Source organism: Gossypium arboreum, chromosome 6 (assembly GCF_025698485.1).
Source record: "Gossypium arboreum isolate Shixiya-1 chromosome 6, ASM2569848v2, whole genome shotgun sequence".
NCBI classification, from domain to species: Eukaryota; Viridiplantae; Streptophyta; class Magnoliopsida; order Malvales; family Malvaceae; genus Gossypium; species Gossypium arboreum.
Window position 1 is genome coordinate 113,493,209 of NC_069075.1, and position 72,089 is coordinate 113,565,297.

General features: G+C 34.2%; 1 protein-coding gene and 1 pseudogene across 2 annotated transcripts; one reads left to right on the forward strand and one right to left on the reverse strand.

Moving 5' to 3' along the window:
• Nucleotides 1-31,099: 31,099 nt before the first annotated feature.
• On the reverse strand, nt 31,100-40,108 carry LOC108470378 (E3 ubiquitin ligase PQT3-like). Of its 2 annotated transcripts, none has more exons than XM_017771654.2 (15): nt 39,770-40,108; nt 39,003-39,069; nt 38,837-38,906; nt 38,344-38,471; nt 38,127-38,197; nt 37,954-38,014; nt 37,723-37,838; nt 37,334-37,504; nt 37,012-37,248; nt 36,777-36,824; nt 36,644-36,684; nt 36,351-36,441; nt 36,063-36,261; nt 35,856-35,984; nt 31,100-35,524 (listed from the first exon to the last, which is right to left on the reverse strand). In XM_017771654.2, exons 1-15 carry the CDS (start codon nt 39,936-39,938, stop codon nt 34,825-34,827), a joined length of 2,298 nt encoding a protein of 765 aa, XP_017627143.1. In that variant the 5' UTR covers nt 39,939-40,108; the 3' UTR covers nt 31,100-34,824. The 2 variants fall into 2 exon arrangements, with proteins under 2 accessions (XP_017627143.1, XP_017627142.1); XM_017771653.2 differs by having other exon boundaries at nt 33,614-35,524; nt 36,777-36,830.
• A 6,111-nt stretch (nt 40,109-46,219) lies between these two features.
• Nucleotides 46,220-49,513, forward strand: LOC128293821 (homeobox-leucine zipper protein ATHB-8-like; annotated as a pseudogene).
• Nucleotides 49,514-72,089: the final 22,576 nt, after the last annotated feature.

The window sequence follows — 72,089 nt, forward strand, 5'->3', positions numbered from 1 at the left end:
TCTGATTCCCAAGTAGCTTCTTCCCTTCCATGATTACGCCAAAGTACTTTCACTAACGGGACAAATTTCCTTCTGAGAACCTTAACATCTTGAGCCAATATTTGCACAGGCTCCTCCTTAAAGGTCAAATCAGTCTGAACTTCAATTTCTGCAACTGGCAGGACATGAGCAGGGTCAGAACGATAACGCCTTAACATGGAGACGTGAAAAACATCGTGAATCCTGTCTAACTCTGGAGGCAATTCCAATTGATAAGCCACTGGGCCTACTCGCTTCAAAACCCGATAAGGCCCAATGAACTACAGACTCAACTTGGCCTTCTTACCAAACCTTAATATCTTCTTCTAAGGAGAAACTTTTAAGAAGACCATATCACCTACTGAGTACTCAATCTCCTTACGCTTCAAATCTGCATACGACTTTTGCCTATCAGATGCTTCTTTTAACTGGTCCCTAATTATTCTAACCTTATCCTCAGTATCAGCTACCAACTCTGGTCCAAGAACTTGTCGCTCTCCTAGTTCAGTCCAACAACTAGGTGTACGACACCTTAAATCAATCTGATGCTTCATACGGTGCCATTCGAATACTACCGTAAGCTGTTATTGTACGCAAATTCTGCCAATGGCAAGTAATCCTCCCAACTAACTCAAAAGTCAATCACGCATCCCCTCAACATGTCCTCCAGAATCTAAATGACCCTTTCCGATTGATCATCAGTCTGGGGATGGAAAGCCGTACTAAAGTTCAATCGCATCCCCAACGCCTCATGCAACTTTTGCCAAAACCGAGATGTGAATCTTGGATCCCGGTTAGAGACAATCGAAACTGGGACCCCATGAAGTCGTACAATCTCCGCCACATACAGCTTGGCTAACTTTTGAAGTGAAAAGTCAGTACGTACAGGTATGAAATGGGCTGATTTGGTCAACCTATCCACAATCACCCACACCGAGTTTTTCTTTGATGGTGTCAAAGGCAACCCACTCACAAAGTCCATGGTTACCCTCTCCCACTTCCAAAGTGGTATCTTCATCGGTTGTAATAGTCCAGAAGGTAGTTGATGCTGAGTTTTCACTTGTTGGCATGTTAGACATTTTCCTACAAACTCTGTTACTTCTCGCTTAAGTCCAGGCCACCAGTACAGTTCTCGCAAGTCAGAATGGCCTAGTACACGGCCTAGTACATGGCCTGCGATATGGCCGTGTGACCCTTCTCAGTGAGTTACATGGGTATGGACACGGGCTAGGACACGACCGTGTGTCCTTTTGTTCGGTTGTTACACGGCCTGGTCACACGACTGTGTGACCACTGTTTTCATATTTTTGTAATTTTTTCTTAAGACTTCTGCTTTGTTTCAAATTAATCCCGAATTGTCTCTAAGTTATTTTTAGGGCCTTGTAGGCTCGATTTAGGGACCAAATGCACATGTTTGATATGTTTTAAATGAGATTGATTTATTTAATGGTAAGATGTTTAAATGTTTTTCAATTGCTCAGTAATGCTGCGTAACCTTAATCTAGTAACAGAGAGTGTTAGAGGTATTACATTTAGTGGTATCAGAGTTACAGTTTAATCGGTTCTTGGACTGAACGTAGCATGTATGGAGTCTAGAAATACATGCGTTATATAAACTGTGATAGTGTGATATCTTCTGGCTCAAAATTGATTGTGTTTTCATATAGATAAAAGATGTCATCCAATCAAGTCGATTTTGATGAGTTGATAGTAATATGCAAGCTTTCATTCACAAAGTAACTAGTAGTGGGCCCGTAGCTGAAGGTTGAGGAAGTGAGGTGAAAGAAGCATTCTTCCAAATGATGTCAGAATGGTTCTTTGAGTTCGTTAGAATGAACCCAATGGCCTAACAACCTTCACCCCTCCTGTACCCCAACCTGCCCCCATTATTCCTTAAGGTTTGGAATAAGTACGTGTAAGAAAACCTTCAGTTGATAAAATTCGTAAATATGGGGCTAAAGAGTTTCGTGGTACAGCTGAAGACAACCCTGAAAAAGTCGAGTTTTGGTTAAAAAACACTGTGAGTGTTTTTGATGAACTATCATGTAATCCTATTGAATGTTTAAAATGTACAGTATCTTTGTTGAAAGATTCAGCATATTAATGGTGGTATACTTTGATTGCTTTGATACCGAAGGATTGTGTGAACTGGGATTTCTTTCAAATAGAATTCAGAAGAAATATGTTAGTAAGTGGTATCTTGACAAGAAACGAAAAGAGTTCCTTGAATTGGAATAGGGTAGTATGACTGTAGCTGAGTATGAAACATAATTCGTGCGACTTAGCAAGTATACTCGAAAATGTATACCATTAGAGGCTATTATGTGTACCCGATTTGAAGACAGTTTAAACGAAGATATCAAACTATTAGTTGGAATTTTGAAATTGAAAGAATTCGTGGTTTTGGTGGATTGAGCACATAAAGCCAAAGAACTCACTAAAGCTAAAAGAAAGGCAGATTCTGAGGTTCATAAATCTGGTAATTGACCTATGGGAAAGTCATTTTCATCTGCATCAAAGAAATCATAGGAATTTCATAGTCGTACATAAGCTTCAGTAGGATTCTCAATAAGTGATAGAGGAAAACATCATTCAAATTTGTGACTTCAGGCACTTCTGTAGCGAGTGTAGGTAGTCTACAAAATAATAAACTTGAATGTCAACAGTGCAATAGACAACATTTCGGGGAGTGGAGATTGAGAGACAAGTCATGATTTAAATGTGGTTCTTACGATCATTTCCTTAAAGACTGCCTTGAAAGATCTGATAGAGAGAAAGCTTAGAATACTTGTTCGATTAACACGACTGCGAGAGAGAGACCATCCAGAAATAATGGTAATACGGGTAATAGTCGAAATGGAATGAAAGATTCTACTATTAGATCTAAAGGTCGGGCACCAGCTAGGGCTTATGCAATTTGAGCTCAAGAGAAAGCTTTAGACCTGATATAATTACCTGTACATTTTCTATCTTTGATACTAATGTTAATGTTTTGTTTGACCCGAGGTCAATACACTCATATGTATGCACAACTTTAGTGTCAGACAAGAAAATACCTTATGAGTCAACTGCATTTGTGATCAAAGTAATGAATCCTTTAGGTCAGTATATGTTAGTTGATAAAGTCTGTAAAAACTATCCTTTGAGGATTCGGGATAGTAACTTTTTGGCCGATTTGATGTTACTACCATTTAATGAATTTGATGTGATTTTGGGTATAGACTGGTTAACTCTACATGATGCTGTTGTGAATTGTAGATGAAAGAAAATTGTGTTGAAATGTCACAATAGTGAAATAATCTAAGTTGAATCAGATAGAATTGATGGTACATCTAATGTGATTTCAAATATGTCGGCACAAAAATATGTTAGAAATGGCTGTGAGGCGTATCTAGCTTATATATTTGATTTCAGGGTTTCAGAATTGAACTTAGACTCAGTTCTGACTGTTTGTGGATTCTTAGATTTGTTCCAAGAAGAGTTACCGGGTTACCTCTGGTCAAAGAGGTTGAATTTGCAATTGAATTAGTACCAGGAACTTCTCTGATATCGATAGCTCCGAATAGAATAGAACCTACAGAATTGAAAGAGTTGAAAGCATGGTTTCAAGAGTTGACAGATAGAGGCATTGTTTGGCCTAGTTTTTCTCCCTCGGGTACTCCTGTTTTGTTTGTTAAGAAAAATGACGGGTCAATGAGATTATGTATTGACTATAAGCAAGTTAACAAAGTCACAAAAAAAAAAAAACAAATATCTTTTGTCACGTATTGATGATTTATTTGATTAGTTGAAAGGTGTGACAGTATTTTCAAAAATTGATCTCCATTCTGGGTATTATTGGTTATGAGTTAAAGATTCGGATGTGCCGAAGATTGCTTTTAGAACCAAGTACGGATATTATGAATTTTAGTTATGCCGTTTGGTTTGACTAATGCCCTTGCTGTGTTTATGGATTTGATGAACATAATTTTTCGATAGTATCTTGATTCATTGGTGATATTTTGATCTATTCCTGAGATAAAATTGAACATGCCTAGCATTTGAGAATAATTTTGTAGATTTTGCGCAATAAACAGTTGTTTGCTAAATTTAACAAATGTGAGTACTTTATCTAAGAAATTGGATTTTTGGGACATGTGGTATCGGCAGACTATGTTAAAGTTGACTTGAGTAAAATATCGACTATAGTGGACTAGAAGCCTCCGAGAAATGTTTTAGAAATCAGAAGTTTTCTGGGATTAGCAGGATATTATTGGAGATTTGTTAAAATATTTTTGATGATTGCTACCCCGTTCACGAAACCGTTTCAGGAAGATGTCAAGTTCGAATGGTTTGAAAAGTGTTAGCAATGCTTTGATCAATTGAAAGCATTGTTGACCAAAGCCTCTGTGTTGGTTCAGCTAGAGTCTGGTAAAGAATTTGTGATTTATAGTGATGTTTCACTGAATGGTTTAGGCTGCATTTTGATGCTAAAAGGTAAAGTGGTAGCTTATACTTCTCGATAGTTGAAATCGCACGAGAAAAATTACCTGACTCATGATTTAGAGCTTGTAGTTATTGTATTTTCTTTAAAGATCAGGAGACACTATCTGTACAGAGAAAAATACACATCTTCACGGATTATAAAAGCCTAAAGTATTTGATGTCACAAAAAGAATTTGAGACAACGTAGATGGTTGGAGCTGCTAAAAGATTACAATTTGATCATTGATTATCATCCTGGAAAAGCTAATGTTGTTGCTGATGCTTTAAGTAGAATGTAACAACCCATTTTTAGTGAAATTAGAATAGTGGTTTCGGGACCACAAATCTGAGCTGAAAATAAAATTTATTTTAATTTTATTGGATGGTATGTATTATGATAGAGATGTCATGTAAGAATTCTGATAAGAAAATTTTACTGATTCTGTATTTAATTACGGGAAGGACCAAATCACATAAAATGCAAAAGTTAAATTCTAGTAGCTAGAAGGATTAAATAAATATTAAATTCAAAACTTGAGGTCCTTATATGGTAATTAGACCATCAGATATTTTTGATGATTCATCCATGGAAATTTACAAAAAGGCAAGGACTGAATTGGAAATAGAAATAATTAAAAGATAATAAATAATTAAAAAGAAATTAACATCTTATTTTTTATCACCTTCTTCCCCAAAATACATGGAAACCCTAGGAAAGAGAAAACAATCTTTCTTGGCTTAATTGGGTAAGTTTTCTTGTCCCGTTTTTAGTAATTTTGATATTTTTGAAACTAGAATAGTTTAATCTATCTATTAGAGGGATTAATTTGAAAAGTTATCAAAGTATAGAAGTTATGTCATGGGTGAATATGCTAAAAATTAGAAATTTATGGTAGAAAATGAAAGGTTTTTGATAGATAAACAACTTTTACAAAGTGATTTTTTAGGAAAACATGATTTATGGATTAATTTGTAAAGTTGTGAAAATTGAAGAAAAATTCTGAAATTTACGGAATACATATGTTGTAAATTGTTTACTGAAATTTTGGTTAGGCTTAGAAAAAGGAGTAAATTGCATGAATTTCATTTTCCGAGACTAGGGATGAAAATTAGAATTTATGGAAAGTTTAGGGGCAAAATGGTAATTTTACCTTGGATCTAAATTGAGTCCAAATAAATATGAAATGTGATAAATTGATGATCAAATTCATTTATATAGATCCAGATAACATAAATTCGAGGCTAGATCGAGGAAAAAAAAGTTTTGGATTAGTAGATTTATATATGTGAACAAATATCGAGGTAAGTTCATGTAGCTTAATCGAGCTTGCAAATATGGTAAATTGAATGTTGTGTTTGTATGGAATGTGTTTTATATTTATGTGAATTAATTTGAATGTTATAATAAAGAAATGAATACATGTTTGAAATGGTTTAAAAGGGTTAAGTTCCATTTGAATATTGAGTTTCGATGGATAAATGTGATTTCCCTTATTAAATGAGGTCCTGCATTTGTTGCTGATGTGATTTAGCTCAAACGAGTAATCCTATTGACCTCATTATAGATAGGATTTAGCCCTGACAGATAATCCTGTTATAATCCCTCTCGAGCATATGTTAGAATTAAGATTTAGCCTAGACCAGTAATCCTAATTAAGCTCTTCTTAGCACATGTTACAGAAAGGATTTAGCTTAGACTGGTAATCCTGATATATGATATGTTGCTCGAGAGTGTGCTCTCGGATTAAGTACCCTAATGGGTACTCCTGAATATAAATTCACGGGTTATTGAATTGTACACCTCGAGTGTACTACCTGAGTATCCATTGGAATTTCAATGATTCAACGGATAAAATACTTGACATGATATGAGAGTTATAAGATGAAATGAATAATAAGAATATAGTATGATGAGCTCATCTATGTTTACTTGATGTATTTGAGAATTATGTGACTAACATGTATGATTGAATGCATGCATTTAGGCAATTTTGCCAAGTTGATAGAAAACATGTTATTATATGCATAGATTTAATAAATGAGATTGGTAGGTTTAATCGGTAAGTTTAATTCCTGTTAAACGAACTTACTAAGCATATAATGCTTACTAGGTTTTATTTTCTCTGTTTTATAGTGCTTGGTAGCTCGCGAAGGTTGGTGATTGGTTGGAGCATCATCACACTATCCACAAGCTTATTTTGGTATAAATAGTAAACTTATTTTAGTATAATGGCATGTATAAGCTAACTTGGCCAGAGATGGCTTAAATATGTTATTTGTAATCTAGCCATTGGAATGGCTAGTAATGGTATGTTTTGGTATTTATAAAGTGTAATGTTATGATAAACATCTATGTGTCAAATAGGAATGATCAAATGATGTTTTATGTTTATGTTAAACCAAGGTAAGATTTTAAACATGTATGTATTCAATGTCATATATGTTAAAATTTGCTTGAATTCAATGCTTGGATTGGTTGGTATTTGGATGTAAGTTTGGTGCAGGTTATTGGTAAAATTTTGGGTGAGAAATGAAGCTAGAAATGACTTTATTTTGTCCGCATAGGTAGACACACGGCGTGTGTCTAGATCGTGTGTCAAACACGGTCTGATATATGGATGTATGGTTTGACCGTATGTCTTTCGCATCTTAAATTCGAGACACAGAGCTCAGAATTGAGCACACGGGTAGAGACACGGGTGTGTGTCTCAGCCATGTGTGCTACATGGCCTTGAACACGGGTGTGTGTCTTGGCCGTGTGAACCCTGCACCTAATGTTTGAAAAATTAAATTATCACACGACCTACTCATATGGGCATATGGCTGGCCATGTGGCACAAGTCAGAGAGTTACACTAGGTTAAAGATGGCTTGTAGCACGAGCGCGTCCCTAGACCACACGGGTGTGTGAGCCTTGCACCTAGGAAAAATTTTGAAATATCACGAAAAATTTATAAAGTTTCCGATTAAGTCTCAACTTGATCCTAATACTCATATTAGGCCTCGAAGGTACATTTAAGGGATGTTATGAATAATCTCAAAATATGAATAGTAATTGACATGAATTATCTGTAAATGTTCTATGAACTCTGGTAATGCTCTTTAACCCTGTTTCAGCGACGGATACGGGTTAGGGGTGTTACACAGAAAGTCCTAATTTGCTTTGTGAGCTTTGAACACTTAGTTGACATTGTTTGATGATGATTCTATTTTAGCAAAATTAAAAGCTAGATCAACAATTTTGCAACAAATTTGTGTAGCCCAGGAAAGTGATACAGAATTGATTGCTAAACTTGAGCAGATTGAATTGACACCTGATTCAGATTTTCATGTTAGTTTTGACGGTAGTTTGTATTTTGAAACAGGATATGTGTTCTGAGGAATTCTGGTGTTATTCAAAATATTTTTGTAACATCACTTACTCGTATTCGACAGTGGAATAGGGTGCGAGGCGTTACTGGACATAAACTCAAATAATCTTACAAAACTGAGACATGAATTTTAGCCCAAATTTAAAAATTTTCATTCACATGCATATAATGTAACACCCATATCTCATATCCGTCGCCGGAATAGGTAAGGGGCATTACCAGACAAACAGAACATTTCAAACCAATTCAGAATCACAGATATCATATAACGTCATTTCATAAGCAATCATCTCCTAAGATGGTCTACGAGACCTAAAATATACTTTTAAAAAACATTTGGGACTAAACCGAACACATTCAATAAGTTCAAAACTTTTAAGAATTTTCAATTCTATAGAGGTCACACGCCCGTGTGACCAGGCCGTGTACCCCACACAAGCATCAGACACGCCCATGTGAACCAGCCGTGCCAAAACAGAGCTTATATACTGACTTATTCCCATGACCAACAGACAAGCCCGTGTGCCACGACCAACAGACACGCCCGTGTGCCACGGCTGTGTGATTCTTAGCTAGCTACTGACTTAAGCCCACTGCCAACAAACATGCCTGTGTGCGATGGCCGTATGGCACAATGCAGGCTTGGTTTAAGCTAATTTTCCACCCCTTTATGGGTCATTCCTACAAGCCAAATTAAACAACATTCATACAAAATATTCAGCCAATTTCATGCTCAAAACATGTTTTATTACAACTATTTCATCATCATTCAACAACTCATTCAAACCATACCAAAACTTAACACAAACATACCAGTTGATAGCCAACTTTCATTGTATAACCTATACACATCAAAACTTATATACATAGACCTTCTAGCCTATACATGTCGTACTTTAAAATAATTAGACTTTCAAAAGTACCAAAATGAGATCGATAGTGTGGTGACGATCCTCGACTATCCCCGAGCCTTCAGTAGGTATGATAACTGAAAAAAAAATAGTAATCACACAGAGTAAGCTACAAAGAGCTTAGTAAGCCAAATACAATTGGTCTAACTACTAAAGCATATAAATACAATTCACCTATATAGATTCATAACCATTTCATAGAATAATTCATAAACTTAACCATGCTCCTTTGTTTGCATATATGTCATGCTTCATTTCCATACATATTTCACAGAGACAGAGTTTTTCATATTCAGAAATTTAGTATATTTTCATATACTCAATCTTAGATTTTGTACGCTATCATCAGACGGGTCAGAAATGATACAGATGCTCATAAACAAGTACAATGTCGACGTATCAGACGTGGTCTTACATGTAATTCAATATCGATGCCTCTGTCCTAGACAGGGTCTTACACGAAATCAAATACAATGCCGATGTCCCAGATATGGTCGTATACATAAATCTCAATCGAGGCCTATGTCCTAGACACGGTCTTACACGATGTCTCAGACAGATGTCAACTTTTCTTAGAAACATACAGAGCTTTTCAGATATTAACATATTATCATACTTTACTCCAAAGATATTCATTAGGCACTCAAGGCCATCCAATAGAGATTACAGTTTATATGTGCAGAGTTTATTTCAATTAACACGTAATTATAATTTGACTTACCTCGGACGGATTTCGGATAAAACGAGTCGTCTATTCAACTATTTTGGACTGCCCCGATCTAAGTCTGATTTTCTTTGTTCTTGATCTAATACAATACAAATTCAACCATTCAATCATTCATTTCCTATAATCCATATACACATATTTAGGGCACTTTACATTTTAGCCCTTACATTTTCACACTTTGACAATTTAGTCCATTTTTCACAAAATCACCAATATGCAAAACATGGGCTAGCCGAATTTTCATGGCTTCTATATAAGCCCATACAACATGTTCAATTTACAATTTAGTCCTTCTAAACCTCATTTTCAAAATTTAACCCAAATAGCTCAATTTCATTAGAAACTCAAAAACAAAACTTATGAACCATCTACCAAGCCTTCATAATTCATTCAAAAACATCACAAAACTCATGATATCAATAATGGAATTTCATGAAATCTTTAACAGAAATAGAAATTCAGACATGGGTTTTGAAGAACATGAAACAACGATCACAGAAACGTAGAAATTATCAAAAATTGAGTTAAAATCGTATCTTAATCAAGCAATCAAAGTGCCGAAACCTAAAATGGCTTTCTCCTTTTTCTTTTTCTTTTATTTTTGACTATATGCATGATAGTATGGCCAATTTCATGTTTTCATTTTATTATAATAAGCATTATAATCACCTTTTACCATTTTGCCCTTAATGATATAACTTAAATTCACCAACTACATGACCATTTTTGTCCACCATTAAAACAAATGGTAAATTTGACATGCAAGGACTTTTATTTTAAAAGCCAAGCCAAATAGGTGCTTTAACATCTAGCACTCAACTTTTACACTTTACGCGATTTAATCCTTCTTTTTTAATTAAGCACAGAAATAGACAAATTAAATCACAAAAATTTTCACAGATGTAAATTCACATATCACAGACACATAAAATAATATTAAAATATTTTTTAGACTCGAATTTGTGGTCCTGAAACCACTATTTCGACTAGGGTCAAAACCAGACTGTTACATATAATCCCTTATGTTGGCCCACGAGGCCCAAAACATACATCGAGGGTGGTTCGGGACTAAACTGAAAACTTTCAGAACTTTTACTACACTTAGAAAATTTTCTCATTTTGAAGGGTCACACGCCCGTGTGGGCAGGCCTGTGGTCACGCACGCTCGTGTGGCTTGGGACACGCCCGTGTCCTCAGCCCGTGTAACTCTCTACTTATGACGTCATGCATAAAATGTGGTTACACGACCAAGGCACATTCCCGTGTCCTTAGACCTTGTGGCAAATTAAATTCCAAAATCAGGTGCAGACTTCACACGGCCTGGGCACACACCCATGTCCTGAGGCTATGTCCCTCACACAGCTGAGACACACGGCCGTGTCTCTGCCCATGTGTTTACTACTGGGCATTCTGTTTTGTGTTAATTAGGGAGTAAGGGACACACGGCCGGACCACAGGCCCATGGGGCAGGCTGTGTGTGAGACACATGCCCATGTGTCTACCCGTGTGGACAATTATTAAGGCTATTTTCCAAGCCAATTGCCACCCTTAATTGCACATACACAAACAAGACTTCAATGGCACTTAGCAGGGCATAATTGAGCACTTAAACATACACAAACAAGACATGATCATGATTATTTCATCTCTACTCACACATGCATAAGACTTCATACTTTGTCAAACCAAATTTATAATTTTACGTGCATTAAGAGTGGTAGATTACTCTTATTTGACATAATCAAGTCTCAATTGTCATCATGCATTTTGTTTAAAATTCCATCACATACACACAACAATCAACCACATTACAATTGCATAGACAGATGCATGCATAAACAATTAGGTTTACAACCTAATAATCAATATGAGCCACATCTCATGGCCTTATACAAATTGGACCACAAGCCATTCTAGGCCAACTCATTTGGTCACATTTACAATGACCTAATCATTCAAAAGACAAAGTCCTTATACATGCCATAGACTCAAACTACTTGAATTCATCAATACCTATAGTGATAGCTTGATAGTGTGATGGTCTCTCTGGCGATCTCCAACTCGAACTAGCTAAATTAACCTATAAGAGATGGGAAAGTAAGGGGAGTAAGCTTTAGAGCTTAGTAAGTTCATATGCAAATAATAAACAATTATTAACATCCATTTAATTTACCCATCCATAAAAACATTATTAATACAAATTGTATCAATTCTCATGATTACCACTTACTCGTTCATAATGCTTACTCTTTTATCGTATAAATACCATTTAGATTCCTTGGCATTAGCCTAACCACCATCATCTTTCCAATATAACTTATCACATTATTTAACAAGTTATTTCCATCCTCCTAATCACATGCACATCATTTATGAGTAATCATAATTTCAACATATAGTTTAACCACCTTTCACTTGTCTAAGCTCGTATCTTACTATGTTCTCATAAAGACTTTATTTGGCAATTATGTCCGTTTTTCTTTTCCTCATATCCAATGAAACACAATTTAAATAAATGAACCGTAAAATATCACAAATCAGTTAGGCTCCTAAGCCTATAACATGATCATTATCAAATCTTAACATGCATCCATTTATCATAAATGTAGATCATTTGTCACAAAGTTATCATTATTTCACAAGTAATTTGTTCATGTACATTCTTACCAGGAATTTATGATATACTAAATCCACCTCACATGAGTTCTGTGTACATACCTGTACCACTCGTAATATAGTCACATACTTTCTCATTCTTAACATATCCGTTGAAATACAATTCAAGCATATAAACATATTAGATCACATCTCAATTCGGCCCAACAGCCTAACACATAATCATCATTTATATTTATCATATATCCAACATCACAAGTATGTGCACTATCAACCACAATGGGTAATAAACAATTATTTCCACAATAATCATGAATTTACAATTATAAGCTTACGTACATGCCTGTTTACTCAAAGTAATTTCATTCTCATACTCATCTTTGATTTACCCGTTGAACATATTGGAATACTAAGGATGCTCAGGGATCTCATACTCTTAGTACCGTGTTAATGCCATATCCCGGATATGGCCTTACATGAAATATCATATCGATGCCATGTCCCTAACATGGTCTTATATGAAATCATATACCGATGCCATATTCTAGATAGGGTCTTATACGAAATCTCGGTAGTTCTAATATCGAGACATTTGTATTCTACCCTTGAGATTAAATCGAGATTTCTCATTTCTTGAAACTTCGGCAAAATCATCATTAATCAATTTCATAAAAACAAATGCATACGATTCATGAAATATCAAAATAGTAAATACATAACATAAGGTTGTATTATTTACGCGTGAACTTACCTTGATACCAAATGGCAAAAAGGGACCTAACCGTCAATTTCACATTTTTCCCCCGTTCTAGGCTCGAATCTCGTTTTCTTTGATCTATAATATCATATTTAGCCTATTTATTAGTCATATTATTCAATATGGTCCAAAAATCATATTATGACAAATTTACGTTTTTGCCCTTAAAGTTTAACATATTTAAATTTTTGCCCTTAGGCTCGTAAAATGAAATGTGTTCAATTTATTTACTACCCATGCATAGATGAATCATTTTCATGCTTATAGCAGCTCACACATTTCAAAATTTCACACATTTAACTCATAAATTTCACATTTCACAAATTAGTCCCTATTTCACATTTTCATCAAAAGTCCCTTAACAAAAGTTGTTCAACACACAAAAAGGTTTCATTTTATTCCATTAAAATTCAAAAACAAAAAATATGCTCTTGTGAAAAAACTCTAGATTTCCAACCATATTGCAAATTAGTCCTCTATTTAGCTAGTTTAAGCTTCAAGGGTTTCAAAAACATAAAAATCAACAAAAACTAACACCAAAATGACTTGCATGTAGAGGGTTTCTCTTCGTTAAAATTTCAAGCTCCCAAATGGCTATTCTTGCTGAAATTTTGGGCGCATGAAGGAAATGAAAAAGATGACCATTTTTATTTTCTTTTATTTAATCTATCTAAAGTCATCAAAATACCAAACCCCACCTACCTTTCATTTATTACACTCCATGTACATCCAATCACACATATAGTGATCTAATTACTCAATAAGGACCTCAAATTTTAAGTTCTATAGCTATTTAACACATTTAGCTAATTGAGTACAACTTTAGCACTTTACGCGATTTAGTCCTTTTTCACAAATTGAGCATTCAAATGATAAAATTTCTTAACAATTTTTTTTACACAATCATATTATCATGCTGTAGACTTCAAAATAATACTAAAATAAATTTTATGGCCTTGAATTTTTTGTCCTGAAACCACTGTTCCGACTAGGCCTAAAATCAAACTGTTACAATTTTACAGGAAGCTCACAACAGTATTTTATTGATATACCCTGGTAGTAACAAAATGTATGGTGATTTGAAATTGATGTATCGGTGGCTAGGTATGAAACAAGAGATTTCAAAGTTTGTATCAAAATGTTTGATTTGTTAGCAAGTCAAATCTGAGCATTAGGTACCTTTTGGACTATTACAGCCTGTGATGATTCCAGAGTGGAAATGGGAACGAGTTACGATGGATTTTGTATTTGGATTGCCTTTGCCTCTGCGAAAGAAAGATGTTGTTTGGGTTGTTGTGGATTGTTTGACTAAATTTGCACATTTCATTCTAGTACGTGTGAATTATTCACTTGAGAAATTAACATAATTGTACGTTCCGGAGATTGTTAAACTGCATAGTGTGCCGGTGGCTATTATCTTCGATAGAGATCCATGGTTTACTTCTTAATTTTAGAGTAAATTACATGAAGCTTTGGGTACTTGATTGCATTTTAGTACAGTGTTTCATCCACAGATCGATGGTTAGTTTGAGCGAGTGATACATGTGCTTGAAGATATGCTTCACTATTGTATTTTAGAGTTCGAGGGTAGCTGGGAGAAAATTCTTCTGTTGGTTGAATTTACTTATGATAATAGTTATCAGGTGAGCATTAAAATGGTGTCGTACGAAGCTGTGTATGGTTAAAAATGTCGAAATCCATTATACTAGACTGAACTGAGTGAGACAAAGCTATTCGATGTTGATTTGATTTGAAAAACCGGAGAGAAGGTCAAAGTGATACATGATAGTTTGAAAGCTGCTTCTGATCATCAGAAATCTTATATGGATTTGAAAAGAAAAGATATTTAATTTCAAGTTGGCAATAGAGTATTCTTAAAAGTATTACATTGGAGAAAATTTCTCTGTTTTGGCCGAAAAAGGAAGCTTAGTCCGTGATTCATCAGGCCATATGAGATCATCGAAAGAATTGGGCCAGTGACGTATCATTTGGCTTTACCATAAGAGTTAGAGAAAATACATAATGTGTTTCATGTGTGGATGTTACGACGTTATTGATCAAACCCTTCACATGTGATTACACCTGTAGATGTTGAGATTCAGCCAGATATGACGTATAGTGAAAAACCGATCAAAATCATAGATCGGAAAGTTAAAGAGTTAAGAAATAAATGTATAGATTTAGTTAAAGTTCTCTAGCAATGTCATGGAGTTGAGGAAGCTACTTGGGAACCAGAAGAAGCTATGAAAATGCAATACCTGAACCTATTTTTTGGTAAGATTTTCGGGGATGATAATTCCTTTTGGGGGGAGAGTTGTAACAACTCATTTTTAATGGTGTCAAAAACTGTGATTTTTGGGACCACAATTTCGACAAGTGAGTTATTATTTTAATATTTATTTAATGTCTACGGGATTATATTAAGGTCGCATTAAAGTTTCGTTAAGAAATTTTAATGTTTAAATGGTTAATTAGGTAAAAAGGACTAAATTGTAAAATGAGTAAAAGTTAAATTCTATTAGTTAAAAAGGTTAAATGGATATGAAAAGGAAAACTAATAGACTTATATGATAATTATACCATGTTATATATTAGTAGATGTACATGGGTAGGTTTTAATGAGAAACTCATGGCAAAGTTGTCTAATTTTGCTTAAATTTAAAAGTAGTATAAATAATACTTTAAAAACATGTTTGAGGAGGCTTTTTGATTATCTTTTTGGCTGCTAAGTAGTTTAGTTTCAGATTAAATTTTTGTCAACAATCGTTAATTTCGTTTTTATTTTTAAAATTAATTTCTGCACTTTCAGTTTCTTTCACTCTTCTAGATAATTTTATTTTTACAAATATCGTTCGTTGCGGTTCGTTTTATCATCAAGAATAACCAATCGAATTATTCCATAGAGATTTTGACTTTCATTCCATCACAATCTACACAATCGGAATTTATTTGATCAATCATTGAGTATCTCTTAACCCTCAATTTTTAGTTGTTCAATTATTTAAATGACTTGTGAATTAGGTGGGTATCATAGAAGTATGATGAGTTGAAACCAAACTTGTTAGGAAATTGGTTAATTGATGTGGAAGTAATTAATCTAGATTTAAGGTTTAAGTTGAATAATAGGACTAAAATGAATAAAAATTAAAAACTAGAATTGACAACTTGTAACATCGCATACTGTTTCTGCAAAATACAAGACCCTTGACCTGCAATTTCAACCAACAAATATACTCATTCAATTAAGTATTCAACCATTCTATACCACATTTAACACACAAGACATGGATATTTACACCTTATTAAACATTATACAAAAGCCTCATATCTAATAAGCTAATTACTAAAGTTTTTCCAACCAAATGCAAGCATTCATACCTATAAATCATTAGATCCATTATCATTTTCAGCATTATACCATTTCAACCATATTCATCAACCATTTACAAGTTACTACAACATGATTAACCAAAGCATACTTCAATAGTCTCAAATCAAAAGTGAATTTCGACATAGTTTAGTAGCAAAATAACCACAACCTAGGTATATGCCAAAGAACAAGTGAAAGAGGTACACAAACATCGTTGAGTCTGGGATCTTTGACTGGATGCTGAAGCCCACACTCGGGATCACGAATTGAACCTAACTTGTACATGAAAAATAAACCTTATGTTGGGCATAGCGCTCAATGGTAAATCTATGATTCAAGTTAACATAAACATAATTATGCAAATGCATACATATAAATCAAATTCAATTCATAATAAATATCATGCCATTTATATCATGTACTTCAAATTCTAAATAATCATGCTTATACCAAACTTAATTACTTACTCAAGTGTGTCACTATGTTACCTTATCCATTTCCATTTACAAGTCTATTCTTCACCTACCAAATTAACTTACCAAACATATCATAAGCATGAATTCAATCCTTTAGTATTCTTTATATATTCACATATGCCCAATTACAAGTATCGTATCAATTATTTTTGAGTCTATAGTTTTATCTTATTCAAGTAACCGTCAAGTTCATTTTCAACTCAATTCATATGGCATCATAGTTCACATTTGAGTTCCATTTAATTTCATTTTATAACCATTTAACAGATTTGTAACACCCCGATTTTTGCGGGTTCAAGGTTTGGCGTATAGTTCTAGGGTAGTATGATTGTCGGAGTAGGCTTCACCTAGGTAAATCTTTCGACGTATAAAGCAGGCGTATATAGTTATGTGGTTAAGTTAATAAATGTTCCTTTTCATGTTGCTATATTAGTTGGAATACGACTATTGACCAAGTAAAACGTTATTAAGAGTACAAGTTCACATCAAGGATATAATGTACCCGTTAATTGTGGTACTGTACAAGTTAAGTTGCAAGGTATGCTAGTTAGGAACCAACTGAATGTGAACTAGGATAGTTAAAAGATAAGTGGATACTCAGTTAGGTTTCTTGGAAGTTGTAGAATATTTTATAAGACAATTCAATAATGATATGACATTTTTCAAGTTCCAATAATGACCTAGATTATAATAATAGATATTCAAGTTTGGGAAAAGGGAGTTCTCTTCTTCTTTATTTAAAAGATATGGTTATCTAAGGCTTGAGGAATCAAAGGCATTTTTTTAAGCTGAAGTTGAGATCCTAGATTTTATTAGTGATTACTCCATATTAAGGTAAGTTTTATGACTCTATATGTTATGTTTGAAAAAGTAGGTTTGTAAGAGTACATGAACAGTAAGATGAAGAAGTAAGGCTTTGTATGAGGTTCATTTGGTTTGAGATGATGGTAAGGCTATTCAAATGAGTTTTAATGGTGTTCCTCTATTTTATAAGCAGTGGTTGTTCCAGTATCTTGATGAAGGTTGGATCTGGAGTTCAAACAGCTATCTATGGTTGTCAGATGAGTCTTTATACTGACTCTTACATGTATATTATTCCTATAAGATACGTCTTTGGTAATCGATTGAACTATGAAATAGAACCATTAATGTATAGTATGAATGTTTGTTGGGGTATGCATGTATAGGTCGTATGAATCTAACAAGTTAAATATGTGAAGTTTGAGTATGATTGCATGGCACATCTGAAATGCTTGTGATGAAGTGTATGATTAGTGACTTAAAGTTTTGAGTCTTAAGTGAAGTTAGTGCATGAAGAGTCTATCAAGTAAGTTCGTGTCTATTGACCGTAGTGGAGTTTAAAGGGGTCCGTCAGGACTAAAAACATGATCTTTGATATGAATCTTGAAGGAAAAGCCCATGGCCACTACACCCTCCAAAAAGAACTAAAGGACAGTGATTACCCAATGGGGTTCTCTGTGTGTCCTAAGATGATGATGGGCAAACCTTACATAACGTGAGTTTAGGCAAATCTATATCATAAACACGTCAGGAAATGAAATCCTTTGTGGTGAATCATGAAATGAATGCCTTTGTAACGAAGTATGAAAAGAATAGCCTTTGTGGCGAAGTGTGAAAAGAACAACATCTATAGTGAAGTATGAAAATAACAACCTCTGTGGTGATCTCTGAAAAGAATTCCCTTGTGGTGCACACTAATTGAACTGTTTCCATGGCATGTAAGGATAAGATTCTCAATGGCGTATCCTAAAGGAATGTCTCTTGTAGAAGATTTTGTATTAAAACTATTTTTGCATGTTCAATATGGCTTGTAAGTGATTAGAAATATAAAAAGGCACAATGTCTTTAGGGGCTATGGTAAAATGTTATGCAAGACCATGATTCAACTATGAATAATGAAGTGGTGAGATGTAGAAGAGGTACCTGTTATCTGTATATGTGATCAAACAAGAATTATTGTGAAATGATGGCATAAAGTTACATATACAAGAGTAACAATGTTTCGGTCATATAGACCTTTGTAAAGAAAATGGGTAAGGACTTGTGAAGGATCAGATTGAAAGAGGTAAGTGGTGTATCGAAGATGTTGATGGGTAAGTAATAAGAGTAAGGTGTGACATCCATAGAGAATGAAGAATGAAATTATGAGAAAAGTATTTGCTAGAATCAAGTTGAATGACTAGAATAATAAGAAAGTCCTAACGATTCTTCAGTAACAATGTGCAAGCATTGTGCATGTAAAAGACATTTTTCTCACTAAGTTTTTATGAGCTTACATGAGTTTATATTTTTGTTTCAGGATCATTATGAGTACATGGTGCATTGGGATTATATGCATACAAAGTGAGCTTGGTGACACATCCAAAGGCTAATTTTTCTGAGAGTTCCACACTTTGAAGTGTCTATAACAGATTACGTTTTCTCATTTAATAATGTCGTAATTTTGATCACCTTGTATTGCAATTGTATTTACTCCCTAAACATGCTTTTGTATTCACGTTAGAAGTTTTGTAATTAAGTAAGTTGTAGTTGATTGAAATTTGTATAAGTAGCTTAGGATTTGTCTACTTAAGTGCGATAACACCCAAGATCTGAATCGGTTAACAATTCTACCAATTTCTATTAATTACAAAAGATTCTAAAAAAATATAAGACATTAAAACTTAAAAAATTTGTTAAATCAAACTTACTCATGGCATAGAGTATTGTTTTCCATATTCTTAAGAGTTCCCTCTTTATGCATAATATCGCTCTTTGGACTACTACCGTGACGTATTCCTAGTCTGGTCCCTCCTAGCATACTGGTTCAATTCCAAGAACCTAAAATACAAATAGATGCCTATAAGTTCAATAGAACTGAGTGAGTCTCAAATAATATTATCTTTAAACGTTGTTGTTTGATTCTTCGACTTGAAGATTTTAGACCTCCTTTCAAACTTTGGCAGATACTTTTCTATTTCTTGGCGAATATCTATACGCCAACCTTTGCACTTGACCTACTTAAGCATATTCCACTCATTTGGCAGATCACAAACTTCACACCTTATTGTAGATCCTAATTCACAATCTCATTGAAGATAAAAGTTTGATACGTTCCTCATAATGATACACATACAGATACTACTCTTGGTGGATTCTTATATTGGCTCTAGCGGTGTAATAATTATTTTCAGTGAAATTGAAACAGTGGTTTTGGGACCACAAATTCGAAGTCAAAAAAATTATGTTATTATTATTTTATTGCCTACAGCATGGTAGTAGTACTGCATAAAAAATTTGTCAAGAAAATTTACCGTTTACCTGCTCAATTTGATAAAAATGACTAAATCGCGTAAGGTGCAAAAGTTGAGTTCTAATGGCTAAAGTAGAAGTAGAAGTAGAAGTAAAAGGACTTCTACATTACAAATACATGGTTCAATTCCAAGAACCTACTTTAAATTGAAAAAGTTGAGTTCTAATGGCATAATGGTTAAATAGCTATTGAACTTTAAAGTAGAAGTCCTTATATGGTAATTAGACCATTAGAGTGGATAGTGGATTTTAATGTCTTGGTATTATTGAAATATTAAATGTTTTTAAAGGTTATTTTATTAAATAAGTAAATAATGGTTAAATTAAATAAAATAAAAACAATGTCTTCATCTTTAATCACCATCTTAAACCAAAATTAGAAGAGAAAGAAGCTATTGTTGAAGCTTAACATTTGGCCACCTTATTTGCTTAATTAGATCAAGACAGGCCTCGTATGGAGTTAGATCAGGGCAAAGGGAAAATCTCGGATTAATAGCCTCCGTATCTATGTATACTCGTCAAGGTAAGTTCATGTGATTAAATTGTGTTTATATGTTTTAAATTGAATTATTTATGAATTGTGAATTATTATAAATATACATGGTTGCATATCCAACGAAGTTTGACAAATATCGAGTCCTGTCTGAACCTTAAGAATCTATAAGATACAAATGACATGTCATTAGAGTTTACATGATTTGAGTACTGGTCTTGAACATCCTACCGATGGCTGAGGTCCTGCATGTGTTACAGATACTCCACAGCTTGTGTGAGCAGTATCGTGTAGCTACCTTCCGACCCGTAGCTCGTGAGAGTATACTAATATACAGCTTGAGTGAGCATACCGATTCACAGCTCGTATGAGCATACATGTACGTGAATTGATGGATTACAGTTATATGAGTTAGCACACTATGTGTGAGCTATCCCGAGTATCCAATGGCATTCTAAACGGTTCAACGAGCAATATTCTGATACGAAATGGTAAGAGTTCGATATGGACTATTACGAGATCACATATGATTTTACATGGAAAATATGGTTATACGATATATGGAAAAATGAAATGGATGATACATGTGGAACTTGATCAATGGTTATGTTCATCTATGTTTATTGGCTTATATATGTAATTACATGGCTAACATGGTTGGTGTATATGTGCTTAGGCATTTGGCCAAATTGTATTGGGATATGCTTGTTTACTTACCTATTATATGACTAAATGGTAAGTTAAATTCTATGTCATAAGAACTTACTAAGCTTAAATGCTTACTCTGTGTTGTTTTTCTGTGTTTTATAGTGAATCAGTAGCTCGTTGGGGTTGGAAGCTTGTTGGAGATATATCACACTATCCATCGGCTCTTTTGGTACATTCGGTTGTTTAATTTTGGTTATAATGGCATGTATAGGTATTTTGGCTAATGTTGGCCTATATGTTTTGTTGTGAATATGACCATTTGATTTGGCTTGTGTTTTGACATATTTTGGTAGGTATATAAGTAACATTAACATGGTTGATGTATGGCTTGTTTTGTGATTGAATAATGTAAGGTAAAATAATAGTTAAATGTGTCTTGTGATATGATGAATTTGTGGTGAATTGGTACTATAGTATACATGACTTATATGGTGATTTGGTGATAGCTTATAATGGCATATGTGGTACCATTTGGTATGTTTTGGTAAGGTAACTAAATGGCATGAATTGATGCAAATCTAATTGGAAGTTAGTTGATCATTTTGGCCAAAATGAGTACATGATTGTACATGTTTGCATATTGTCATTTAAGGTGCCTAAGGGCATATTGGTTGTATGATATTATATCATATGTATATGACTTATTTATGGATTTGGATGCCTTGTTGTGGCTTGTAAGTATGTGCAATGTTGTGTGTAGGTACATGCCAAATTAGATGAGCAAAATGGCTTGTAAAATAGCCTATTTTTGTCCACATGGGCATGTCTATCAGCCGTGTGTGACACACTGCTAGGTGACACGACCGTGTGTCCCCTGTAGCTTTCAAAAGAGTTGCAAGTTAGACTGTCACATGGCCTAGAAATGGCCAGGCACACGAGCGTGTGGGGTTACTTCGAAGGGTACACTGCCTAGCACACAGACGTATGACTTGGTCATGTGACCCAAGTCAGTGAGTTACACAGACATGGACATGACCATGTGTCCCTACTTCGAATGCCACACGGCCTGAGACAAGGGTGTGTGACCCTTACAATGTTGAAAACTTTCCTTGTTTCCTGAAAAATTCTCTAAGTTTTCGATTTAGTCCCAACTTGTTTCTAACGCATATTTAGGGCCTCGAGGGCTCGTATAAGAGAAAATATGTATGATTTGACTTGGTTTTAATATGTTCATTGATATGATATGAAATGTTTGAAATTTCTATCCATTTGAATTGTAAACTCAGTGAATGCTCTGTAACCCTATTTCGGTGATGGATACGGATTAGGGGTGTTACAAGCAAACTGTAAGAACGCTAGTCATATTGTATCTTCAAGTTGACCCATACAAATGAACTTGGTTTGATGAATGTAATATTTTAGGTCATCCAACATAAAAACCCGGATGACTTCAATACATAATGGGAAAATTCCCAAGTTACACTACCTATAATTATAGATGTGCCAAGTTCTTTGTCCTGGCATATTACTATGACGGATTCATTAGGGGGGTACACTTCCAGGAATTCTTTTAGAAAATGCCTCAAAGGCATACCCAGCTCTAGGCGTTATAGAATTCACCACTAAGGCTTTGTTTGGTTTGCCACCAAGACACCGTCTATACTGTCGTATTTGGCGATATGGATTTCCTTAAACTTAACATGGCCTAAGGTTTGCTCATCATTGCCCCCAAGATACGCAAAAATCCTAGTAGACAAATGCAGCTAATCCACCATTTCTAGAATGTGCCATGGCGATGGTCTTTCCACATATCTGCCACACTGGTCTTTTCTCGTGTTTACTGTCTCAACAGATCTCAATTTTATGATCCCAATGGACGACATCAAAACATCACTGCGGGGTCTATTATCATATCACACATTTTCCCGACACTCCACTCGAACCCACTTTTCTCCAACCATACTTTGTCAAGCATCACTTATTTAACATAATGGACACATTTACATAGATTTCACTCATATAGATTTCACTCATACCCATAACAAAATCATACTTCCCAACACATAAATTCTCATGTATGCTTACCACACATCGTCATTCATGCAGCACATCGTACACTTCATTTACATACATACAGATGCTTCACAGAAAACATACATACACATACACACAATATACATACAACAAATCCTCAAAAAGATATGCACAACTACATGGATGTCAAAAAAAAAAAGAATCATTATAAAATAACGTACAGGATTCGAGTCTAGAAACTCACAGGTGACCCACATTTAGCTCAGCTAGGAGCTTTTGTTTCGATCGTCCTTTTTGATCCAACAGCAGTAACTACTTACAATTTCATGGAATTTTCATTAAAATCCCAATTTATAGACAATTTACTAATGTTTAAACCACATGCAACCCCTATACAAGGCCTTCCACTCACACTCTACTATTCTTACATCTTTTAACATCTTTACTTTTCAATAATTGTAACATACAGAGATGTAAGACTTACTAGAAGGTTTAATCATCGACTAATTAAATGAAATCTTAGATCTAGTTTAACGAAGAAGAAGAAAACATTTAGGTTAGAAAGAAAGACCAAAACGTAGACTAGAAAGAAAATCCATTAAGAATGCCTTCCCCATTCACTATATATATACTCTCGGTCTCCCTTTTATGGATTTTGACAAGTGGCGGTGCTTATTGAATTTGTCCCATTATTTCCTTACAAAATTTGGGGAAAGGTAAAAGAAAATCTGGTGACTAGTCATGGGGGGGTCAAATCAATTAAGTTGACGCCCAACTAATCCCGTTACAAGAACCAACTTGAACAGTGCTCATGCAAACCGTGCGTATTATACCTTGGTGGTGACTCACATATGACATGGTCTTAAAGACAATTAAGTCTCATACAACTTTCTCATACACTTGGTAGGCTTTTTGTGCTCAGCTAAAACTTAAAGGCGTAGTTTTCCTTAGGCGTACTCTTTCTTAGGCGTATTCTTTCTTCGTTTGAAGATAATCTATAACTAAATCATTAGATACCATCAAAGGGAAGATACTTTAATACTAGTACGTGCCAATACTCTGATTCACCAACAAGCAAGCAGGGTGGCGGATTATGCTACCATAGTGCGTTAAAATAGGTAACATGCATACTTCACTCACCTTTTTTGGTTTGCCTTTTTGGGGTGTGATAACTCTCCCCTCCTTCACAGAAATTTCATCCTCAAAATTTAGTTTTTATTTTTTTACCAACTTGGTAACAACATTACTAATGATGCGTAGCTAACTTTTGCATCAAATGTAGTACACTTCTTGGTGAAACATACAAACATAGTCATAACAAACTTTTTGTCTGTCGCGGACACTTTAGAGATTCCAACTGGTGTAAATATAGACACATAGTCTTGATTGGTGAATTCCAGGCTGGCAGGCATAACCAATGGGTACTCATGTGTTTAGCCTTGACAATTGTTAAGCTGTGATTAAAGAATGCGAACGGTTGTTTTTGAAGTTGAAACTTCTCACAGGCATTTGTTTCCCCGATAAGTATTGGGTGTTTAAAACCTTGCCCAAAATATTTCACTGCATCATTAGAGCCCTAATTTCTTTCTCTGTCAAAGTTTCTTTGCTTCTTTTCGCCTTCATATCCCAACTTCTTTAAAGGTAACCCTTTTTTTCTTTCTTTTACTGTTACTTAAAATGGTCAAAACTACTTCTCATAGAAGAGGCCGTGGTGGCTATGTCCCAAGTAGCAAAAGCGACAGCCCTACAAAAGTTATCGAGATCGGACCCAAAGGTCCTGACGGTACTTGTTGCATACTCGCTCTCTTATATTAATGCAACACTATTGAGAAACAATTGACTCGATACTTGGGGCAAGAGGTATCCTTCATCCAAACTTTTCCTATAATTTTCGTTCAGTCTAAGGGAAGTGTCACTAGAGTGACAACATCGAGAGTTTTATTCTTCCCTTCTTCTAGCTTGAGGCTGCCTTTCAATTGCCTCTTCACACCTTCTTCAGCTCGATGCTCAACAAATATGGCATTGTACCAGGGCAACTCTCCGCCCTTTCCTGGTGGACATTGGTGGATTATTTCCTCGACTGCTGCTTGCACCATGAGCCACCTATACTTGGAATTATCAAAAATATTTATCAACTAAAAATTAAAGGACAGGGTCCTTCGGCTAAAATGGCCCATTTTAGTACACGTTAGGATTACAAGCCCATCATCCATAATTAGGCTTCAAACCTTCATCTCAGAAGAGATAATTTCGTAAGAGTCATATACAAGCTTGAAACCAGTTTTGACTTCCCCACCTTATGGTCCACGCCCCGAGAGGACATCTACCTACAAAGCAAACATGTTGATTCAAAAGTTGCTTAGAAGTAATTTAAGCAATTAAAGATAGGGCGTATCCTGGAATTGGGGTAGATCGTTACTGTTCGAAATGTTTTTCAATACTGTCGACAAGGGTTGGATCCAAATAGTCATTGGGTGAATGACCTTCTACTATGGGTAGATTCCCATAATGTTCCTTTTGCTGAGGTGGCCTGGCATTACAATGCCAATGATGATTTGGCACGAATTCTAGTGGGGAGGATAAATGAGCCTCCCTTCTTTTTCTATGAGACTTGTGGACTACGTCCACGCAATTGGAATATTATTTGTTATGGTACGTCATCCACTCTTTCTCTCGACTAGGCTAACTCTCATGTTACTGCTACAGGGTCTTCTTCTCCTTCTTGTACATTTAGCACATTCCCGCTTACTCCAACAGCCAACATGGGCATCTTAACATTATTAGATGTATTTCATGAAAATAAAAGAGTTGCTGCAATGCCATCAAGAACAATGGTTGATAGAACTCAGAAAAAGGCCAAGGGTGGGGGAAAGCACCTTAGATACTGAAGGCAGTGATCGCTCACAATTAGCTCATCGTAGGCTTAGGAGAGGGCCTACTCCCTTGAGAGCCATCACTCCTGCTTCTGCCATTTCTCTTGCTCCTGTCCTACTAGTAGATCTGCCAACTTTGTGGACTCTTCAATCCACACCGCGGATCCACTTACGACTATATTCATGCTAGAGATAATACACCAAAACCAGTCAGAGGTCCCTCTTAGTTCTTTACTCATTAATACTCATCTGGCGAAGTGGGTACACTTTCCCCATGGCGAGATCTCTTAAAGTCGGGGAAATATCCCTTCTCTCTTGACGCCATCTAGTAGTAGCAAAATAACAACTTGCCTCAGCTGATAAAAGAGACTTTCCTCTCTTCTTCATCCTCAAATCCTCATCTACCCCTACTTTTGGTGCTGGTGTGGTTCTTTCAAGTTTTAGCAAATAGAATGCAGGTTTATGAGCTGGGCCCTTCAAGAGACTTACGATCACAAAAACATCAAATTGGCAGGCTTAGAAAAAACTGTGCATTTTGGTGAATAGTCTTTAACTTAACTACGCTTGGCTCATAAGGAAGCTATCAGCCAAATTAAAGAGCTTAACTCATTCATCTCTTTTTGGAAGGTAAAATATGAAAGTTTAGAAATTTGGGCCAAGTAGATGGAGGAAGAAATCAATCAACTAAGGGCTAGAGAGTCCTCTTGGTAGGAGAAATTCAAATCTCAAGACCAACGATGTTTATCAGAGTTGGAGCATCTACGTCAATCCAATGGAAGCTCTGGAAAAATATCAGGACACTAAAAAGAATCTACCAGAGGCCTTGCCCATACTACGATCCAACCTGGTCCTTCACACCAAAGTTGCTATAGGTCCTCTCAATCTGAGTCGAGTGAACTTCAACTACTTGCAGAAGGTCATTGTTGAGTCCTTGAACTTTATTGTTTATAATCTTGAGGGCGAAGATTAAAAGAAGTTTCAGAGGGAATGGAAGCAATCAACCAAATTATTCATCTCCAGAGAGCCACAAATAGATGAGGCAATTCTGAAAGAGTCTGATGCTCCGAAAGGGGTCCCCAAAGAACGCCCCTAGCAAGAAAACCGACCAACCTTCAAAGGAGGAAGATTGAAGACTTTCTTTTTCTGTACTAAAATTTTATATTCAACTTGTATCATTTTATTTCTCTTATCAATAGAACTATCCTCTTTCTTTCCAACTGATCTCACATTTTTCAATACTAACACTGTACCAGAATATTCACCATTACTAAATTCTTTAACTTACCTGAGGTATTAAGCCAATTTTGGTGTATCACGCATGCAGGGCTGACTCAATCTCAACTTTTAGAAGATCGCCTAAATCGAAAGCTTTGATGCTAATTAAATTGTAACACCTTATACCTGATTCGATTTACCGGACTCGGATATAAGATGCCACAATACTTATATACTTAACAAAAATTTTACAACTAGCGAAAACCATATTGAACATACTTCTTATTTATTTATATTCTTTTCTAAATTAAAATATTTTGAAGGAAAGCCTTATTAATTACAATAGATTCTCAAAAACAGTATAGCACATTTTAACTTAAAACCTTTATTAAGACACACTTTATCATGGCGCAGAGTACTATTTGTCATATTCCCAAAAGTGTCCCTCTATATGCATAATATCACTATTTGAACTACCATCCTAGCGCATTCTTGATTTGGTCCCTCCTAGCGTACTAGTTCAACTCCAAGAACCTGCATTACAAGTAAATGATTGTAAGTTCAACGGAACTTTGAGTCTCAACCAATATTCCCTTTAAACATTGTTGTTGGATTCCTCGACTTTAAGGTTTTAGATTTTCTTTCAAACTTTGGCGGATAACTATATGCCAACCTCTACACTTGACCTTCTTATACACATTCCACTCGGTTGGAAAGTCATAGACTTCGCACCTTATTGCAGATCCTATTTTACAATCTCTTTAAAGATATAAGTTGGATACATTCCTCATAATGATATACATATAGATACTACTCTTGGCGGATTCTCACATTGGCTCTAACGGGCTGTAAGGACGCCAATCATACCATATCTTTAAGTCGATCCATACAAATGAACATGGTCTGATGAATGCAATATTTTAGATCATCCAACAGAAAAACCCAGATGGCTTTGATACATAATATGAAAATTCCCAGTTTTGGCGGACACTTACACTACCCATAATTACAGATACACCAAGCATTCTATCATTACGGATTACTATGGTGGATTCATCAGTTGGGTACACTACTGAGACTTCTTTCAGAAAATGCCTCAAAGGCATACCCAGGTTTCGCCACAAAGGTGGACTAACAACTTGCCATTTAGGCGTTAAAGAATTCGCTATACAGACTTTCTAGATAACTTCGCCACTAAATCTTTATTTGGTTTGCCATCAAAACACCATGTAAATTTTCGTGTTTGGCAATATGGATTTGTCTAAACTCAGCATCGCTTGAGATTTTCCCATTGTCGGCCCCAATGCACGCAAAAACCCTAGTAAACAAATGCAGCTCATCCGCCATTTCCATAACGTGCCATGGCTATAGTTTTTCCACATATCTGCTACATGGGTATTTTCTCGTGTTTACTGTCTAAGTAGACCTCGTGTTTATAGTCCCGATGGACAACATTTTCGCCATATTGACCTATATGTTTACTGTCCTAATGGACATCATCAAAACACCATTATGGGGTCTATTATCATATCACACATTTTCCTGACACTCTACACGAACCACTTTTTCTCCAACCATACTTTGCCATGCATCACTCATTTAACATAATGGACACATTTACATAGATTTCACTCGTACACATAACAAAATCATACTTCCCAACATACAATTTCTGATTTATGCTTACCACACATCGTCATTCATGAAACACATTGTACACTTCATTTACATACATACAAGTGCTTCACAGGAAACACAAAAATAAAAACTACACCTCAAGAAGTTATGCACAACTACGACCAAATAAAGAATTATCAAAAACTAATGTACAGGAGTTGGGTCTAGGGACTTACTAGAGACCCACCTTTACCTCAATCCAAAGCTTCTATTTCGATCATTCTTTTCGATCCAATGACAATAACTGTTTATAAAATCATGGAATTTCAATTAAAATCCCCATTTATAGATAGTTTACTAACGTTTCAACTACATGCGACCCCCATGCAGGGCCTTCCACTCACACCCTATTATTCTTATATCTTTTAACATCTTTACTCTTCAATAATCGTAATATAAAAAGCTATAAGACTTACCAGAAGGTTGAATCATCCACTGATTAAATGAAATATTGGCTCTAGCTTAACAATGAAGAAGAAAACATTTAGGTTAGAAAGAAGGACCAGAACGTAGAGCAGATAGAAAAACCATTTGGAATGCCTCCCCATTCACTATATATATACTCTCAGTCCTACTTTTGTGGATTTTGACAAGTAGCGATTCTTATTGAAATTGTCCTCTACTTTCCCTACAAAACTCAGAGGAAGGCAAAGGAAAATCCGGCAAATATCTACATTACTATTTGACCAGTCATGGAGAGGGTCAAATTAATTCAGTTAACTCTCAGCTAATCCTATTACTAGAACCAACTTGAACAATGTTCATACAAACCAAGCGTACTATACCTTCGTGGTGACTTCTGTATGGTGTGACCTTAAAGACAATTAAGTCTCCTATAGCTTTCTTATACACTTGGCAGACTCTTCGTGCTCAACCAAAACGCTGAGGCGTACTCTTTCTTGGGCGTATTATTTCTTCATTTGAAGATACCCTATAATTAAATCCTTAAATACCATCAACGGGCAAATACTTTAACTCTAGTATGTGCTAATACTCTAATTCGCCAGCAAGCCAGCAGTGTGACTGATTATGCTACCATAATGCCCAAAACAGTGAACATGCATACCTCACTCGCTTTTTTGGATTCACCATTTTTGGGGTGTGACACACAAACTCAGTAAAGATACACAGATCTGTCACCCCGGGTTGCTCGGCAACAATGACTTTATAATGATATATGCAACACCACCTCGGATTGCCCAACAACAATGGTTTTCTCAACTCCATTAATTTGTCACCCGAGTTTCCTGCAACAATGACTCAATGTATATTATCTACCACCCCATATTGCCCAACGACGATGGTTTTACTTAGTACTCTGACCCTGTGGAATACCAACTATATCTGACACAGTTCGAACAGCTATTAGGGTAATTAAATTCCAATTTCATTATATAATTCAATTTATGCGTTATCATGCTATATTACGCTAATTTCATCAACGATTTATAAATTCAACACATAATTGTGCATGTACCAACTCAATCTCATACCAATTGTATATATCAAGCAACTCATGAAATTTTCTATTCTATTCAATTTAGTCCCTACTTCTATATTTGATCTAAGTCACATCAGTTTAGCTCAAGCAATCATCGATACTCACCTCTAAATTCATATAATGTCTAATGATATAAATATGCAACAATTAAAAGGCTCTCGAATTATAAAATTATAAACCAGAAATTTCGAGCTATTCATCGACGACTTTAGCTTTTCCTTTCCCTCTCAAAGAATCCGGATCGACATTAGCTATGGATTAACATAAACATAAAACATCATTAATACACCAAACTCACAATCAATTGTCATTTTATACAAACTTTACAATTTTTCAATTTAATCCCTAAAATCGGGATTGACATAACTTCCACATTAAAACTCTAATTTGAAATTTGATTTCATTATTTTCCTTTAGGGACCTCACATTTCTTATTTTTACATTCAATACTACATTCAATTTTACATTTTATTCAATTTAATCCATAATGTATAAAACTATCAATTAAGCTTTACATTTTAGTCATTTTTCCCATATAAGCTTAAAATTTATCATTTTAATACCTAAACCTTTAAGTAATCAAAGTTCTATTTGGGCCATCACATGTCTCAATCAGGTTTTGTCACCCAAAGATACATTTTGAGAAATTTGATCTCAGGCCATAACACACATGCCATCACAGGTCTCAATCAGGTTTTGTCACCCAAAGATACATTTTGAGAAATTTGATCTCATGCCATAACACACATGAATGCACTCTTATTTGGTCAATGATTGTAGCCCTGAAGGCTAGCATGCAACTAAAGGAGATGAATAATAGAAATATATCCATGTTTGCAGAATCCACGCATTTTGCACAAAAACAAAATACATTAAAAGGAAAAAAAAAAAAAGCATCGCTGCATCCGTAGATGTGGAACAGGAGCAATGTGTCTATGTGGAACAGAAGCAGTGTGTCTCTTGAGTCTTGAGTATGAGGTCTGAACTCTTACAAGAGTGCAACAAGACAACCATACATACTGCAAAGTCATAAGAGAGCTTATAACACAAGGATTCATTCAGTATGACTAACGGCATAAAGGCCCATGTTGTTAACTTTCTCGAGATAAGAGTTCTACACTTTCTACGAGTGTTTAAACATTAAATGCAGACAAGGTGGGCAAAAGAGTCAACAAAGGACAACGTATCGGTCATCCTGAGGCTGAACCCCCCAAGATTCGCTGGACAAATAGAACAAAGCAGAAACAAATAGAAAATACACATTGTTTCTAGGGATCAAATCTGGGTCTCCCGAATAACAGGCAAGAATACTTGTCACTATACTACAACTTTATTGAAATCTTATCACATTAATTGGTTGATAACTATAGTTTTAAAAAGATATAATGACTTTTTTAATCCTTCAATTTAAGAAAAATCAATTTAACCCTTCGTTTAAATTAAAAAATCAACTTTAGAAACGTATATGCATATGATAATAAGTTCTTCAAATCACGGTGAAAGTAAAAGTTAAAATATTCATATTAGTATCAGATCGTTACTTACCCTCTAATCAAGTTAACACACTCGAAACAGGACCAAAACAGTCAACGTACGAAACCAGCAGCAGCGCAGAAAACCATCCGTTGTTGAAGCTAAGAAACGACCTCCTTGGCTCCTTCCCTTATCTCTGCTCTTAACGTTGAACCAGCGTGTTATAGAGAATTTTAGAATTTTTCCTCGATTCTATTAAGAACCATGTACATTTTAAGCTTTCTTTACTTGTTGAAATCTAGTACTCGTTCAAATAAAAAGAACAAAACATAAAGACAAATTTTAAACTAACGGTTTTCTGGTTGATAAACAGGGATTATAAATCCATCAGTTATTTAAATTAGGTTGATGATAGAACAAGCATCGAGAAAACCAAACTGAAAAAAATAACCAAGGAAAGCCAGAAATCTTCGCAACGTTGTCATTTGCTGATCAATGACCCTGCACTTTAGAGATAATATCTACAACAGTGGTCAATGCGATACACAAAACAATCATTCATTATAAGAGGAAAAAACAATATTTGTTCAACGATTGAATTAAAGATGTAATGATAAAAAAGGACTTACAAATAAAATTTCATTAACCTTTGATTATTCCAACCTTGCTATTCATAGCTATTTAATTTAAATATTTCATATAAAAATAATGATAAACATACCATCATAATAAAATTCCTTATTTTCAAAGAAAATATATTAATTACTCAAAAATAATTTTTAGAATCGGTCTCAAATTAAATAGTAGTTTTCCTAATAAATTGATGTTGAATTAATTCATGACACTAAACTCAAAAATTACTATAATACAAATATGCAATTTATATGAAAGAATATCTAATTATAGAAATAATTTTAAACTCTTAAAGTAGCCCATAGGCCCACAACTTTCGATAAGTTTAAACTGATGACATGCAGAAGTCATGGAAACAACAATAAAAAGTAACGGATAGAGCCAATTTTTGAACCCACTGCTTGAAACCCAACCCTAGAATCAGTTTCCCAGAGTGTAACATCCTATCGACATCACCATGAACCGGATCGCCCATGTAACGAAAGTAGCCCACAAAAATAAAATGGTAACAGATAAAATGTATACCAACAATGTGAATTAAAAAAATTTGTGAAAAAACGTTTACAATGAAAAATAAGAATAGCAATGTTTTACATATTAGTAAACTCGTCCATTTACTTTAACAATAATGTTTTACATATTGGTATTGTAATAATTTTCATAACATTAGAATAAAGTATAAAATTAAAAACAGAAAAATAAGTATAAAATTAAATTTTAAATTAGAAAAAGGAAAATTTTTAATAAAAAATAGAATTTGCTCAAAATTAATAAAAATTTCCTTTCCTTTTCTAAAAGTCGAGTGGTTAAAAGATAAAAATGATCAAATTAAATTAATCTATATTAGCTCATTTACTAAAGCAGTTTGCGAAAATAATACTCCGTCGTTTTACTGTTTTCTTTAATGGAATTATATCATCGTTATCCTTCAATTAGCCACTAACACGAGATTGCCGAAAAAACCCTGCCCGTGCAAAAATCAAGTAAAAAGATCTCTTATTATGGCTGAATTAGGGTTAGTTTAGTTAGTCAAAATATAAAAATATTTAAGAAAAAAACCTATGTAATTTTAAAATATAAAAATATTGATACAACTTTCAAAATTTTTGACATTATTTTCAATGATAAAACGGTTTTCCAAATGGGTCAAAACCCAAACCACAAACATCTAGATACGAGGGTAATAAAATCACTTCCCCCAAAGCCAACTTTTAAACAATTAAAGCTCATTATTCTGCTGCTCTTTTCTTTTCTCTATTAGGTTACCAAATCACGATTAATTACAAAAGCTGATATCTTTTACTCATTTAACAAATAAGATTGCGACGAAAAACCGCTTCAAGAAATTATGCCGATAACTATATAAGGCATTAGTAAATATTTAATAAAAGTGTATAACTCTTAGTTGGCCAGGTAGATTTGTTAAAAGACTAATCTACCACCAAGCCCAATATTTGAAAATCCTTTAACAAAAATGTTGTCCTGAAAGATGACTAACCTTGACTGCATTCAAGTCTCAACCCGACCCAATTTTCAATCATTTAATATATTATTTTTATTTAGCATATGTAATTTAGAGCATGAAAATATTCAATATTCAATATTATAATGCAAATCTTAAAAATGTAAACTTTATTGAAAATATAATTATCAAAGACTAAAATAAAAGTTTTTTAACTTTAAAAAAAATAAAATTACTATTTGCAGATACGAGTGAATTTAAATAGATTTGAAATTCACATTTTGGGTCGGGTTGTATTAGGAGAAATAAATAGACTCGAGTCAAGCCACGGACACCTCACCTTTTATATTCCTTCTTGGAAAAGGAAACATACCTTTACCAGCTTCATCACTTTCTGAATAGCAAACGAACCTAAAATTTAACTTACGCAATGGCTCCTCTGATCAAAACTTTACTATTTCTTGCCTCCACCGCAAAAGCTACAAATTGAAACAGGGTTAGAAGAAAGATGCTTTGAAAAAATTAATAATAATAATCCATGAAGCTACTGTCCAAAAGCCGACCACTCAACTATATCTGTGTCAACAAAAACAACAGAGAATCAAAATTAGATACTGAACATCCCCTATGTTCAGTCGGTGCAATCTTGAACCGTTACTCTATCCAGATAAAAGAAAAGCAATATAATGGAACAAGTAGTAAACCAAGTCAATACATTTACCTCACTGGAAAGGAAACTAGTACCATATTTACCCAACTACTCCCTGATATGTAACTTCATATACACATTTACCTCAAACATCAGACTTGTTGCTTGTTTTAGTACACCTTTTTCTTTTATGATAGTGACACTTCTCTTGATTCTCTTCATCTGACCTGCAGCTACTCATCTGCCACCTATCATGAATCAATTCATCACAAGCTGGTTTTGCTTTATGCTTAGAATGCCTGGAACTTCGGCTAGAATCTCTCTCTCTCTTCTTTTTCTGGTCAGTGGAATGATATGGTGGTTCCGAGCTGGATTCAGAATGATTGTAGTGTTTCTGAGCATCATGCTTAACTGTTTTTCTTTTAGAATCTCTCTCTCTATTCGTTGGGTAGTAGGTCCAAGTAGAATCACTGTAACAGTGCTCTCTTCGATCATTGCGCTTTCTGGAGCTCCTATGACCATGCTTATTATGCCTTTCCCAAGACTGACAGCTGGAGATACTGGGTATATCATCATCTTTTGATCTTGATCTCCCTGAGTGATGATAGGGCATTAGATTTTGACCAGCAACTTGAGAACTTCTATAGTCCCTTCCATCATTAGAATAAACATCTTCATCATCGACAATATGGGAATTCCAATTTTTCATCAGTGAATTTTTGTTAAAGCTGTCTTCAGAGTAGCTTGCAGTCCTTCCCCTCTCAGGATAAATTTTTTTCTCATATGCTCTTTCTGCTTCATCATAGCGGCATCTTTTACCATCATTCTCATCATAGAGTAGCTTCCTAAAGCATAGAAAATTAGCACATCAAAGATCAGCATATAAGAACAAACACATACCAAAAAGCAAAACAACAATTTGAGTGCTGTACTTTCCACGTCAAACTTTTACAGTCAAAAAGAAGGTATTGTTGCAAATTTCTTCAAATATTTTTCCAAACCAAGATTGGTCAAAAGTCCAACAAAGAATACACTTAAAAAACCTTACTTAAATCCAGAAAAATTTAAAACAGAAAAAAATCCATTCACCATAAATAGAAGAAAAGAATCATAACAAGGTGAAAACCCTAATCTTTCAGACACAAAAATCTCGCTTGATATGGAAAAGGTTTATACCTCATGACATTCTCACTTGTATTCTGGTGTTTCTTATCATAATATTGACCATCCAACCCTGAAGGACATAATTGGTGATCTATATTTTTCTTCATTGCAGTATCTAAGCCTCCAATCCTTGTAAATCCCCTAAAAATGCACCAGTATCAAAACCAGACACATAATTGTGATGATTCAAGGAGTCTACAAAAAATTAAATGGACTTACCCAGATGCAGGTGATGCACCAAACATAGATGGCATATACGTGGGAACATGAAACGGAGCAGCAGGAATCACTGTTGTGTTAAAGGACATCATTCCAGATGGGTCATATGGGTTTGCAAAAGGCCTTATAGGGGGATAGTACGGCCCATTCCAATATGGTGATACATAACCAGGCAGTGCTCCTGGAAAGACGGCATTTCCTACAAACCCAATAAACATAAACAAAAAATTAACCCTTGCACATTAAATAAGAAAAATTCGTAATGAATCCAAAACATTTGGAACTTACCTCTTTGAAGCATAGGATGAGGACTAGAAACAGCCGGGCAATCTCTCCTCAAATGACCAGGTGAACCACACATGTAGCAAACACGGTCCCCCTAAATTCAATCAGGCAAATCAGAATCCATATTTCTATCATTTGAATTACTGCAAATTATGAAATAAGCAAAAATGACAGCACAAAATTGTGACACATCAAATGGGTAACGTATGTGAAACAATTATTATTGAAGATATATATTATATAATGAATTTTATGCATGTATTTAGCATGTAGCGTATGATAAATAAACATATTACCTTTTTTAGTCTTGCCATCTCCACATAATTCATCTCTGCATCTGCCAGTAACACCAAGTCAGTCAGAACAAAGAAGAGTTATGATGTCCACATTAGACTTGGGAAAGTCTGTGAATTAGTTTAAATGTTCTACCTGCAGTGTCAACCCACAATGTCCTCTTCTTCTTGACATAGGATTCAGCTGTAACTAGACAAGGAAAAGAGTGAGAATCCAATAATGGAGACTATAGATAATAAAATACGAGATGTGAAGTAGTGATATTCAAGGCAGTATATTTGGCATGTTTGATCTTAAGCTTCTAGATGCTAAAAGACTGTAATCATAGAATAATCAGATAAATAGCTCAAGTGTTTCTACATTATTATACCTTCCTCATTAGTGGGCTGGTTTTCCCCCTGGAAATCATCAAAACCTTCCAGATCCTTAGGTAGTTTGTGCGCAGGCATTTTAGAGATTTTATCTTTCAGAAAACGATTACCATTGACATGGGAACTAGTGCCACCTATCGATTCAGCATGCACCTGATTGGAGCCCCGCTTTGCTCCTCTTTGAATGACAGAAACGGCACAAGAAACATCTTTCACTTGAATTCCAGATTCTCCATCTGTTTTTGGATAATTTTGCAATTATTCACCTTCCCAGGAATAGTGTAAAGAGAAACAAGAGTTATGAAAATATCATTTTCATACCTGGAGCATATCTATCTAAAGCATTTTCTGAATTGTTAACAACAATTTGGGACTTCAGGAATCGCTCAGTGGCTTGCCTCAGTGACAGATTTGGCAACAAATCTTCCACTTTGCATTTTGTAGAAAAGCATTTGGGACACCTTGCCTTCTCAACCAGCACATGAAGAATGCCTGCAACCGACCAAATACCATAATTAAAAAACTGACAGGTGGAAACGTAAGCAACCTTATAGCACTGGAATTTCACACAAGAAACAAGCACTCTGGAGCTAGAGAGCATTTTGCATCCAATTTTTCTTTCACTATCAACAAATCTTAAGAACCATACACTTAGAATGCATAAAAAAGGAATATAAAAAGGTGCCACAACTAGACCAGAAAATACTTACATTTCTCACAGAAACTGTGCTGGCAGCAGGGTATCAGTACAGCCTCCTTAAAAAATGTGCCGCAAAGAGAGCATTTCAGCTCTGACGGGAAATCAGAAGGTTGCATTGCAGGAAAACTGGCAATAACCACTCTCAGTAACCACAGAACATTTGAAAGTAAAAGAAAGGGAAATCTTCAGACTGAATAATAACAAAGAGATAACTGAGGGTGCAAGTGACAAAAGCTCTTACGTAGAAAGTTTAGCATTCAACTCAATATCTGCTTTTGATTTTGTTCCTGGCAAAATCTGACCTGATGTACAAAGGGAACATGGTAAATCATTTTTTTAAGAACCAAAACGAGAGAGAAAAAAAGTCCATCCATATTGAGAAGGGTAGCTAAAGGAAAATGAAACATTTCACACCTTGTGGAACAGCCTCACTTATGTCACTCCCTTCAATTTTTTGACATTCTACCACAGGTTGCTTGGTGCAACTGAATGCAATGGGGAAAAACAATTTACATGAGAGAATACTAATACTGCTTCTGTACTAACAAATCATCAATAGACTGAAAATTGGACAAAGTGGTTGATGCAACTAATTAATGCATTAAAGAAACTAGAAATGAAAGACTGATACCTTCTTAATTTGAAATGAGTGTCCTCATCATCAATACAAAATCTGTCCTCAATATTGCAAGATAAGTTCCCCTCAGTTACAGGGCATATTTCTGCTCCAAAGTCATCAAAGTTGACAGTTTCAGCATTCTGTAAAATAAATGTCATCATTTAGAAAAAAGTTCTAAACAAAATAAGTAGGACAGCTTATCTTAAGGTCCACAAGTATTATTTACAAGAAGAGTTTGTGGTTCTTCATCCATCTTGAATTTCATTAACTTAACAAAATTGTAGTAGAATAACTATATTAAAAGGCAGCAGTGAACATGGTGTACAAGTTCAAGCAAATAAAATATAGAAGACAGCATAAAACATTCTCATCTCATTACTCGTAAATAAAGAGAAAAGTGCAACAATAACAATTATAAATCTATTTATTCATATCAACATAAAATTATGTGATTAAACATCCAATATGCAATTACTATATCTTGGGTTGCAAAAATAAAACTCACCTGAAGATGAGAGGTTTTGCTCATTTTCTCATCCGGGGTAGCAAAAACTTTGCATGAGCCTAAGTGTGCCCTGAAGATAGTCATCATTCATAGGTAAGGAACCAAGATAGGATGACATATAAAAAATTTTGTATCTAAAATTAAAGTCAATTGAGAGAGCACTAACCCTGCAGGAACTCTCTTTATGATCACACTCGAGCCACAAGGAATTTGAAAATCTTCATGCACGTACTCTGTATTAAATCCATCAAGCAGACAAAGTAGTTGTTAGCAGATCTGTCTGAGTGACAGCCTATGCTGGAACCCATGTAGTTAAAGCAAGTGACCAGCTGTTGTGTCTTAGAACAAGACAACAAAAGCGCCTCAGACTATTTGGGTCGAGGCACAGGCATTTCTATAAGGCACTAGGAGCAAAAACAGCCTGTTTGATTGAAGTCTTTAATTTCTTTAATTTTTATTTCTTCATTGATTTTATATTTAAGAGTAAAAAATGGATAATATCAAACTCTTCAGGTCTCATTATTTGTGTATTCAATAACAAAGACAACCATAAAAAATTCATGCATATTGACCAGAAAAACAAAAAAGAAAATTCTGCATATGTAAAATAGAAACTGGACGACTCTTTAGGACTAATATCAAAGTAATATATTAAGCTTATTTATAATAAAGTGCAAACACATACATCTTCATCTTTCGCTTACTTATGCGCCATAGTCAATATAAGGATTCTAGGGCTTAGTGCGTCTTCTCTCCTAGATAACACTGGCTACAAAAGCTATTCAATCCTCCATACGTATGAATCCAATTCCATGTATATCATTAGCTCGCTATAACTATAAACTTGATTTAAACGATAGATTCGTACATAACTTGAAGCGAAAGCAACCAAACAGATAATAAATTTAAAGCAGACAAAAAGTGGGAGTTAACCTTGACCGGATATAGGATCGGAGAAGAGAAGATCGAAATCTTGGCAAAGATTAAGTTTCTTGTTTTGGACGATACTGGATTTGAGATCACGAACGGAAATCGAAGGCTGGCCTCCAATGTCGATCGAATCGTAATTGCGCGAGCTTCTGAATTTGAAGTGGACCGACATGGCTGAGTTGGAATCGGCGGGTTCAATTAGGAACTCAGTTATCTGGAATAATCTCCAGAAAAGAGGAAGGGAGGGAAAAGCGAGATGTTGTTGTGCGTCCGTATTGTGAATCTCTTTGCGAGAGAATTTGGGGATTCTGTTCGTTTTATCAAGTGTGAATCAAAACGGTTTTTATAGCGCGGCGGGTACGGCAAGATTACCACGTGCGAAGTGCGTGACATTGGCACGAATGTTTAACTATACACCTGTTCGGTTAGGCCCGATGCGAAAAATGATTTTTGTAATGTCTACGATTGCTTTCAAATTAATTTTGTTAAATATTTTTTTAGAATAAAATGAATTTTAAAAAATATTTTTACCGTGTGTCAAAATCTAAGTAATTTAATTAAAATATATATAACAGAAAAAGTAAAAGACATTTACCTCTCAGTCTTGGTATAAAATACATCTATCCATTGAAAACTATTCACGATTGCATGTTTGAAAAAAATCACATAAACTCTTCCATTCATATCTATTTACTAAATATTTAAATGAAAACATAACTAAACCTTTGTCATTATTTTATTTTCTATTTAATTTTATTCAGTTTTACATTTTAATTATAAAATAATGAAAATCCATTTACTTTAAAAATTATATTCAAATACTTTGAAATTAAATTCAAATTGAATTATATGAAATGCTTTTCAAAGATTTGGACACGCCCAAAACATAAAACAGGGGTCTAAGACTGAAAATGCTCAAAATTTAAGTTGTGCAGGTGCAAGGACTGCAAGTCTCGAAACTTGAACATCAAGTTCAAGATTTGGCTTGAATGTTTCGAGAGTTAGGTCCAGAACTGTAGAATTTTAATTTCAATGTTTGTAAGTCTCGAAACTTAGGTGTAAGTCTTGAGACCTTGGACCCTTAGAGTAGAATTTGGCTGAAAAATACTTCAAATCAACTCTAAACATCATCAAAACAAGCTAATAAGTTCCCAATTCATTTAAAACCCATTTGAAACTCAATTAAACAAAATTTATAATCGTACATGTGCTCGAATAGAGTAACGGAACAAAAGCTTCTAAAAAGAGATATTAAAAGAGTTGGAACTTTACAAATAGCTTTACAATTTCAATTATAATAAATGTGTTTGTGTACATGCCAAGGTACAACACCAATTACAACTAAATTAATCAATTACAATCTTAAACTTAAGTGGCAATCAAATCACTACAACAAAACAGGTTTTTAGCGGCGTTTGAATGAAAAACGCCACTAAAGAACGAGCATTAGCGGCGTTTTTGAAAAACGCCGCTAAAGATTGAGTATTAGCGGCGCTTTTTTAAAAACGCCGCAATATGTAAACCTTTAGCGGCGCTTTTTAGAAAGCACCGCAAAAAAATTAACACAAAGGCGTCGTTTTGTGTTGAGCCTTTGGTGGCTTTAGCGGCGCTTTCTAAAAACGCCGCTAAAGATCGAGTATTAGCGGCGCTTTTTTAAAAAGCCCCTATATGTACACCTTTAGCCGCGCTTTTTAGAAAACACCGCTAATGTTTGATCTTTAGTGGCATTTTAAAAAAAAACTCCACAAAATAATTTTGCAAAACGATATCGTTTTGTATTGAAATTTTAGTGGCTTTAGTGGCGCTTTTTTAAGAAACGCCGCTAAAGTACACCTTTAGCGGCGCTTTTTAAAAAACGCCGCTAATGCTCGATCTTTAGCGGCGTTTTTTAAAAGCATACAAAATGGAAAAATTTAAAATACTATTATTTAAAATAATTTTAAAGATTTTTGGTATATGACTAATTGTTTTTAATTTATATGTTAAATACATTCTTATATAATTGTAAATAAGATAGTATTAATTTTAAAATATTGAATTAATTATCATTATATTTTAGGAGATAGTATTAATTTTAAAATATAGAATTAATTATCATTATATTTTAGGGTTTACGATATATGCTTAAGGGTTTAATGTTTATGAGTTACTATTGTAAGGTTTATGTATTATGGATTTAGAGATTATGGTTTATGGTTTATGGGTTAAAAGTTAGGGTTTAAGTTTTAGGGGGTTAGGGTTTAAGGTTTAGGGGTTAAGGGTTAAGGGTTTATGTTTAGGGGTTAAGGGTTTTTGTTTTATTGTTTAAGGTTTAGGGGTTAGGGGCTAGGAATTTAGGGTTTAGATTAATTAGTGTTTTTAATTTATATATTAAATAATTTCTTATATAATTGTAAAAGCTAATATTAATTTTAATATATTAAAATTATGATTATAGTTTAAATTATTTAAGAGATAATAGATAAACTTTATATATATTAAATGGTTTAGGATTTAAAATTTATTTAAGATTTGTTAAATGATGAAATTTTTACAATCAATTAATACTTTTATATTTAAAAATATTTAATCTAAACCATTTGATATATTTAAATATTAGACTTAAAAAAATTGATAAATAAATAAATAAAAGTAATGAGATCATTGATATGGATAGGTAACTATCTATTTTGGATAGGACGATTATAACAAATAAAAATGAAATACAAAACAAAAATCATTCCACATCGAATTCTAGCAAAATAGTTATATTTTAGTTAGGAAGAAATATCTTTAATGAAATGGAGATTAGATCGGAAAAGAATAATATAAAATCATGATTAACGTCTCAATCTTTAATAAAATTTGATATGTGAGAAATTAATTGCTTACATTGTATAATTTTAACTTAATAATTAATTACAACCATTTATTATTTGTTTTCTTATTAAAATACACGATATTTATTTTAGAGTACTTAATTTTTATTTATAAAACTAATTTATAAAAATAGTAATAATAAATATTTTATAAAATTATTTAACTAATAATTTTAACATATAAAATAAAAACTTTTTTGAAGTAAAATAAAATTTTAAAAAAACTTTTAACAGAGAGCAAAACAGTGTCGTTTTATTTAAAATGAAATAATTTTTTACCGGCGTTTTTATGAAAAACGCTACAAAATGTTAACAGTAACGGTGTTTTTATAAAAAACGCCACAAATAAATCATCTCAAAAGGGCACAGTTATATTCCCAAATTTTCCCCCTCTGAAACCCCTAATTTTTCCCCCTAAAATCATATTCTCAAAACACCCCCATCTGTGACATCCCTAAATTGACCCTAGTCGAAAAGTGGTTTCGGGACCACTAAACCGAGTCATAATAATAATTAACCATCATAATTGATGCTCATTATATGCATATATGCATGTGTGAAAATTTCATGTTTGGATTTTGTTAATTGTAAGTGAATTTTTATCAAATAGGACTTATGTGAGAAAATTTAGAAATGTGCTAGGCAAATGTAAGGTGGCCTATTAATACATGTGGGAAAGTGTTGTCCTTGCATGTCAAATTAGCCAAAATGAAGCATGATGGCGGCCATGCTATGAGTGGAAACATGTTGCCAACATGTTTAGTTAGTGGATTATGTAGAAAGAATAAAGAAATGAAAAAAAAGAGAATATGAAGAAAAACAAAGAAAAGAAAAAAAAGTGTTCATTCTCTCATTTTCTCCTTGCTTGGCGAATGTACTAAGAAGAAAGGGGGAAAGCTTGAGAAAATCAGCCATGGGAGTTTGCTAGACTAAGGTATGTTGATGTTATCCATGAGACTCATGCATGTTTTAGTTGATAGTTTGAATCTCACCTAACCCATGGTCTAAACCTTTACCATGAAATGGGGATGATATTCGACCATGGGTGTTGTCTTCTTGGTATCATTGATGTTTGATGTTTGATGTTGTGGTGGTGAGGCATGAAGATGAGTTAAGTTTCGCTAAGGTGGGTTTGTGTGGATGTCATTTGCATGCTAAGTGTCAAGCTTAGTAATGATATATGTGTATGGTGTCTTTGATGTTGTGAATGGAAGTAGAAGAAAAGTAAAAGAAATTTATGTAGAAATGTGATGTATGTGGATTCATAGGATGTTACAAATAGGTGTGAAGCTATGCTAGAAGAGAAAAGAAATTGCCAAGTGTTCATGGGAGGAAAACTAAGTGTTTGAAAGAATAAAAAATGATGCCATAATTGATAGTATGGGTATTCGCCATTTAATCAAGTGTGTAGGTGATGTTAGATCAATTTTAGCACATTCGGCTATAGATAGGCATGTTAATAATCTCATTTAGACAATTAGACATAAAAGGGTGGTAATGAGGTTGAAAATTGTTGAATGGCTAGTTGGGTAATGAATGAAGCATACTGCCATATGGGGTAAAATGGGTCATATGCTCATGAGATAAAATTTTGTGAATTGATGTATTAATGATGATAGTTTAGTTGATGTCATGTGTATATGTATAAATATTTGGCAAGACGGTTAAACTAGTTAATTTATTGACTAAGCTCAAGAAGCTCGAGGTGGAGAAACAAGCAAAGGCAAAGGAAAGAACATCGAGTAGCCGAGTTGGAACCATTTTGCCCAACACAAGGTAAGTCATTAAGCACATATGTTTGATATTGCTTAAATGATTGGAAAATCTATGCAATTGTGTTTAATGGAATGCTATATATGTATAAATGAAATTGTATGTGTATGGAGTGATGACAATTGTTGAATGTAAAAGAAATAGTGAAATGTGTAGAAAGTTTGCTTCGGGCACTAAGTGTGCGGGCAATACGTGTGTATGGTGATGAGATTGGCACTAAGTGTGCGTGCTGGAAATATATGGCACTAGGTGTGCATGCTGGAAAAATACGGCACTGGGTGTGCGAGCTCGAAGGTATGGCACTATGTGTGCGGGCTTAAATCGCGTGGCACTAAGTGTGCGAAATCGAGTATTAAGCCTTGTGTGTGCGTACTCTATATATATGGAGGGTGTGTCTCCATCGAGTTGAGTATGGACAGCGGATCGGGTAAGTACCTCGAGCTCATGACGAATAGAAAATACGTTCATGCTCGGGGTTGAATTTGGTAAGCCTTAAATCTATGTGATGATTGGAATTGTATGATTGTGGTGGAAATGAGTTAGTGTGTGAAAATGCTTCAAATATCTTGTTGTGTAGAATATGAAATGTGGATGTATGACTTGGTATGAGATTGGACCGAAAGGTCCGAGGAATTATGGTATAGATTCGATATGGATGAGTACCTAGCCTCGTTTATTGTTCATGTTGTAGTAACTTTATCGGTGGATTGATGAATGCTTATGACTTCTGAGTTATAAACTCACTCGGTGTTTTCTTGTCACCCATTTTAGGTCTCTCGGACTCGTATTGTTTGCGTGATCGGAACCGTCGTTGAAGTCATCACACCGCTGAAATCTTTTGGTATTGTCTTCGTTGTTGAAGAACATTTGGCATGTATAGGCTATTATATTTTGTTGAACGTGGGTTGTAAACTTTAAGCCATGTGAAAATGGCCTATGTGGTCGTCGAGTGGGATGCTAGAACCTATAGCCACGAGTCTTAGAAACTTTAATTTTGATAAGGTGGCCATAATTTGTGTCATGTATGATGGATGATTAAGGCCAAGGAAAGATTCATGAAATTGGCATAGTCTACTGCAGTAACTGTTGCGGACAGCAGCAGTGAGATGAGATTGAAAAATCACTAAAAATAGTAGAAGTAGAATTAAATAGTGAGTAAATTATGAAATTGAACCTTGATGATTCTATTTTTATATGGACGAAATGAAACGACCATATGAGCAGTATACTGAGAAATATTAAAGTTCTCGTGAGACAGGGCCAGAACGGTTTCTGGGTCCCCTGTCGCGACTTTGAAAATTTACCATAAATTATCCAGAAACAATTAGAAGTCATGCCTTATATGAATAGATTCCCCTTTGAGTCTAGTTTCATTAGGAACAAACGGCATGAGCATTAGAGCTCTGTACGAGATGATATTCAAGTTGTAACGCGCAAAGGTCAGTGTAGTCGACCCCTGTAACATGGGTGACTTTAACTAATAAACTGTACCAATTGGCCCAACCAAAAATTTTAGAAATAAATCCATGGATGGATATATGAGTCTAAATTCAGGGAAAATTTATGGAATCAGTTTCTGAGTTTTGGAACTCGAGATATGATTTTTAAGGCGACAGTGACGCAGTTTTCCAGCCTGTCTGGAAATGCCAAATTGGTTGGTACCTTGAGAGGATTTGGCTCGTTAACCCCTCGTGTCCGACACCGGCGACGGTCACGAGTTCGGGGTGTTACACCATCTCACCCCTCCATTGCTGTTTTCAATCAAGAAACTCTCCAGCAGCAGTCTTGATTTGGTTTCCAATTAGACTCTGAGATAGAAGAGATGGCAGTGAACCAGACGGTGGCGTTGAAGGTGGGGTTGTGCCGTATAAAGTCTTATCTGCATATAAAGCAGTTCAATGGTTCCACCATTTTTTGATGATTTTATGTGGTTGTTGAATTTTTGTTTATTTTTAATCACAGATGTAGAGAAAAACAACGAAAAGAAGCATCACGCCTCCAAGCTGTGAATAGGAAGTTGACGGCTATGAATAAACTGTTGATGGAGGAGAATGATAGGTTACAAAAGCAAGTTTCACAGCTTGTTTATGAAAACAACTATTTCCGCCAACAGACTCAAAATGTAAGAACTTCATCTTCCCTTTCTCGTTTCATATTTTTAAAGGAAAAAAAAAAGAAGAAGAGGACTTTACAGTACAATCATATTATAATTTTTTTGTACCCTTTACTTGAAAATGTTTGATTTGCTTTCAAATATGGGAATTTTTGTTAATTGCAGTGGTTTTTTTTTTTTGGTTGTTGTTGTGGTTGCAGACGACTTTAGCTACCACGGATACAAGTTGTGAATCAAGAGTGACGAGTCAACACCATTTAACTCCTCAACATCCGCCAAGGGATGCCAACCCTCTGAGGTTAGTAGTAGTAGGAAATTTTGTCAACATTATACACTCCCATTGTTATGTCCCTTTCATTCCTCATTTATCTATGAAATTGAATCTTTGTTTTGTTGTTGTATAATTGCTAGTCGCCTTATGTGCTTTTGTTTTTGCATTCCGGACTTTTGTACATTGCGGAGGAAACTTTAATGAGTTTCTTTCAAAGGCCACTGGGCTAGCTGTCGAGTGGGTCCAAATGCAGGATGAAGGTAACTCTCTCTCGCTATCATCATTCTTTTATTCTTTGTAAAATACTATTAAACTATATTAATGTAGTCCATTATTCATTGTCATTATCGATAAATTCTTATTTGTATAACAAAGCATAAAATCTTGCTAATCTTCTAAGCAACATCCTAACCCATATTTGTTATGTCAATATCAAGGAACAACCCCACTTTTCCATTTTTCTATTAGTTACTAATATTTCCCTGTTTCCCATATGAGTTGGATTTTCTTTTTCTTTTTACCTTTAAAATTTTTTAATCTACGGATTTTTTTAATAATGAATTAATCTTGATAAAGATAAAGCGGAGAACCAATTGTTAGGTAATAGCATGTTGTTATCTTTCTTTTAAATCATTACATACTGATTCCGTAGATTGTACCTTGGGACTCAAACATGCATATGATATTCTCAAATGGATCTCTTGTTTTTGCTCCTTTGTAGAACATAACTTGAATTAAATAGTAATCCAATATCATTATGCTAGTTAAGAAAAAGAGCTACCCTTGTTAAAACTTCTTGTTTAATGAATAGTAATCTTAGCTCCAAATGCTCGTGCCAATTTTACTGCGGCTATTGCTAATATCTTTCTTACATGCAGTACTGGTCCGGATTCTATTGGAATCGTTGCTATTTCTCATGGTTGCGGTGGTGTGGCAGCACGTGCATGCAGACTTGTGGGACTAGATCCTACAAGAGTAAGTTCATTTTTGCTTTCTACTGATATGTTTCTTGGCTCAAATTTGGAGAAGAATTGACTGATCAATATATGTTTTCTTTTTCATGTAGGTCGCTGAAATCCTTAAAGATCGGCTTTCATGGTATCGTGATTGCCGAGCTGTGGATGTTACAAACGTGTTGTCCACTGGAAATTGTGGAACCATTGAACTGCATTATATGCAGGTAAGTTAATTAATATCAAATTTATCCTACTTTTCCAACTAAGTCTATGTGAATATTTGGACAAAACCAGAGATCTTAGTATGTGTATTTAAATTGTTCACCATACCCAATTATTGAGGGTATACTGAGCATGTGAGTACATATGCTATCCCCACAAATTTTAACTCCCAAGACCTGTTTCTGATATAAATCCAAGAAAAGAATAGCATAATAAATAGTATAGTGGTAAATTATTAGGAAAATAAAGAAAAGCATTTCTATTTTCGGGATCCAAGTACATATTTATAACTCATTTCTGTCCTCTTCAATCTTGATTTGTCAACATCATATATTGGAAGAGTGAATGCCATGACCTTCTACCTAAATGATAAACAAAAATTCAATTAGGAATTGTGCATAAATCAAGGCATGCAATTGACAAATCGGCTTGTCCAACTCTCTCATTCTTGGTTTTAATAGTGTTTTATTCATCAAAAGGTTTGTCCGATATTGTAACCCACTATTTTGAAATCTCAACCACCTTGTTGGATAACCTGGAAGCTTAATCTTGAATAAAATCGCTTAAAAGGCATCGCCATTTTCTTAATTTGACTTAACTTTGCATCCTTTTGCAAGTCTTGAAATTTCTCATTAATTGATTCTTTTTGGTGCTAAAAGTTTCATGATTGATGAAATGGATACATAAAATCTAATTTGGAAATTCTTGATTGATAGAATACCCTTAATGGGCTTTTCTTTTCACAGACAATTTACTCTCATGTGGTATTTATTTAGTTATTTATTGTTTTATTTTATTGCGCTTTCTTCTAGTCAAGTTTGCAAAAATGATTAGTGTAATCAGATCCAAGTTTTAGAGGCCGGATGTCACTCATGTGACTGCCTCTACAGATGAGAATGGTGCATGCACTAGGACACTTAAAATTCTCATGGCAATTTTAAACGGGAAGTGGGTTCTTAAATTAAATTGTGAGTTCGTTGTTCTTTTCCTGTTTTAGAAGGTAGAACTTGCTTTTCTCTATATATCTATATTGTAATAGTCATCCAAGGCTAATGCTTTAGCGATATAGTTTGCAACTAAGCATTAATATTTTGCATCTGATTTTAATCAAGTGATTGGAAATGGAAATATAGTTGCCTTGGTTATCTTTTATGGTATTTTATAAGACACTGAGAATGGGCTACATTCGGTACCTTTTATAGGCCAATTATCATTGCAATTATGAGTAGGAAGATAACTATAGATGAATTTAGTAGAGAGGAGAAAAACATAGCTGTCTTTAAGATCATATGGAAATGATTTTTCTCTTTCTTTCTATCGATCGACGTCGGGAGATTTTCAAGGAAACAACAGACCACATGTATAATAATGCAATGACTCAGAGCGGAAACTACTTTGAATCAGCTACTAATAGAGCTTGATGGGTTTGATCTTGGCAAAGGTGTTATATTTTCTATTGCTACAAATCGTAGAGATTTGTTAGATCCTGCACTTCTCGTGCAAGGTCGTTTTGATCGCGAGGTTAATTTCCATCACTTGAATAATGAGATCTAATTAGTTAATTTCCATCACTTGAATAGCAAATTTTATTATATTACATTTTTAGTATTAAATTTTTCATGAAATTATAAAATTTAATAAAATCATTTTACCCATTGATTATCATAATGTATTTAGTTAAACAATCAAGTAAATATTAAAATGATAACAAGTGGGGAGTCGACATATTATCTTTTATTGTAAAATATGCATATGTATAATTAATAAACACTTCTCTATTTAATTAAAAAATAAAAATAGTGGCCAAATAAAATACTATAAGGTAATACTCATGACTCTTAAAATATGTGAAAATAGAAGAAATTATCTTAAAAAGGCTACAGTCATCGCACAAATAATTTATTGATTCAATATATTGAATATGATTGATAATTTTGAATTAAGAAATCGATAGATTATACAAATTTTAAACACTCAAAATTATAATTACTAATTTGAAACTTTTTTTTGTAGAGAAAGTGAACATATTAAACCGGCAATCTATTTAATCACAACTTTAAACTTTTAATTCATTAATATAAAAGCTGTACTAATTATAGTTAAAATACTAGTAAGGCATTTGTCGTAATTTCATTATTTGGTTTCGAGGATAAAAGATATTCGGATTCCTATTTAACCTTTTCGCCTTTGTGCTAAATTTGTACCACCAGCCTTGATGGTCTTTCCTTTCTTTATCATTTCTATTCTTGCTACTTAATTATCAAAATGGGTGCACCAACAGACTCAACCCTCGATCTCAATGAATGATCTTGCAAATTGATGCAATGTAAGCCATTTTGAGCAAAGCAGGTACTTTTTTTTTTCACGATCTGTTTCTTTCTCAAGAAAGTATGGAAATTTTGAGCACTTAATTTTTTTGTATAATTATTTTAATAGATTAGGCTATATTTGGCTACGAAATGAATACCAAAACATTTTTGAATTGAATTTGTTTTAAGATATTATTCCAATAGCATTAGTTTCTATCGCCGTGTGAACTTTTAGTTATAATTAATGAAAAAAAAATCAGCTTTTTTCTCTCTTCCATTTAAAACATTTATATATTCTTTTGATTTATTTGATGTAGTTGATTTCGAAAGAACATGGTGTATTTGCAAGACTTTTCTACGTTTTACTTGTATTGTTTTGTTCTCAGGTTGATCAATAGAAGTCCTCGTTTTTCTTCCCTGTTTCATCTGGGTTATAATTGGTTGTAACTCTGTTTTCGTGTTATCTTGTTTAGGTCAGAGCATTATGCGACAAGGCATAAAATATGCATCTCAAAGACTAGATACATTTGCATGTGTTAGGTGTAGAAAAAGGTGTTTCCATTTTGGTGATAAGATTTTATGCAGTGTAGTTGCTCACTGTCTTACACTATGTTGTCCTTTTAGGCAAAATGGTTGAACAAGCAATTGAGCAAATTATGGCCTTTTGTTGCAGAGGTAAGATACTTGTTCTTATATATATTTTTGCTATAAGATTCATAGTAGTTGCTAGTTATTTATTTCAAAAAGGTGAAAGAGGCTTTTGTGTAATCGAGGTTTTCCACCTTTGAGATGAAATTTAGGCGGGTTGTTCAACTCTTTTGGTGCTTTCTGAAGTGAAAATAATTGAAATTGTTCTCTATGTAACTTACAATTTAGTATTTTCTTCATAGTAGATAAACCAGTTTTAGACTATTGTGTTGGTTGTCCGCAATATTAAGCATTCTGAGCATCAATATATTTAGATATTTTGAGGTTTAAAATTGAACTCGGGGAAGAAATAAAGATAAAAACAACTAACATAGTGGATCAGGAAAATGCTTTGCCATGAGCTGCTTTCTGTTTGACTTGTTTACATATCTAAATAATAGATTGTTTGAGGATAGGCCATGGATTTGGTGATATTTTTTTATTTAAACTATGTAGGTTTTAGATGCAATGCATGTACATGCAAAGGCACATGATTAATAACATGAACAATGACTTTTGTCGAAACAAATTCTAATTCTTGCATTATGGTGGCATTATTAAAATTTATCTTTCCATATCATAATTCAAAGAGATCGATAATGTTCTTTGACATATGTGGCTTTGAGGGTCGATAAGTGATTTCCTTATTGGCCCGACTTTGGCTTTACAGTGCATACTTTGGCTTTCTATTTGGTGTTTTGGATTTTCGGCGGTTGAATTGAAAGCATCAAAGGACTTCTCTAAGTTATATGCAGCATGGCAATACTTTGGCTTCACATAAGCTTGAACCAAATTTACATTGTATATTATTTCTTTTTTTTTGATTTTTTCCTTTAATTAATGAGAGGTGATGATGAATTGGCATTCTTTTCTCATGAGGATGAATTTTGTTTTAGAAATTGTAATACTTTGTGTGTTTGTGTGTGTTATTTTTATGTATTAAATTACATATTGAATCAATGTTTATGTATTAAATTTAAATTCATTAGTTTTTATATTTAGTTTTGAAATTTAAATTTTAATAGAAAATTTAATTTAATTAATATTTTTATTTATCCTTAAAAGTATATAGTTTAGATTTCAAATTTCAAAATTAAACATAATATAATATTTAACATAGAAATAAATATTATTTAATTAAAATAAAATAATTTTTAAAAGGTCATCATTTTTAGCGGCGTTTGTAGGAAAAGCGCCGCTAAAAGTCATGACCTTTAGCGGCGTTAATGGGATAAGCGCTAACTGGTCATGACCTTTAGTGGCGTTTGTGGGATAAGCGCCGCTAAAGGTCATGACCTTTAGCGGCGTTTGTGGGAAAAGCGCCACAAAATGTTAGCGGTGTCGTCTTTAGCGGCGGTTTTTGCGGCGTTTGTAAAAGCGCCGCAAATAGTTTTAGTGGCGCTTATTAGCGCCGCTATAGGCCCCAAAAAACGCCGCTAAAAACCTGTTTTGTTGTAGTGAATGCTCCCAAGTCAAGGGCACCATCTTCTTAAAAGTCTAAAACATACGCGTTTTAAACAATTAACACATTAACCTCGAAAAGCTTAGCAAGTAACTATTGCAACCTACTTATCCTATATTTTATTTGTGTTAAACCCATCTTAAACACATTATATCAATACTTACTCACAACATTTTAGCACTACTAACGAATTAGTTAAGTTAATCGACTTTTAGGGTTCAACTTACATTTTCGTAGTTTGTTAGCCTATGACATTATGAATTTCACATTTAAGACTTTCGTAAGTGGTTCATGTAATATTAATCCTTTACCTCTTATTTTGTGAATAATTTCATATATATACAGACATGTATTCATACATATTATTCACACATCAGATTTTCATTTCCTATAACAATCCGGTTTCTAGTGGTATCAGAAAATGTGATTTTGAAACCTTGTTCCTATAAATCGAGTCCATAAATATTAAATAGTGATATTTATGGAGTTAATATAAAGATATATTGAAATTTAATTAAGTAGTTTAGCCGAAAATATGTTTAATTAAGGCTTAGGGACTAAATTGTAAAAGTTCAACCACTATAGAATTTTAATTAGAAAAAGGCTTGGAGACCTAGATAAAAATTATCCAAAGGAAAAAAATGGTTAATAAACCAATTTTAGTTGGATAATAGTGGATTGTAATGATGATTTGCATTAAGATTAAAATAACAATTAAAATAATTTAATTAAAGAATCAATAAAAGGTTAATTAAGTTAATTAAGCATTAAGCTTAGTATATAAGCCAAAATAAGTTGAAGCTTTCATATTCTTTCTTTATCTCACCGTAGCCATTAGAAAACAGAAGAAGAAAGATTTAAAATTTCTCAAACAATCGGCCAAAATTCAAGTCCCTAAGTTATTTTATTTTGATTTTTATAGATTTATGATTATAGGAGCTTGATTTAGCTAGCCCATGTACCAGTTTGTTCAATTTTGAGATTTTGATAGGTTTTCATTATTGAGAAATTGATGAATTAGGCTTTAAATTGATAGAAATAAAAAGCTTAATAAGCTTGATTGTTAGTTTTGTTGCATTAGAAACCAAATTGAATAAAATAAAAGTGTGTTGTGAAATTATGCTAGGAATAAAAAGTATGGGGGTCCCTAATGAGTAAATGTGATATCAGATTTTAGTCCGAAGCTTTATATCAAAAGTTATTCTTGTCTCGGGTTTAGGGACTAAATTGAATAAATTGCAAAATATGCTTGACTTTGTATTTTATAGTGAATCGGATGGGAATTTATATTGTTTATTTTATTGTGTTATCATACGTAGCTAACGTCAACACTCAGCCATCAAGAAGGAAAAGACAAATGAGAGTTGTTGACAAGAGAATCGAGACCCTCGGTTTGTACTTTTATGATTTGGGATCGATTTCATTGTTTGCATATACATGTTAACAGAAAAATTGGATATTGTGGTGATTCACGATCGTATGAATTGAATTGTTGTGATATATATTGAATATCAAGAAAGGGGATTGAATTGAATTTTGTGACGGTATTGAATGTGAGACTGTGAATTGGTCTAAGTATAGTAAAAATGAGTACAATATGATTGTATAAATGATATATGATGTATGAAATGAATTGATGATAAGATTGAAATGTGGTATGCAGTTATTATGTATATTGATTTAATGTTGCTCTATTAATAGTCTCGAGTATCGTCGAATTAGTTGGCATGCGTTAGCTTGAAAACCATTGTTGTCAAACCATCCAGGATGGTAGAATGTGTATGTAGCGAAAACCATCATTGTCAGGCTATCTAGGATGGTAGAATAAGTAAATTGTGAGAACCATCATTATCGGGCCACCCGAAATGGTAAAATGTGTATATAGTAAAAGTCATCATTGTTAAGCAACCTAGGATGATAAGAGTAGAATAAGGCTTTCAGATGATAATGAAATTGGTGTGTTATACATGTATACTTGGTTTTTGATATAGAAAGCATGTAAACTACTCTGCTAATTAAATAAAAATGAGACCTAGGGGCCGAAATGAATACGAGTGAGGCAATAGACTCTAGAAAGGGATTTGAATAGTAAGTTAGATGATTTAATAATATTTATTGAACAAGGATGGGGATGGCAAAATGTTAATGGTATATAAATGTTTGATTGCTTTATGGTTGATATGGAAATTGAACATGACATAAATATTGGTTCTTAACAATTAGCATGTGTTAGCTAATTTAATTTAATTTAAATACTAATTAGATCTATTACCATTTAGGTTATTATTAATTTAGTACTCGCCTTCCTTAGGTACGATCCTCGGAGTACTCACCTACTTTATTGTAAAAACTATATTACAACCTGACTCATATACTTGTCGAAACTGCCTAACTTTCATATTTGGTTGCAGGAAATTTACTCTAGACGTTAGTACGTCTAGAGGTGGTCAAATGTCACGATCAATTGGGTAACTTCTTTCTTGTATTTTTAGGGTTGCATATTAAGGACAATGTGCTATCTAAAGTGTGGGGGGTAACATAGGAAATTCACGTGTTTATTTTATGCTTTTATTTTTATTTTCCTTTATTTTTCTTGTCGAAAGTGTGTTTGAGCTTGTAGAAATACAAGTGATTGGTTAGGAGCATGTATTTAGGTTAATCGTGTTTATTGTAAATTTGGCATGATAATGAATAATTTTAGATTTTTAATTATTAGATTACTAAGTTCTATATTTTTCACTGTAAATAGGCAGTTAGTAATTGAATATACCAAATGATAAAGAAAATATAGGGAGACGAGCATGCTAGTATGAATAATAAATGATTAAAGTTGTGATTATTTAATTGATTAAATTCATGAATATTGAAATACCTAGGGATGACCTAAGGCATTGTTTGGTATAAACTGAGATCCAAAAAGCCAACCCTACGTATCGACCTTTAGTACCTATATTTGAACCAGAAATCACTTCTTAAAGAACCTTCATACAAAACCCAAAGCCAAATATATATTTTACTTATCCTTTTTCTTTGGTCTTTGAACTACACAAACTTGGATGTCGGACCATATGTATTTAAGGATAGGTAGAGACATAATGGTGGTTTTGTAAGATCAGAATGAAATAGGAAGAAACAGTGTGATATAGTAATTATAAGTCAAGCTAAAAATGTGTGAATAAAAGAAAAAAATTCAGAAGAAGTCAAAACGAGTGGAAAAAGTATTAGAATAATGAAAAAGAATTGTTAGTGAGACAGTATCGAAAAAAAGTCAAAGTGACCTAAACATAAAGTCACAAAATTTGAAATATCAGTCATTACTACACAAAAACTTGTAAGCTGACCATAGTTACTATTATTACATTGTGACTTCCTACATAGAGAAATAAGGAAGGTGAGAGAATGAGAAATAAGACAATGAGCGGGAAAAGGTTACTAAAGGGGGTGAATAGGGGCTAAACTTATTTAAAATCGTCAATCAATCTTCATGGCCACTCTGAATCCCGCCCAGCTCCAAGTCCACCAATTCTAGGGCTCACCTGCAAGGATGGAAGAGGAAGGGGGTGAGTTTGGGAAAACTCAAGATATCTGAAACCCATCCAAAGCCCAAATCACTCGAGCCCATTGGGCCTAAGCCCTATTCAGATAATAATTACATGAGGCCAAAGCCCTTTTCAGAATATAGTAGCAAGGCCTTAGCCCCTTTTTACATAATAGTGTGGCCCATAGGCCCGTTCAAGAACATGAGTAACATCGGTAATAATGCATGCAAGCCCATCCTGGGAGACTACTCAACCCACCAACCGCTACACCGCCTGCATCAGCCCTACACACCTTGTGGGGAATATCTCAACCCACCCAAATTTCACACACCACAGCTTGCAAAGAACACTCAAATTTCATCGATTGAGGCAAAGCCTCCAAGATGTGGATGAACCACTTTCAAGACTTCCTCCATTAATACCCTAACCCCATGCAACAGATATTAATAAAAGCATATCATGTAAAATACAACATTGATCAATCATGCGATTCACCAATTTAAACCCTAGGGGTATATTGGTAATTTTTCTCTTTAGGGTAATTTCGTGATCTACGTAACTACACAAGCTAATTCAATAATTTTTCACGCTTTTACGCAATTTGATTCCACCATCTACCTAACCTGGCTAATTTGCCCATCTCTTACCCATATTGGTCCAGTAAGCCCATTGGGCCCGCTTTTGGCCCATCGAGCCCTTTTTTCAAATACGCCAAAATGTCACGCTGAACGTGCTTACCACCTTGCGGTGCAGATCTAACAATTACTCTATGCCTTGAGAGCATTCAGATACTCACATGACCATGAAATGCCGAATTTGACATTTCGCTTTTGCCGAATTGAACTAAGAAAGGGTGTTCGGTACACACCGATTTGTGATATTCCTTGACGAGATCTCCTATGCGATTTCCCCTATAACTCTTACCCATATTGGTCCATAAGCCCATTGGGCCCAGTTTTGGCCCATCGAGCCCCTTTTTCCGAAATACGCCAAAACGTCACGCTGAACGTGCTTACCACCTTGCGGTGCAGATCTAACAATTACTCTATGCCTTGAGAGCATTCGATACTCACATGACCATGAAATGCCGAATTTTGGCATTTCGCTTTTACCGAATTGAACTAAGAAAGGGTGTTGGTACACACCGATTTGCGATATTCCTTGACGAGATCTCCTATGCGATTTCCTATAATCAACCACTTATAGATTAGACCATGTTGTATTAAACCAAATCGAAACTACCTATTATCATCACTTACACATTCGGCCACCATCCACAATGGCCCTTGGGTACCTTACCTTTGTCGCCAAAATCGACAGCTAGCTCCGAATCCGATTGCTCCAATGATTCAAGCTTTCAATCCCACACTTAAGAAGGCACTAACCAATGAAAGAAAACAACCGTTAACAACCCTTAGAGCCACATGCCCAAATCGACAGCCTCCCTAATTTTAGGGACTTCGGCTTTTCTTAACTTTGCAAAATAAGAACAGATCTGAGATGATACGTACTTACCCCTTACTCCCACTTGATTTCCACGCAATCTAGTGTAGATTTATCTATCAAACGACGGTAGAACTCGATTCCCCAAAGTCTTGTAGTTTCGGCTACAAGCCCCCAAATCTATGGTTTTTCGGCTTTTGTATGATGAAGAAGATGATAGTGTGGGGCTACAACCTTGAAGTAGAATTGCGGTCAGGAATCTAGGATTAAGAAAAGATAATTGTAAATTAATAAAAACAAAAGAACATAGGAGAACCTGGCTTTGAAGAAATCGGCACAAGCAGTGATCACAGGATTTCGGCTTTTATGGATTCGACAAAAGTATTGATGAATAGCAGGTATGATGAATAGTTTTGAAGAAGAAAAAATAGAAGAAGAGGAATAGGGAGGTGGTAGTTTTGCTAGAGAGGAAAAGAGAGAAAAGAACAATCCTAAGGTGTAAAAGAAGAAAAGCGGCACCAACAATACCCTAAGTGCCAAATACTAACCTCATAATCCCCCTGCCGATTTTCCCTCTTCAATTCCCACCATTCGGCTAACTCCTAGCCTCATCCCAATCCCTTAAATCTCTCCCCTTATCACTCCTTAATCCAAGCATTTAAACTGATCCAACTCTCCTCTAGCAGAATCCACCTGAACTCCAACACTTACCCCTCCTGCACTAAAAAATAAATGCATCTATTTGCCAACAAAGGGAATCGATCCCAAGTCTTCCCCCAACACTTACACGCCACCTTTATAGCTCCCTAGTGGCGTCACTTAGCCACTTTACCAAAGGCTCATTTGTGATGCAATTTACCCATCACTCCACTTAAGGCCACTTAGCTAGAACCCCTAACTCCTAAGTCTAACATTCCAAAAATTCAACTGGGTTTTGGCCAACTCATGGGCCTTCTATAAGCCCATTTACCTACTCAAAATACTAATTCCACATCCAAATACAAAATTTAAAAAAATCTTTACAAAATATTGCAAATCGCGAATAAACCCGAAAATCAGGATGTTACATTGTGCTTGAACCTATTTTGATGTTTCTTGTTCTTGAATTTCATACCAACCTTCAGCCTCAGAATGTTACAAGTTGAAAAGCGTTATGTGACTTAGGTAAATCTGTTTGTGAATGGACATTGTATTGAATGATTGTAATAACGGTTGTCTGTATTTTGCTAGTATAATCAAATTACCTATATGATTTCTTGATGGATTAATATATTTGATGACCTTTTTGTTTATATACTTTGTAATATATTGAACTTAGGTGTTTGAGGTTGATAATGGTAAGTTGTTTATATATCATGCCAGAATTATGCATATTTACAATTACTTCCATTTGTTTCGCTCCTAAACTACTCTCGATATTATACTTGCTCAAGGGTCGTCATTTATTTTATATTTTCTTTCTTGAGGATAAGAAATGGCTTAAGTGTGGGGGATTTTGACCTGTCGTGATTCATTGTAGCAAATTAAACAATTTTTCATGCTTAACGAGCTTGTAGGATAGCAATTTAGTTATGTTTTTGTTTAGTTTTCATTTGTAGTTTCTAGATAATAAAATGAGCAATTTTGACTATTTATATGAACGTGTGGGACATAAGAAGACTAAAGGTAGACTAACCTATTCAGTAAGTGTGTAGGACACCATTCAGAAGCTCAGAGATAGTAGACTGCCTGTGATGTTGTTACATGGAGCTTCGGTGTCATGACACAGCCAGTGGGTGTCGTGGCATAACCCTGAAGAATGCCAAGACTATTAGACTGCCATCAGTGTCACGACACAGGCAATAGAGTATCATGATACCGATGTGACAAGACCAATTAATGAGCCAAAGGTGTTTTCATCCACACAACAAATTTTAACGGGAAATAGTTAGCCAAATTAGGTCAAGGATCGATGACCAACCCTAGGCCTATAAATAAAATTGCTTTGCTTAGTTTATGAACAAATTTTCACTTAGTTTAATTTTTCGTTGCTTGTTTAGTTTTATTTCGATTTGTAATTAAGGTTTCTTTCCAGTTGTAATCATAGTTTAGTTCTTATTTTATTTTTCACATGATTCAGCTTGTGGATCTATCATACTCATTGACGGATTATCATTTGCGTGTTATAAATATATATTGGGATTTTTCTTAACTCTTTTCTTGATCTATTCTTAATGTTTATCTTTTTAGTCAAGTTTATTGTTACACCCTAAAATTAGGCCTAGAAGTTTCGAGGGTAAAATGGAGATTTTAACTTTATTGAGCTCAGAAATTTCGTTAGCATGATATTTGGAAATGTTTTTATCTATGCATTTTGGAAGTTAAAACATTTTTTGAAAATAATGTTCAAAAGACTTTCAATTTTGAAATAAATGTAAAAAGGTCTAAATTATGAGTTTTTAAAAGGCAATTAAACCAAATTTTAATTTTCACCCTGTTTTCCCCAATTCATCTTTATAAAACCCATGTTAGTTTCATTTTTATATTTTTGTTTTGTTGTACATTGCATTCCAAAGCTCCTCTCATTCAATTTTGATTCCCAAACTTAAATCCTCAAATTTCTATCATTTCCCAAGCCATAAATCTCCATAGTATTTCAAGAAAATCATAAAAAAACACCATAGATTTCTCCATTGTTGAATTTTTAGGTTTTTCGGGTTTTTGATCAAACGTTTAGTTTTTTGTCAAATAAGGTAACGTCTTGGTCCCTTATTAGTTTTTGATGTATTTGATCCTTTAAATTGAGTTTTTAGCTGTTAAAACGCATTTTTAAATAAAAGTCAAAATTTGGGTCATTAATGGTGGATTTCAGGATTTTGGTTAAAAACATGTTTTTAATTGTTTTCCAATTATTTTTGACATGATTAGAATGTTTCTAAACTTACTTTAAATTTTCATAGAAAATTTCCAATGTTTTAATGAATTTTTGTGAAAATTGCCATAAACATGTAAAAAATTTTGATACCATGAATTAAGTAGTTTTGCGTAGTCTAAAGACTGAGAATTTGTCGTTGGTGAAACCTTAGATGAATGAAATTCGTTTTAGGCAAAGAGATTAAGTATAGATCGAGATATTTGAATTTCAAGTTTGTTATGTCAAAGGTTCCAGTTACAAGAGAGTTTAGCTTAGGCTTGTGTTTTGATTGTTTGGAGTGAATCTTTGGCTGATTGTTGATTTTTTTTGTTGTGTGATTTACCCTTGTTGAAACTTTGGAATAGTTAGAACCTTTAACGAGTAGAGATAAAGGCAAAGAAAAGCTAGTTTAGGCTTTCGACGATTAGGCGAAAACATGAATAGTGAGTGTTTAGAATCACTACTTGTAGGCATGATTCATAGTGCTAATTGGGAGCTTAGGAATAGCCTAAACCCCTATCCTAAGTTTCAAGTGTAAGCCTTCTATTTCCCTTGCTTTATTCTGGCAAATTTTTTGATTATGTGAATGATTGTGGATTGATTATTATGATGCGATATCATGATATGAGACATGTGTGATGAGTATTGTGAATTGTGTTGTCTTGTGGGCATGATATACATGCCATATAACAATGATAATGAGGTGACAATAATGCAAATATGTAGCAAAAGTGAGCGGAATTTCGGTAAGTACATATGTGACAGCCCAAAATTGACCCTAGTCAGTAAGTGGTTTCGGGATCGCTAAACCGAGTCACTGAAATGTTTGAACGTAATATTTATTGTCTAGAATATGTAATTATGAATGTGTGAAAATTTCAAGCTTCGATTTAGTCAATTGCATGTGAATTCAGTTAGTAGGACTTGTGTGACACTTTTGAAATGTGATAGGCTAATCTATAAGGACCTAATAGTGCATGTAATCAAAAGGGAGGACTTGCATGTCAAATTTCCCTCCCCTAATTGCTAGTGGCCGGCCATGACAAAGAGTGATGGGCAAAACATGTCATAAAACATGTTGTGACAATGGTGTATGTAAGGAAAAATAAAATAATGAAAGGGAGGAGTGATGAAAAAAAATAAAAATGGTCTCATCCATTCCCCCCCCATTTTGCCGTGAGTTGAAGAAAAAAAGGAAAAAAAATTGTTCATCCTTTTTCATTTCTTTGAGCCGAAAATTCTAAGGAAGAAGGAAGGAGTTCTTGCTTCATGCTTGGTTTGGAAGAGGATTAGGAGGAGGTTTGGCCATACTTGTATCTAGATTAAGGTATGTTTGAGGTTGTGCCATGAGATTCATGCATGTTTTTAGTTGCTAGCTTGAGTTCTAATTAGCCCATGGTTCAAATCTTTGCTATGTCATGGGGATGATATTCGGCCAAGGTGGATTTTGTGTTAATGCCATTGCATGCTAAATATGAAGCTTGATAATGATACATGTGATGGTGGATTAAGGACTCTTGGATTTTCTTTTTAGCATTTTTGAGTGAGACATTAAGTTCTTTGTTTAACCATGACCAAAATTGAAATGGTATGGTGTTGTGATGTATTCGGCCATGGTATACCCATAAGTATGATTTATGCTTATTGCATGGTAGGTAAGATTTGTGTTTTGGATTTATGTTCATGTTTAGTTATAATCAACTTTGAGATTCGGCTCTTGAATATATATATATATATATATATATATATATATATATATGTTTGCACATGACGTATTGGTATGACATATACAATATCTCAAGGTATATACTTACATATGATGGTGTTTCGGTTATGGAGTACATGATGGATGCGTATTGAGTTATAATATGTAATGCATTAGTTAGTAAAAGGTATGCCATTTGTGTGTGGTATTGAGTATATAATTGGCCTTAACATAGACATGCATAATCGGCCACATGAACGAGTACATAGGTTGATGTGTTGTTCGGCCATAGGTAAGCATGTTGAAGGCTTTATCTTGACTTAGAAAATTCGGCTAAGGGGAAATATTAACTAGTATGTTGAATTCGATTCGTGATTTCGTACCCATGTGACTGTAATGTCTAATGTATATATGGGCTAAGTACCTTGAGCTTCTCTTTGATGTTCGAATGAATTGCATTGAATTGCTTGATGTGATTAAAATGTGCATGACCATTGTGTATTTGAGCTAAAGGGTGGCCATATGACCTTTTAAACTCCTTGTCATATTCGCCATAAGCTAGCATAATGAGACTTTAATAAGTTAAATTTGTGTGAATTAGCTCAAGAGCTTAGAGGACCACAGTTGGATAAGGGAAGGAAAAAGTGATCGAATAGTCAGTTAAATCGCTCGACCACATCCGAGGTAAGTTCTCGAGTAATGGAACTTAGATTATGATCTAATTAGATTATGTAATAAACAAATCAAAATCATGCCCTTGTATGTGGCTATTGAGTCAAATTGTAAATATGATAAGTGTCTTGTGTTTGAGCTTTGGTAATGAGAATGTAATACGGATGTGTTATGATTTGTTGATATATGTGCTTGGTCATTTGAATGGTATCCGGCTAAGTCCCAAGGCTTTTGTGCTAAGTGACTAAATCCGGGTTAAGTCCCAAGGCATTTGTGCGAGTTACTAAATCCGGTTAATTCTCAAGGCATTTGTGCGAAGTTACTAAATCCGAGTTAATTCTCAAGGCATTTGTGCGAGTTACCAAAGCCGGGTTAAGTCCCGAGGGCATTTGTGCGAATTACTATAACCGGGCTATATCCCGAAGACAATCGAGTGAGTCGCTATATCCGGTTAAATTTCAAAGGTACGTGATTCGGGAATGAGCAATTTTGCTGTAAAAATTTCAGTTAATACGCTTGCAAAATTCCAGCAATGAGGTATGTTCGTATGTGCATTGGAATAGTTGATTCCTTGAATAATATTCGCTCAATGAGTAGTGAGCTTCAAGATTTGGCTAAGATGATTCCTCATGTATGAATTCGGGGTTGGAATGTGAAGTAGGAATGATTTGAGAATATGTATATACTGAATTATTCGTTTAGTTATATGAATGCTATACCTCGATGTGCTTAAATTCTTTGCTCGAAACTTACTAAGCATTAAGTGCTTACTCCGCTTTCTCTGAATTTTTGTTTTATAGATTTTGGCTCGTCACTATTGGACTCGGGATTTTGGAAGTCGAAGTCTCCCACACTATCAAAGCCCCTTTGGTACAATTTTGGTTGAACTTTGAAATGGCATGTATAGGACTACCCTTTTGTTGTTGGTCATGTACCCATAGATTTTGTGTAAATTTGGATAGCCATGCGAAAATGGCTTATATACGTTTTTAGCATAGTACTATAATCGTTTTGTATGTTGATCACTAAGAGGTATGGAAATGTTTGGAAACGATTAGCCATTGGAATGGTTAATCATGATTATACTTTGTGCTATGTATGCAAAAAGGGCTAATTGAATCATGGAAACTATGAAATAGGTAGAGTCTACCTTAAAGGCAGAAGCTGATAGTAGCAGCGATGTGGATGTGAAAAATCACTAAAAATAGTAGGAATTGAATTAAATGGTGCATAAATTATGTAAATGAACCTTGATGAATCTACTTTCATATGGAAGAAACGAAACGGTCATATGAGTTGTATGTTAAGAGATAATTAGGAGTCATGCCATATATGTATAGATTCCTCTTTGAGTCTAGTTTCTATAGAAACAAACGGCATCGAGATTGAAGCCTGCACAGGAGATATCCAAGTCGTAATGCGCGAAGGTCGGTGTAGTCGATCCCTATAACAGGGAAACTTTAACTAATAAACTGTACTAATTGGCCCGACCAAAATTCTAGAAAAAATATGTAGATGGACATATGAGTCTAGTTTCAGGAAAAATTACGAAACTGATTTTCGAGCCTTGAAACTCAAGATATGATTTTTAAGGAGACAAGGACGCAAAGAATCACCGCCTGCTGGAAATTTTTTAAATGGACTGTGAAAATAATTAAGTTAAGTCTCAGACGCGATTTTGTGTTCGACTCAGAACGGACTCTGTGCGGGTGTTACAACATATGTGTTCAATTGTGGGATATAATATTATTATGATAGGTAATATGTGAGAATACTTGTATGTGATATATGATGTACTGATTTTAATGCACACATATGTGGTTAGATATGTTATGGCTCAATGGGAATTATTGTGGCACTTAAAGTGCAATTAAATGTGAATCCAATAAACATGCATTGTGTACAAATTGTAATGTAAATTAATGAATATGAACAGAGTTGATATGTATTAAATCAGTAATTAAAAATGTGTAATTGTGGATATCTTGGCCTTGTGATCCCTTGAAGTCGTTGTATATAGTTGGTATGTCATAGGATTACGAGTACGCACCTATATGTATTGTATTTTTAGGCATTGAGGACCTAGGACAGGTTGGAGACATAAGGGAACATGAGCTAAGCTCTATTCAAAGAGACATGTTTGGTGTGTTGGATATTGTTAGCTTTATGCTTCACTTTTTGGTATATGTTCGACTCTATGAGTCAGTTGGGGTGTTGGAGATCCTTGTATCCGATGTGTGGTGATAGATCCCACTTTTATGCTTCATAGCCTCATGTGCGAAATTATAGTTTAAATGTGATCATATATATGGTGATAATACAATGTGAGATGGATGCATAAACATGTGAATAACATGCTAAATAAGTTTATTTAAGTTTCATGAAAATGTTAGTATATTCTCCTAGTAAATTGCATATGTGATTGTGGTTTGGGTCATTATCATTTAACTTGTGAATGCATGTGAATATATAAGCTAGACTTGTGAGTTATTAAAGCATGTATACATTGTTTAGTCTTGATGAATTATTGTAGAATGAGTTATTTGAATATGAGTTAAGTGTAGCCATACGTGAGGGTATATGTTAGTTTTATGAATTAATGAAACGTGAATGTTATTATGGCATTGTTAGAATATGGTTGTAAACATGCTGTAGTATGCTCTTGTTTAACCTTTGATGTTGTGTATACTTTGTGGTTATTTTGACATTCACTGAGCTTGTTTAAGCTCACCCACTCTCTTTAACCATTGTAGATATTTAGCAATTGCGGTGTGAGCGGTGTGGGGATACCAAGGAAGTGATCTAAGTTAGGCTTTAGTATTTGTATAGGTGGTATTTATATTATTCTTTGAAGTATTGGGATAAGGCAATGTGGTTAGACTTTGATTGAATATTATTGTGGTCCTCATGATATTTTATGGGTTTAGTTTTCGAACACTTTTGATAGATGTTATAATTATTTCATTGGTATTATTTTGGTTTAATTATTTTCTATGTTGAAGTGTCATGGACTGTATGTATGGTCAATGGACGTCGAATAATGTGGTAGAATTGTTGTATGAACTTTGCCATAATGTTTTGATTACTTTGATAGCTTAATTGTTCTTAGGTTTTATGGATATTGTTCTAGTTATATCGCTTGCTTACTCGGACATGTTTTTGATGATTGAACTATAACTGTGGTCGTTTTGGTGATTATTTGATAAGGTAAAAGTTGCATGTTGAGCAGTTATTATTTTGAATGGATTATATGCCTTAAACTACTGAATTTTTTTAGCCTGGAGTAGAGGTATATGCGAGTTTTAAAAATGATACCTCCATAATTTTTGAAAGTGCAAGAAGTCATTAACATAATTTGGTATCGATACCATATCACGAGTACCAATACTTGGGGTTAAATAATTGATACTTTATAAAATGTACCGATAATTTCTGAGATTTTGATTTTAAGCGAGAAACAAAATATTGTTTTGATATCGATTTTCCAAGAAGTATCAATACTATTTGAAAGAAATATCGATACCTTTGATTCAATATGGATACCTATGTGACTAATTCTAAATTTTTGTTTGTTGGTCTAAAAGCATGCTTAATTCTCGTTTTAAGTTCGTTTGATGAATGTTGAGCATGTTTAAATGATGACTGGAATATGTGTGGCTTGTAATTATTCAAAAGCTAAATTAGAAGATGTCTGCTTAATAAAGAGACCATTTGTAATGCTTATGATGTGTGACGGTGGTGTGACATCCTAATATTTAGGCTCGGTGACTAGGCTAGGTATAGGGTGTTACATTTATGATATTTATTAAATTAATGGGGAACTAATTCGGTAATGGGAGATTAATGAGTGGACGTGGGATTAATTAACTTCTATGTAGGCCTTCTTAGCTGATCAACTGGTTGGGATTGGAAGAACTTCACACCCTAGGGTTGACGATCCTATGAAATCATATAGGTGGGAATGAACCCAAATTTGGTATTCCCTACCTATGAAAACTTTACCCAAGTAGTTCTTTTTGACTCGTTGGGTTAGCGGAAGGCCGAGAGGCCCTGCTAGGTTAATGACTAGTTGATTGGATAGAACCTGAAATAGGAGTTAGTTATGAACACCAAAACGAGTTAGTCTTCTATCGATTAGATCTGATAAAGTATACAAATTGTTTTCCTTAATTGTTTTTATGTTTTTCAATATAAATCATTATTTTCCATCACTTTAGGAGTAATCGTAATATAGTTTAATTTAATTAGTAATTAGAACCGTTAATATAGAGATTATGATTAGTTTAGTCTCGCCTCTCTTGGGTACAATCCTCGGAGTACTTCCATACTTTGTTGTAAAACTATATTACAACCTAACTTGTATACTTGCGGAAATCGCTTAATGCTTATATTTGGTTGCAGTATTCATACTCTAGACGTTAGTATGTCCAGAGTTGGTCAATTGGACCAGCCCCGTTTGTAGGTATTATCATGCGATATAACAAGAATATTTTTCTTCAAAAAGGACAACTAGTCATAGCATGTTACTTGGTGAGATTATCCCATGATAAATAATTTGTGGTAAACGATGAGATAGGTGTTGAGTTGATGGTTATGCACTCAAGATCTTCTAGTTAATTAACTTCCCACCAAGCTTTACTTAAGTTAGAATGATGGTCAATCGTTAAACGATTATTAGTACATGTGAATACCTAAGGAATTAGGTTCATGTACTAATTGGATGGAAATCCCTGTTCTTACTAATTAATCATGATCACCCCACGTTAACTTGATTTAATAGGTGTAGGCATTACCATTGAAATGACTTAGAAATGTTTTCAAGGTTTAATGTAAGATACATGCATCATCTTAATGCATATCATAATGTTGTAAAATGTTTTCAAATATTTTCTTAATACAAAGATATTAATGAACTAATGTTTTATTTTCAGTGCGAAAATGACACCTACTCCCTTATTAAATATACTCACTAAGAACAAACTGAACGGAAATAACTATAAGGAATGGAAAAGGAACTTGATGATTGTCCTAAGCTGTGAGAAATTAAAAACTTTCATTACTAATAAATGCCCTCCGGCCACTCAAACTAAGGCTAGAAAATGCTAAGAGGAGTTTGATGAGATAACTCATTACTATATGCTGGAAAACATGACCAACACCCTTTATAAGCAACTGGAGAGCTATAAGGCTACCAAAGCAATTCTAGACAAACTAGAAGACATGTTTGGAGGCTAAGCTTCCTTGGCTCGATAATCGGCTACTAGTTTGATGAATGCCCAGCAAAACCCCATACTCTAGTCAAAGACTAGATGATTACTATACTTTGCCAATGCCACAGATAATGATGCCAATTTGGACCAAGACACTCAAATTGAGATGTAGTTCAAAAGCTTATCCAAGGATTTTGCAGGCTTTCAAGTTGCATATAATCTTGGAAACAAGAACTTGACGCCTTTACAACTCATGAATGAATTACAATCCTATGAGTTGATGTTGAATGGTGGTTAGTCGGTTCGAAGAGCAGAAGCAAACTTAGCTGTTGCTTTTTCCTTAAAAAGGAAGGGAAAGCCTGCTAAGAAAAGCAAGGTTCAGTTCTCTGGGCCACTACAATAGGAAAGAAAGAGAACCAAGAAGCATAAAGACTTATCTAAGTCTAAATATTTTTTTTTTGCGGTAATAAAGGGTATTTCAAGGCAAATTGCAAAGAGTGGAAGGAATACCTGGCGAACAAAGGAAAAGAAATTGAACTCTTTATTATAGAAACTTGTTTAATGGAAGATTCAATAGACCACTTGGACATTGATTCTGGAGCCACTAATCATGTGTGTGTTTCTTTACAAAGGTTTAAGGAGATGAAAGATCTTAGAGATAAGAGTTGCGGGCCGAAAATGGGACAACATGACAACTGAAGTAGTGGGAGTTGTACATCTTTATTTTGATAATTTTAGGAAGATTATTTTGAAAAACATTTTATATGTACCTTGTTTCAAAAGAAACATGATTTCTATTGCGTGTTTATATAAAGAAGACTTGATAGTGACTTTTAATAATAGTATTGTAATATTTAAAAATTGTAAACTTATTTATAATAGATGAATGAAAAATAATCTCTCTTTTATCGAAGCAAAGACGTACACACTGCTTGAGGCTAAAATAATGAATAAAAGACTTAAAACATCTCACTCTAATAAGGATTACATTTGGCATTCGAGACTTGTTCATATTAACTAAGAAATAATCACTAGACTTGTAAAAGATGACATTTTAAGTTCGCTTAAAGAAATTGATCTTCCACAATGTGAATCTTGCTTGGAAGGTAAGATGACTAAGCGATATTTTAATGCAAAAGGAACAAGAGCATGAAACGTTTAGAACCTGTGCACATTAACGTATGTCGCCCCATGAGCGTCAATGTAAGAGGTGGTTACAAGTATTATGTAACCATTATTGATGATTATTCCAAATATTGGTATGTGTACCTAATGCAACGCAAATGTGAAACCTTTGATAAATTCAAAGAGTTTCGTGCAGAAGTGGAGAAACAACTAGGTTTACCCATAAAGGCATTTTAGTTTGATCAAGGTGCGGAATATTTGTCAGATGAGTTCCTAGGGTACCTCATAGAGAATGCTATTCTATCCCAGTTAATCGTGCTTAGCACTCCACAAAAAAATGGCGTGGTAGAGTGAAGAAATTGAACATTGTTAGACATGGTTTGTTTGATATTAAGTTATTCAAAGTTGACAATCACCTTTTAAGGATATGCATTGCAAATGAATTACTGTATTCTGAATGATGTACCAACGAAGGTAGCACCAAAAACTCCATAAAAATTGTGGCATGGAAAGAAGCTGAATCTAAATCATTTAACGATTTGGGGATGCTCGACCCATGTATTGGATAAATATGTAAGGAAGTAGGATTCATGGACAAAATTGTCCATGTTTGTAGGATATCCAAAAAGAACGAATGTGGTTTGTTTTATAACCTGAAAGAGCAAACAATGATAGTGTAAACTAATGTTACTTTCCTTGAGGAAAGTTCCATGAATGACTTCGAACCTCAAAGTAAAGAAGTACTGAAGGAAATTTCCAAAAATACACAAAGCCTTGTAGAAACAGTTTCAGAACCAACTCCTAATAGTAGACCTTCAAATGATCAACAACATGGGTTGCTTCGTCGCAGTGGCAGGGCCTCTCGTAGGCCTGAGTTCTTCCAATCTAGCGGAAGTGTTTTAAACACTAAGCCTATTTAACAAGAAGATGATGACCCACTCACATATGATGAAGCAATATAGAGTGTTGATTCCAAGCTCTAGAAAATATCTATGAAGGCTGAGATGTATTCTATGGATTGCAACTTAGTGTGGGAACTTGTAGACTTACTAAAAAGGATAAAATCGATAGGGTGTAAGTTTATCTACAAGAAAAAAAGAAATGTGAATGGAAAAGGGGAAACTTATAAGACCAGACTTGTAGCAAAAATGTTATACTATGAAAGCATGTATTGATTATGAAGAAACATTCTATCCATTGCCATGCTCAAGTCAATTTGCATAGTATTATACATTGCAGTGGATATCGATAACAAGATCTTACAAATGGATGTCAAGATAGCATTCTTCAATGGCTATCTTGAAGAGAGAATCTATATGATGCAACCCATCAGACATATAGCTAAAGGACAATAACATAAAGTTTGCAAACTACCGAGATCCATATATGGATTTAAGCAAGCATCCTACTTGTAACAACCCGATTTTAGCTAAATACAGTGGTTTCAGAACCACAAATCCGATGTCAGAAAATTATTTTAATATTATTTTTGGTATTTATAGCATGTGATTATATATGTGTGAAAATTTCGTGAGTTAATTTTATCGTTTAATAGCTTAATTTGAGAAAAAGAACTAAACTGCGTAAAATGCAAAAGTGACATCCTATATGTTAAATGTGCTTAATTTCCATGGCTTAATAAATGAAAGGTCCTTATGTTGTTATTAGACCATTGTTAGTGGGAATGGACATAAATGGGCATATATTTGATGATTAAAGGGTTTATTAACTAAGGGTAAAATGGTAAACTATGTATTAATGTATAATAAATAAAACAAAAAACAATTTTAAGCTTATATTCTCATCTCTTTCACCAAATATAGAGAAAAGAAACAACCATTGAAGCATTCTAGGGTTCGACCCTTGTTATTCTTGATTGAGGTATGAAATTTGTTTAGTTTTTGATAATTTCTATGTTTTTGTGATTGTCTCTTTGAGCACTAGCTAGCCCATGCCCTAATTTTTGAGTTTGTTTGGGATTTTGTAAAATGCCATTGATGAATGCTTGAGCTTTGTGATAGATGTTGATGAAAAATGAAAGATAAATGATAGATTATGATGTTTTGTAAAGTGATTGTTTAATGAAAATGCTTAAATAGGATTAAATTATGAAATTTGTAAAATGTGTGAAATGTTGATAAACTTAAGTATAAATTGGCTATTGAATTGTGTGAATTTTGTGTATTTATGAAATAAGGACTAAATTGTAAAAAGTGAAACTTTTGGGATTAAAGTGTAAAAATTCTTAAATAAGTGTTTGTGGAATGAATTGAATGAATTGATGAATAAATGAGTTGATTTTGAATACATTTAGATCAAGAAAGGAGGAATTCGGACCTAGATCGGGGAAAAACAAAAGTTATCAAATAATCGACTCAAATCGCCGTTTTAGCATTAGAAGTAAGTTCGTATTATTACAATTATGGTTTTAATGCTTTGATATTGCATAAATTGTATATACGAGATTATGGTTATATTCGACGACAATTCGACTAAGTTTAGCACTTAGTGTACAAGACGTTGAATATGGCACTTAGTGTGCGAGACATTGAATATGACACTTAGTGTGCGAGATATTGGGTATGGCACTTAATGTGCTAAATATCGAGTATTCAACGGCATATTGTGTATGTATGAACTAGTTATGGATTAATATAGGTATGTATATGTATATTTAGAGTTTTAAATCGAAGAAGTCATGAAGTTTACATATAGCATATGAACATGAAGGTGAAAGGTTTGTTAGTAATCAAGAGTTACATGTTATTATGTTTAAATTGTTGAATGATATTTTTGTGATTAGATAAGTTTATATCATACAAACTTACTAAGCTTTATAGCTTACCTTATTTTTTTCTTCCGTGTTTTACAGTGAATTCAAAGCTACTCGAATTTGGGGATCGTCAGAGACTACGTCACACTCTCCAACCATCTACTTGGTACTTTTCAGTTGTATATGTATATGGTATATGGCATGTATAGGCTAGTTATGGTACTTTGGTTGTGAATATAGCCATGAGATTTGGCTTATAAGTGTGTATGTTGTTTTGTTTTGTATTTATAGCCATGAGTGTAATATCCTGAA

Coding starts and splice junctions, on each gene's coding strand:
- LOC108470378 (XM_017771653.2), bottom strand. CDS start 39,938: ATGTCGGTCCACTTCAAATTCAGAAGCTCGCGCAATTACGATTCGATC. Junction 37,249..37,333: donor TTTAGATAGATATGCTCCAG/GTATGAAAATGA, acceptor ATCCAAAAACAG/ATGGAGAATCTGGAATTCAA. Junction 36,685..36,776: donor ATTGTGGGTTGACACTGCAG/GTAGAACATTTA, acceptor TGTTACTGGCAG/ATGCAGAGATGAATTATGTG.